The sequence below is a fragment of the Glycine soja genome, chromosome 2 (genome assembly GCF_004193775.1).
Source record: "Glycine soja cultivar W05 chromosome 2, ASM419377v2, whole genome shotgun sequence".
Lineage (NCBI taxonomy): Eukaryota > Viridiplantae > Streptophyta > Magnoliopsida > Fabales > Fabaceae > Glycine > Glycine soja.
The window spans coordinates 40858961-40931049 of record NC_041003.1 but is presented as its reverse complement, the minus strand read 5'-3'; the positions used below and the strand labels follow the sequence as shown (position 1 = coordinate 40931049).

Sequence of the window (72089 nt, the reverse complement as noted above, 5' to 3'; positions counted from 1 at the left end):
GTCAGGCCGAAGAATTCTTTGCGGCCAGAGAGAGAAATTCAAAACGCTTCTCAGACAAGATAATACTAATACATTTTCCTTTCAAATGTGAAATTAAAACCGAAACATTGATCAAGATATATTGGTAACATGTGTGTGCGTATTATATTTATTGTTAATCTGCAGGATAATTATGAAATTAAAACCGCGTTTATTAAATTCAATCTTGCAAGAATAAATACTAAATTCAAATATTTTATAAAAATGTGTCAACAATCACTTCATTTTATTTATTTTTTTAGATTTAGAATCATTCTTATTTTATTTTTTATTCATTTTTAAATTTGGGTAATTAGGCCGGTGCCCAAAATTGGGCCTAAAAAAATACGGCTTGTAAGAATATGGACAGGGCCTTACCTGATCAGTTTTTGACTCTTTGGGCTGACGGGCCAGATTGGGCGGAAGTGCCAGTTTTGCCAGCTCTTCTACTGGGGGGATTTTTTTTCCTGCACCCAGCATTTTTCCTATACATCCAGCAGTGAGAAGAAAAAATTAAAAATACCCTTACATATAGTCCCATATGATTGACAATCTGTTAGCATGGTATTCTAACCAACTTAGCTAATAGATCAATTATGTTAAAAAAATGATATTCTAACCAACTTAGCTAATAGATCAATTATATTAAAAAAATAATTAATATCATTGTATATAACACTAAAATTTCTAATGTATATTTAATACACATATAAGTTTACATAATTAATTTTGATCTAATAATACATTTTTTTACATATATAAATTTTTATTAAACTTATGATTTTTATTTAAATTTATACATGTAAAAAATACATTAGAAAGTCACCATTTATATATGTATTAATTATTACAAAATTTATTATGTAAACTCATATGTGTATTAAATATATATTAAAAAATTTAGTATTATATATAATGATATTATTTTTTTAATATAATTAATCTATTAGTTCAATGAGTTGGAGCGTTATGATAATAATGTAAAACTCACATGTTCAAGACTACATGATCCCTCTACCTGGCATTGTTACCACAACCACAAGTGTCACAAAACAGAGTCTCTTTTCCGAGAATTACTTGAATCAAATTTCACTTTGGTGGCTTTGATTGAATTTTATCCTACCTTTTCTGCAATAAGGATTAAAATTCGAAAGTAGGATGTATATGTTAGAGAGAAAAATAGAGAAAACTTTAACAAGCTCATAGTTTGTCATCTATGTACATATGATTTATCATGGCTTAAGCCATTGATCTCTTCTATTTTTTCAATTTCAACTGTTATAACTCTATCTTTTAATATAAAGTGATCTTCTTATTTCACCTCAGCCAAATGTAACCCCGACAATAAAAGGGAAAAGAAAATGTTCGGATATATTGAATGGGATTGTGCTCGTAAACTTGACACAGTCTCTTTTTTTTTTTTGTAGAAATATCAAGGCGATGGTCAAGTAAACATGGTTGGATTCTGTGCTTTCCCATAATGTTCCATATTTGCAAAAGAAGCATGCATCTATTTGAGGCCAAAAGCTGAATGAACAATATCCAACCTCCTCTGCCTTACTATATATGCCTATGCCTCACACTCTTACAAGTTCCAGACTCAGTTATAATTTTAAAAAACCGGATTAGACCAATTGGTTTAACTGGTTGAACTCGAAACAGATTAAGGGTCTGTTTGGTCAGGTGTTGCGAATTGATTTTCCGTCAATCAAGAAGCTATCCATTTTAGCTTACATGTTATTGATGAATTTGGCATGATTTCTTTCATTCATAAGGTGTATTCAAACACACTCTAAGTCATTGGTTCAAACAAGCAATAATTGGTTAATCGGGTAAAAACTAGTACCAAACCAGCGTGAACCATATTTTTTTTAAAAAAAATTCTCTTTTTAAATAAATAAAGGCTCGTATGAGATGTACACATGAATTGTTATTATTCAAATATATGCATTTTGAAAATTTTATCTTTTTAAACATTTAACACGATTTTTTATGTTAATTTAAATTTTTTGAACTTCATTTTCTTAAAATTTATATTAATTTATTATATAATATTAAAAATATGTATTTAATTATTAAATGTTCAAGTTTCAACTATAGTTGAACCATTCATTTGGTCTTAAAAACATTGATTTCTGTCCTTTTTTTATAATATTGGATGAACCGGTGCTCTCCATATGCGAAATTCCATGGTACTTTTCATTTAAAAATAAAATCTTGAGACAATATGCATAATTAAACCGGTTGGGGGCATTATCTTTTTCCAGACACTACTTGGCAGACAAAGAATTTTCCCTTTGAAACTAAGATTTATGCATTGAAGAGATAAGCAAAAGCAGGATAAACTTTCCCCTCGATACATGTGCAGTGTGCCTGAACAAATCTACACATGCACATGGGAGATTCTCAGGCTACAGTCCTAACCATTCTTTATATAGAAAAATGAACCTAAACTTTGCATTACAACTCAAATGTACCAATTTTATAAAGGAAGGGTATCCACGGAAAAGGATAGATACCAATGATAGTAAGCATATGGCCAACAGAGTTTAACTACAGAGTTTATGTACACTTATTTGAAGTTTTTATTGTGCTAGAACTTGATGACTCACTCGCTCAACATGCCCACCTGAATATGACAATTAAACCTGGAATCTTACGTCGACATCAATCAATTGATGTCATCTGTCACGTGGAAAGTGCTAATGGTACTTATTATGCGATGTGTTGGGCCAATGTTATGTGGGGGTTAAGAACTCTAATAATTGTAGCTTTAGATGATGAACTTGTGTTTGAGGATTTTGTAATTGTCTTTTTAATGTTGTGTGTAAATTTTGTCAATTTAATAGTAGCGTTGATCGTTTATGCAGTTGAGAAATTGATATTTGAGCTGAGTCTTAAAGTACATTAATAACTATAAACCATGAATGCTGATGATAACTTAAAGCTCTTTAGATGTTAGAATATGAGAAAGTGCCGAAAATGGATCAAGTGTGGGTTGGTTAGGGTAGAACCTAGCTTAGGGTTGAGAGTATAAAATATCTATATTAAATATATTGAAGTATGAATTATGCATATTACCTTGAATAAAATCTAGTTCTAGTCCTTAAGTTTGTGAAGTATCGAATCTACCGATCCCTTTAGTCTCTAATTTTACAAATTAAAATCTTCCCTTTAGTCTCTGGCTTTGTAAGAAATTATCCATTAATTAGTCATTATTTTGTTTTGGTTTTCCACTGTCATTTTGCACAATACAAAATGATTAAAGTAATAAATGACAATTTATAAAGTCCAGGACTTGATGTTGATGAGATTGCAAGCTCAAGAGAACTAACAGTTTGTGAATTTATTAAGTTAAAAGAAAAAGTAGTTCATAAAAAATAGAATAGAGTTTAAATTCAACCATTTTTTATTGAATTGAGTCGACTAGTTTCTTCCTTGTTTGAATTGCAGATATAGAGTTGATCAAGCATAGACCTTTTTCTGAATAAATATTTTAATCATATATACTATTTTGAATCATTTTTCTGAATAATTTTTGTTGTTCACTAATTCATGTATAATACCATATGCCAAACGGTCGTATTCACATGTCCAGTAGTTAGTGTGTGTGTGTGTATGTGTAAACTAAATTTGTATGTATATGTGAGCATGATCTCTTCTCTCCTTTTCAGGTTGGGCCCACTATTTATCTTTGCAAATTATGGTAGGTATCTTTCAAACTTAAATTCGTGGTAGGTACATATGACCAAAATCAAGATGGTGACTGGACTAGGCAATGCATGTGTGGTATCAAATGCCGGGAAAGGACACTCTCAACCACTGATTAGTGATTACTTAAACAAAAGAAAACACCATACTATGAAGAACTATGAAGACAAGCAAGGATGTCACTCAATTTATCATTTCACATGATGGCATCTCGTAGAATATTGGTGCCCACCGCATTTTGGAACTTGAGATCCCATCTAGTGCAAAACAATTATTCGAGAAAATTTTTGTTACTTGCTATTAATTATTGGTATTTATCAGATCTCTGGTCATATAATTACAAGAGAAACGTACCTAGAGCTCTATTGTCTTAGAGATAATTAAAACAAATTAAGCTTCGTGATTTTCTTTGTAGAAACCGTTGGCATGGTTGTTGGGTGTTGGCTGTGGTGGTCCGCAATAGTGATACATATGGTTTGGACTCTTAAAACATCAAACCTATATATCCCAATAGAAATTTGTAAATTAGATGGGAAAAAAGAAAGAAAACAAATGCTACAAGTCATAAACTCGCAGCCAATAAATTAGTTCTAGATGAGAGGAAGTGAGAAAACATTGCAGGGAGGTTGAGAAAAAAATGAGAAAGTGTTTGACGAAAGAAATTTGAACATATGATTGATATGTGACATCCATATAGTTAATCAAACAGCAATGCCAAGCGAAATATATACATCAGTCTTCGTCATTATAATAATAAGTATAAGGACAGAAAATATAAATAAATAATTAAAAAGGCTAAAGTAAGACATTAGAATAAAACAGTAATTATCAGAATATAAAATAATATAAACATATTTAAAATGAAAATATATATCTGAAGAGAAATACAAATATATTTGTTCATCATCTGACATACTACGGCAAATTTACGAAGGAGGGTTGCTTTTGAAAACTATTTACCGAACATGGTTTGTTTTAAAACAATTCACGGGGGGGTCACTTTTGGACGTGGGTGCCGCCATTGACACTGGCAGGAAGCTTGAACCGTCAGTGACAATGGCGGGATAGGGGCTGACTAGGAGAGAGGGGGAGGGGTGCCGCCATTGCTGCTGGCGGGATGGGAGGAGAAGGCTAGTCCCGCCATTGGAGCTGGCGGGATAGGCTTGATGGGACTGAAGCCTGCACCTCCCTGCACCTAGGGTTCACGCTTTAACCCTCCTGCCTGCACCTCCTGCACCTAGGGTTCACGCGTTCCAGGCTTTGCAGTGTTTAGTTTTCAGTTCTGAAAAGCCTACTATATAGCATGTGAATGTTAAAAAATTGCATGTGAACGTTAAAAAATTTTGAACGTTGGGGTTTAAGTTTTCAGCTATAAAAAAAAATGTTGAACTCATTCTTTACGCTTACATTCCTCCTTAGCTTACTTACTGAGTTTGCTTTCTCTTTCTTTCTTCTTGAGTGTGAGAGATTATTGTGCTTTGTGTTGTGCTTGCTGTGCTGTACTCATGGTTCAAATTTCTTTGAAATTTAGTGCTTGTTGTTGTTGCTGTGCTTTCATCCTTCAAGTGCCCTTATCCTTGTCTTGGACATAAATTCCTGGTAAGTATTTTCAAAGTAAATATGTTAATATATATTATAAGTTTAAGTTAGTTAGTATTAGTATTAACAAATATTCTAAGTTAGTTAGTATGTAAATAGTAGGTTAGTTATTATTAACAAAAGTTCTAAGTTTAAATTAGTTCGTATGAGTAGCTATTGTGTTATTATTTTTTACGTATTAATAGATATTCCAATGTTAGGTTAGTTAGTATGAAAATATTATTTGGTTAGGTTAGAATTAAAATTTTATTTAGTTATTGTATATATTGTTAGATATTATTTGGTTTTTGTATATAATATTTTAGTATTAGTAGTAATTACAGCATAGAATATTATTATTAATTTTTTTTTATCAAAGAATGAGAATTTTATTATGAATTCTAGAAATATCTGTAAAATAAAATATATTCTAACTCAAGAAATATAAAGTTTTCTAAAATAATTATTCTTTCTTATCAACTTGTTTCAATTATTTTTCTAAATTTATTTTATTTGTATACTACATATGTTGTATAGAATCTAAATTAATTGTATTCTTAATTATTCGTAGAATTAAAATATATGATGTACTTTTGTAGGGGTTGACAAACTAATTATTTTTATGAGTTTTAAATAAGAAATTATTTTATAACTTAATCTCTCGTAAAAAAAAAATTGTATGAGTAAGTATAATTGATAAGAATATTATATATTTGTTTAGTTAGTATAAAAATATTACGTGTATATATATTTAGTTGTTGTATATATTCTTAAATTTTATATATGTGATATTAGCTTTTGTAGTATTAGGTATATATTTAGACGGATGATAGTTTAGCCTAATAAATATATATACATACATGATACTTTAGGATGACATACCTAATATTAGATTTTTTAGTATTAGGCACAAGTTAATATTAGTTTTAGGTATATATTTATAAATTTTAGACACACGTAAATTTTTAGTTTTTGTAATATTAAATATTTGACACTTAAATAAATAATTGTAATATTAGACACTTGACACACGTAAATTTATCTTTTTAGTATTATAATTTTGTATTTTAAATAAATGAGTTGATAATTTAATATTATTTTAGTTAATTATTTTTTAGTTAGAATGGTATATATATTATTTGTTAGTTTTAATTTGTACGTTAATATTATTTGTTTTATAAAATTTACGTGATTATACATTGTACATTATTATTATTTTTGTATATATATTGTTGAAATGATTTTTTGCATTTCAATATTTGTTTGTATTATAAATAATTTGTTAGTCGATATTTTATTCAATTATTTATTTGTTAATTGTAGAAAAAAAATTACTAATAAATTAAAGTTTTCTTCACATGTATTTTAATTTATGTATAGAATATATTAAAAATTGGCCAGTTTGATTTTTTACAACTTTATTGTTATATATTTAAAGTTTAATAATAAATTAAAGTTTTCTTCACATGTATTATATTTTATTTTGCAGTAGCAATGACATCTTCATCATCATCTTCATCACATATTAACATTAAATCTGGTCCCATCGATACTGATGTATTATGGATGCAACCTAAGCATGTTTCAGAACATGTTTGGAATGGGGAAGAAGAAAGGAAATTACATATCAGACGAGCTGTCCCCACGTATCAAGGGGAAGAACAAATTCCAGAGCAAATTTTTCCTTTTCTTCAATAATCTGGTTTCGGGTGGATTATCAAGATGGGATACTTAAAAATAAATGCCTCACTAATTAGTGCTCTGATAGAAAGATGGAGGCCGGAAACACATACGTTTCATATGAGATGCGGAGAGTGTACTATCACTCTACAAGACGTGTCTGTGTTGTTAGGTATAAGTGTGGATGGTTTACCATTTATCGGTCCAACAAATCTTGATTGGGCTGATTTATGTGAGGAATTATTGGGAGTCAGACCACAAGAAGGTGAAATTAAAGGTAGTGTGGTTAAATTAAGTTGGCTGACTCACCATTTTGATCAAATTAATAATGATGACTACGAAGAACAAGTACGAAGGTTTTCCCGTGCATGGATACTGAGATTTATTGGAGGTGTCTTGTTCGTTGACAAAACCAGTAACAGAGTTTCGCTAAGGTACCTTCAATTTTTACGTGACTTTGAAGAATGTAGCAGATATGCATGGGGAGCTGCCGTACTTGGTTTTCTATACAGAGAGATGTGCAGTGCCATCGATTATAAAACTAAATCAATCGGAGGTATGCGCATCTTACTACAATTGTGGGCATGGGAACGATGTCCAACCTTGGCTCCAAAGAGGACTCCTTCCCAAATAGAAAATATACCACTAGGGCACAGGTTAGTCATTTTTAACAGCGTCTTTCATTTGAATAGAATAAATGGTTTTAGGGTATATTAAATTTTATTCTTTGTAGGTGGCTGTGACGTGGAAACCAACATATCGGCAATGATGATGTGAAAGTTTTTCGTCGCAAGTTGGATATTATGAAACATCATGAGGTAAGAATCATGCTACTGTATTTGTAAAATAAAAAATTATATGTCTTATTTTACTACAATGTTCACAACTATGTTGTTATATGCAGTTTGTGTGGGAGCCTTACCCATCAACCGTTATATCATTGTTGTCTCCCGTTTGTTTAGTTGGAAGTCTCGCGTGGTACGCGGTGGTGCCACTAATTTGTTTCCAAGTTATTGAATGGCACCAACCGGACAGAGTCTTGAGACAATTTGGGATGCAGCAACCAGTTCCAGAGTCTCCTTCACAACCCCTAAACATTCATGGCATAACATTTAAGGGGAAACATGACGAAAATTGGGGGCAATTGTTTGCCCCAATGATTCAGCAGTGGAATAATCGTCATGCATTTAGGGTCGACGCTTATCCCCGACAAGAAGGCCTATTGAGTTTTAACTCAGATTACATGGTCTGGTATAGGCGAAAGACAAAGATGTTTGTTGACCCAGAAAATGCAAAGACGGCTACATTGGTATTTTTTTTAATTTTTTTCAAATTTTAACTTGAACTTTTATTTAATGATGGCCATTAATTTTCTTACCCTTATAATTGCAGGCTAAAGTTGCGGAGACTTTACAATGCATGGTGTCTCCTCAAGGGAGGAATACATGGACAGTTGATGATTTCGTGCCTTATGTGGAAAAAATTACAATTTTATCCGAAGAGCAAGAGAGAGTCACTGAGCCAGTGTCACATGGTCCCGCATCAGAGCGTCAATTTCCCGCACAACAGTTTCACATGCTTCAGTCAAGTATTGAAACTCAGGGGATAGATAGAAGAAGGAACACTATTGAAGCGGAAGAATATTCCCAACAAATGGCGGAGCGTTGCCATGGAATGTATTACACGCCACAAACATTTGCTGAGTATCCGACACAGATGTATCAGTATCCTTTTTAGGGTCATCACACTGATACTTCTGCAAGCCAGCAATCGTTCGGTGGTGTTGCGGAAACACAAGCTCATTTTTCATGGCCCACAATGACCCCTTCACAGCAATATCATGCCCTGTTAGGAACACAATGGAATGTACCGGGACAAATACCTAATACGGGTGACTTATTCGGTGTTGATTTGCGTCACGCATTTTCTGCCGAGGCTGACGAAGAAGAAGCGGGGAGGCATCGGGGCAGAAGAAATCCTGATCGCCAAGCACGAAGATGGGAATGACCATGTGGCACATCCTCACGGCACCACGGACACCAAAATGAATGATTTGCATGTCTCCGTTTATTAAGGCTTTGTTGTATATTTGTAATTTGACATTCATGGCATAATGTATGATATTCAGTTTATTAAGGCTTACTTATGGATAGAATTTAAGTCGTGTACCAAACTATAATAATCAATGAACCCTAAACCAAATAACAAAGGTAGCCAAAAGGAAAAAACTAATGTTTCTAAGTAACGATGAACTCCAACGTGAACTAAACCCTAACCCTAAACCCTAAAATAAAAAAACTAAGCCTAACCCTAAAAAATAAGAACTAAACCCTTACCCTTAAAAAAAAGTAATTTTATTTCAACTTCTAAATGTAATTTTATTTCATTAGAAGTACACATTCAGAAAAAAGTAATTTTATTTCAACTTCTAAATGTAATTTTATTTCCCTAAAAAATAAGAACTAAACCCTAACCCTTCAAATAAAAAACTTAACCCTAACCCCTAAAAAATAAGCACTAAACCCTAAAATAAAAAATAAGAACTAAACCCTAAACCCTAAACCCTAAAATATTAGAGCTAAACCCTAACCCCTAACAAATAAGAAATAACCCCTAACCCCTAAAAAAATAAGAAGTAACCCTAACCCTTCAAATAAAAAAAATTAATCCTAACCCTAAAATAAAAAAAACTTAGCCCTAACACCTAACAAATAAGAAGTGACCCTAACCCCTAAAAAAATAAGAAGTAACCCTAACCCTTCAAATAAAAAAAATTAACCCTACCCCTAAAATAAAAAAAACTTAGCCCTAACCCCTAACAAATAAGAAGTAACCCTTAACCCCTAAAAAAATAAGAAGTAACCATACCCCTTCAAATTAAAAAAATTAACCTTAACCCTAAAATAAAAAAAACTTAGCCCTAACACCTAACAAATAAGAAGTGACCCCTAACCCCTAAAAAAAATAAGAAGTAACCCTAACTCTTCAAATAAAAAAATTAACCCTACCCCTAAAATAAAAAAAACTTAGCCCTAACACCTAACAAATAAGAAGTGACCCCTAACCCCTAAAAAATAAGAAGTAACCCTAACCCTTCAAATAAAAAAAATTAACCATAACCCTAAAATAAAAAAACTTAGCCCTAACACCTAACAAATAAGAAGTAACCCCTAACCCCTAAAAAAATAAGAAGTAACCATACCCCTTCAAATTAAAAAAATTAACCCTAACCCTAAAATAAAAAAAACTTAGCCCTAACCCCTAACAAATAAGAACTAACCCCTAACCCCTAAAAAAATAAGAACTAACCCTAACCCTTCAAATAAAAAAACTTAGCCCTAATCCCATAGTTCTAAACACTAAAACCTAAGGCTTAGACCCTAAACACTAAACCAAAATACTTAGACACTAAACCATAATGACTAAGTCCATAGTTTGTCATTGTAGATAGTTAAAAAAACTAAGGTAAACAAAATACTTAGACACTAACGTTTCTAACTAACGATCAACACCAATGTCACTCAACCTCGATTGATCCACTCCATTTATTTCAACTTCTAAATGTAATTTTATTTCATTAGAAGCACACATTCAACAAAAAGTAACTGACGATTTCATTGAAGACCAACAAGTAAATACATTGAACAAAACCTAAAGCAATACAAGTCAGTCATGTAACATACATAAATCAATTAAATGAATTACTCCCACGGTCAGATTGCATTGGACATCGGCGCCTATTGTGCCCTTCAGCTTCACATCTACTACATTTTTGTCGGTGGTCAGATGGTTCGACCCAATCCATCTCATTCCTTATCCTTGTTGATTTTGGTCGACCTTTCGCACGAATTGTAGTTGGGTCAGGGATTAGTGTCCATGCCTCATCAGAAGGAGGAATTGCCGCTTCATTCCCAAGAGGCCACCACTGTGCGGAGTATGCTTTTAAGATGTGCTCATTGGTGTAAACAACATCTATATATTGGTAGTAGTTCATGCTCACGTAACCACAAGCTGCAATAATGTGTGAACATGGATAGTGAAGCGCAGAATACCTTCCGCATTGACAATAATGGCCATTCAAGTTAACTGCCCATTTTTGTCCGCCACATTGCGTTATAGGATTGAAGGTCTCCTCTACTTCAAACCTTGTCGAGTGGATATCGTACACGCGAACGATGTGCGAACAAGCTTATTCTTGATTTTTCCTAAGTTCTATAACAAGCTTAGAACAATAAACTTGGCCTTCTCTTAATTGTCTTTGGGCTTGGTGACCACGATCAACAAAGTACTTTCGACACCTACTATATGTTGACTTGACCAACGCTGTTATTGGAATGCTGCGACAATCTTTCAACACCTTATTCACACATTCTGATAGGTTGGTTGTCATGTGACCATATCGTCATCCAGATGTATCGTAAGCCATGCTCCATTTTTCCTTTGAAATGCGATCAATCCATCTTGCTATGGCTGGACTCAGTTGACGAAATATTTCTAATTTTTGATCAAACACATGCTTGCAAGAAGTGTACGCTGCATCAAATTTGTTATCATCAAAATTTGTACGTAGACATCAAACTCAAATTAAATTAATGTATAAAATAAACCTTACCCAATTTCTTGAACATCTCTTTTTGTTTCGCGTTGTTGAATTTGCGATTGAAATTGCTGGCTATGTGTCGGACGCAGTACACATGATAACCGTGGGGAGGTTGCCAACCAAGATGTTCGTTAGCGACAGCAGACTTTATACTCGCGTGACAATCAGATATTAGACAAATTCCATTCTTATTTGTGACGTGTTCACGCAAGTCGGCCAAAAACCATGATCATGTTGTTAGCGTCTTGCCTTCGACCACGGCGAATGCTAGAGGAAGAACACCACCATTTCCATCTTGCGATGTGGCCATTAACAGGGTCCCACGGTATTTGCCGTATAAATGTGTGCCGTCAACTTGTATGATTGGCTTACAGTACTTAAAAGCCTCTTTGCATTGACCAAATGTCCAAAATACTCGATGAAATTGACGATGTTCGCGACTTGCCCTATTACCAACAATAAAATCGTCATGTAGTATTTGAAAGTAAGAGCCAGGAGAATGATTTTGCATATGTGTTAACCATGACGAGAGTTTCGCATACGACTCTTCCTAATCGCCATATTCAATTGCAATCGCCTTTTGTTTGGCCATCCATGCTTTTCTGTATGAAACCTTATAGGAAAATTCACTATTTATCCTTTCTTGAATCAAAGAAATTTTTATTGATGGATCTTCTCTGATCATGCCTGTAATTCAAATAATAAAATAAAATTACAAATTAAAATAACAAATAACACAAAAGTAGGATAAGATGAACATAAAAAACGTACCTACTACGCAAGTCGCAATTAAATTTGAATCAAGCTTCTCATGGTCTTGTGTCATAGTCATATTTAGACATGTGTGCGGTCCACCCCATTGTGTCACTTTCCATGCATCAGTTTTTTTGGATAAAATTGCCCTCATATAAAAAGGGCAAGGAGACTCTTCGGTGTTGTTGGGGCAACAAACGATATATTTGTGTGATTTCGTTTCAACAACCTTAAAAGTTTGATGCACTTTCATCACATATTGTTTCAGTGCATTTTTGACCGCATCTTTACTGTCAAAATCCATGCCAACATATAATTCTTGTCCAACATTAAAATTCGTTGGCATGTCCAGACCACAAATGTCCTCCTCGTCCGGATGACTCCAATTGATATTATTATAATGCATAGCATCATTCCAAAATGGATTTTGAATTTGTGGTACACCTAATAATTTTAAAAAAAATCATGTCAACAAACTACTCCTATTTAGTTACCATTAAATACAATTCTCATAAAAAGATAGATGTATTCAACTAATTTTGTATTTCACAAACATTTACCTTCGGTTGGGTGAACAATTGAAACTGGTTCAACGATGTCAGTGACTTCATCGTCTGTATCAGATATTCCATCATCACTATCATCTTCATTGAAAGACTCTTCAACGTATGAGTTAGATGCAAGATAATCATCATCATCATCATCTTCATCATCATGTAAATTGCTTATATTTCTTGGCAGTTCCGACTCATGATGAGATACATTACGTCCACATGACGTAACAGAATTTGCAGCATGAAACATCGAACCACCAGCAACATCTTTTTCTACGTACAATTCTAGAATTGACATTTGCTGTTGTTGTTGAAAACTTTCGATCATAGTTTCAACATCTTCGTCATCACAAATTTGCAACGCAACATATTTTCCTGAAACTAAAAATCTACAACTTATAGTAGAAATAATTTCATTATTTTCTAATTTTACCTTATCTCCAATTTTTTTTTCAAACCATTGAAACTAATTCCGCGTTTAATCTGAATGGCCTTTTTACTGCCTTCAAATATTACACCATCATTATCTTCATATACTCTTCCGTTGAAATACAACATTGTAATAATTGAATTCATGATATACCTACATCATCAAAATTAAAAATAATTAATCATAACAATAGTAGTTTTAAAATAAATTATTACTCATACTAATTTTATAATAAAAATTCTAATTACAAAAATTAATTCACTTAAACTTTACCTTCAAATTTTAGTCTAACAAATAAAATCATTACTTCAAATAAAATTAATTCATATACGCTCCCTCAATTCAAAAAAATTCCAGACAGACACAAAATGGAAGGGTTATAAATGAAAGGATTACACTTAAAAAAATTTCAGACGGAACATGCCCAACACGTCTAAGCGCCCCAATATTTGTATCTTCCAAGCCGTTTTTCAGTACTAATTAACGAGAACAACTTACTTAACTCAAATGAGATATATTCGGTAATGAAGGATATATCATATATATACATATGAGAAAATTAGTAGGAAAGTATACTGTCTATATATAGGAGTGGAGGAGAGACAAATAAGGCGTAATTGTGAACCATTTCCACTGAATAGTCTCAATGGTTAATTAATTAAACTAGATGCACGTATATGTAAGGCAAAAAATACTCGGTCAACAACTAATTTGAAACTTAGTGAGACAAGGAGATAAAAGAAATATATACAATTCAAGTATAATAACTAATATGATATATGTGATAAAAACAAAGAGATACAAAATTAGTGAGTGTTAAAGAATTAATTCAACTATATTTTTTAATTTTCTGCACTAGTGATTGCTTGGAGAGATAAAATATTCACCTATTATTTTTCAAAAATTAGAGAAGTATTACACCTGATCTAGTATAAAATAATCTACAAATCCAAGTAAACTTCTTTTAACATTATTAAAAATCAATAAATTACTAATAAATATAGTAACGAAAAATTGTTATTCCCATGCTAGTTTTTATGTTAGTAAATTTAAATGACAGGACTTTTAAAATTGGTAATATTTTTCTTATTGTTTTTATAATTAAAATTACAATTTCTTTTTGTTAACTTATACTAAATTTTATTACAAGTAAAATGAAACTTCGTACTCAGAACAAACCACAAAATACTTAACAAATAGCATGTAATTATTTTTTGTCTTAAATTAAATTATATGTCAAATAATACTTCAAACGCAAAAACCATTAACAAAAAGGCTTACAAATAATTACTACTAATAATTTTTAAATTTAAAATGTAATTTACAAAATTAATACACTTAAATATGAGCTTCAAATTTCATTCTAACCATAATATTTGTTACTTCAAAATAAAAAATTTGTACATAATAAATAAACAAAATGAAAGAAAACTTTATTTAAATAAATATAAAACATCCTTACTGTATAATCAAAGTTGAAAGAAACTCTTTCTTCCTCTTTCACAATACTCTCTTCAGTCTCAAATTCTAAATGCTGAGTGTGGTGATTGCAAGTTTGCTCTATTTAAAGAAAGCAAAAAGTTATCTACAACGTAAATTTACACACCATTATTAAACTAAGTCTGTATGGAAGTCACCTCCTAGCTGTGTCATTTCTAAATTCCTATCCCAATATAGTGCCCTACTCTCCTCTAAAACTACAACTGGGTGCATGTGAAGTACTTCAACCCTAGCATCAAATTTTTTTTTCAGAGATAGCATGTGAACCTAGGTGCAGGCTTCACTCATCACGGTTCGTCCCATGCTTCAGTCCCATCAGGCTGCATCAACTGCATCAAAAAACAGTGCCATAGCCTTTCCCGCCAGCTCCAATGGTGGGACTGGCCACGTAGGCATGTCCCGCCAGGAGGAATGGCGGCATGCACTTCTCCCCTGTCCCGCAAATGGCAATAGCGACACCTTTCTCCCCTGTCCCGCAAATGGCAATAGCGGCACCCCCTATCCCGCCATTACCACTGGCGGTTCAAGCTTCCCGCCAGTGTCAATGGCGGCACCCACGTCCAAAAGTGACCCCCCCGTGAATTGTTTTAAAACAAACCCTGTTCGATAAATAGTTTTCAAAAGCAACCCTCCTTCGTAAATTTGCCGACATACTACTTTTTCACCTGGTCTAACTCATTTGATTAGTTATAATAAATTTTATAATATTTTCTACTTTTATGAATAAAAAAAATACTTCTCCACCTTTAACCACCGTCAATCTGAGTGTTTACAAGGTGCAACGAAACTAACAACCCAAATTACAAGAAACTAAGCTGACAAGTCTCATGGTAATGAATCCATTTCTTCAATTTAAAGTTGAACAAAATTAATTTCCAACTCTATTTATTAGTGCCTTTCTTTCTGAGTAATAAAGAAGAAACCGATGGTTGAGATTTGACTGTCTGAGCGGTGGCTGAGTATTTCCTGATGGGAGAACATTATAATAAAAACGTCACAACACTTTACGTACGATTAATCTGAATTTAAAGCAAAAGCAATTTACCAATAATAGATTGAAAAATTAGTGAGTAGAACATAGGTAAAAGTAGCAGCAAAAACAACTTATCAATAATAGGTTGGAAAATAGTGAAACAGAAATAGGTCAAGATAACATCATAAATACAATTTGAGCATTTTAAAAAAATGAAATTATCATTCTATTGTTTAGAGATATATTACAGTTGTTAACATCAAATGACGATCTATATATGTTTTTTTTAAAAAAAATAAATACATTTTTTAACACAAATAAATAAATATTAATTTTTTTATGAAAAATAATATAATAAATATTTAGATTACTTTTTCAAATTTCTTAAAAAATAATTTTTATAACATAATTTTTTCAAATAAAAACAAATAATTTGTTACTAAAACGTAATGGAAAGAAAAAATTTAATTAGTATATAAATGTTTTACATATAATTTATTAAATTCTTTCTTTCTCATTTTTTTCATGCATTAAAACAATTAATTTTTCTTATTTTATTTTTATCATTTATAGTTTTTTCAGGCATTGGTTATGTATTCTTTTCATTCTTTTTTTTATATATATTTATTTCTCTCTTAATCTAAACAAAACACAAGGACAGGATAACAAGACCCTCGAGTCTCGACCACGGGGGATCACACAATCAACCTTCGATATCCACCATAAACACAACCAATGCCAGAATACATAAGTGTGGGGAAAAGATCTTCGGAGTATAGTTATATATGCCTGATCTATATTGAATTTAAATTTAAATAGATGTCACAAAAGGACGAAACAAAGACCAGCAAAAACTCTAGTTGGGTCAATGTCGAAGTAACCATGTATAATGTACAGTACTATTTTATTAATTATTAGTATTATCATCCTTTATTCAACTTACAAAAGTTTGCAGCAAAAAAAGCTTAAAATTCGATCCACTTAAAGAATAAAATAAAACATTTGCATCTATAATTAAATGCAGAGTCTTGAACCAATTTTAAAACGTGATTGCAATCTCAGCTCATGCATGTAATAACATTATTTATTGCTTAATTACTAATCCGCGATGTATGGATCGGTACTAGCAGTCTTACGAATTGATTAGTGACTCAAACATTTTCTTATGTGCATCTACTCAATTAGAAGTAATTTGAATTTTCAAACCTGTTAGTTACAAGGTACTGAATCGAATAGAATTATAATACTGTAATAATACATATGAGAAAAAACGAAAAAGATAGTTGTAACTTGTATCTGAAAGGAACCTACACAAACGCCATAAAAAAGTCCTTCTCAATAACTTTAAAAAACAAGTTTTGTTTTTTGTTTTTGGACCACTGCTATTAGTGAGTGTTTAGATCTGCTTCAAGTTGTTCAAATCACGTTAAATTGTTACAAAAAAAAAAACATGGAAGCTACTTGTAATTGCTTCCATTTTGATGCAATTTTGAGTTCGAGAACACAGTACCAAACATTGCTGTTAAACTACGGATGACATGTTCCGAGACAATAAATATTATTAAGATAAATAACTAATTTTGATTCCTATCAAATAAGAGAATTTGAAATTCAGTCTTTAAACATTTTTGTTTTGATTTATTCCTTTAAGATTTATTTTAGTAAACAACAATATTAAATTATGACAAAAGAGCATTATGGACAACCATTAACTTGTCATGTTAAGACATTCATGTGTAATTATTTTTTAATAAACTACTAAGCTGTATTTTTAAATTTTCATATGCTTAGAATAGTTGATTAGAAATTTAAATACACAGTTCACAACAAAATTATATGTAATTATTCTTTTAGATGTATTGATAACGTGACAAGTTAATGGATTATCAATGTTGTTTGTGTGTTATATGTAAGCATTATTATTTAACCATAGAAAATATCTAAAACCAAAAAATTTAAATATTGAAAAATTTGTATTTTTTATCCTTTATTTTGTCTCCAATTTTAGATTTTGTCTTCCGGCAAAATTATTTACGAATTTTGTCCTGATATTTAATCAAACTACAATGTTGGTCCCCTAATCCACAATTGAACGTTGACTGTTACAAAAGAATATTAACTGACAAGTGTATCATGGTCTTGTTAGATGATGACTGTCACGTGTCATGTTCTCATTGGATGTCAACTCCATGGAAAATGCATTGTTGTTTTCATTGACCAATCAGAACATGACAAGTGATCGCCAATATTACTTTATCACAGTCAACGTCCAATTATAGGCTGGAGGACCAACATTACGTGATTTGATTAAATAAGAAGATAAGATTTATGAATAATTTTACCGGGAGAAAAAATCCGAAATTAAAGATAAAATGGAAGATCAAATTTACAATTTTGTCTTAAATATTTAAATGGACTAAACAATTATTTAAACCTCTTTGTAATTGTACTTTTACACGTGCAATTATATTATTTTACTTAAAAATAAAGTAAATTATACTACTTTTCTTCCCTAATAAATGTGAATATTATGCTAATCTCCAACACCAAAAAAAAAAACACTAATCTTCTCTCCAATATCCAAATATACAGTAGTTCATTTGGCTTCATCCACCCACCAGCCCCTGCACACACCCGGAGGGGTAATGTTGCATGCATGATGGTCATCTGGGCATATGTCTCATCCTCTTAACGAATAAATTCTTACTGTATAAATCGGTGCCTACGCTCCATAATTTTTTTTTAAAAAAAAACAGTAAAAAGTAACAAATTTGAGTAGACCAATGAGACCATGAAACTATGTTTGCTTAGAGATTTGTTTACTTCTTTATTAAAAACTGAAAAAGATGTTCATTTTCAACATAAATGAATTTAAACAGCATTCGATCTACAAAAATTGATCTTCCTTGTTGTTTTTACGCCATTTGTGTGCATCAAGTTAATGAAATATTAATATCCTATCATTCTAATAATAGTTATTTGCCTGCCGGTGTCTTATTAAAAAAACAATATAAAAATAATGATCATGCAAAGAAAATAATGCATCTTGTCCTGAAATTTGAATCATAAAGCCACTTGCAAACTTACGCCAAACTTGCATGTTCTTTGTTTTCTATTTCTTAGCTTTAAGTGTATGTTTGGATGAATGTTAAATTAATTTTAAAGTGATTTGATTTATGTTTGATACGAATAAAAAACAAATAGATATGTTAAAGAAGTTGTAAATTTTTAAAAGAAAGTCATATAAATTGAACCAATGATATATAAATATATTGTCGTGTTATCTAAATTAATTAATTATAGTTAATAGGCACATGTATACAATAATTTAGTGCAATTATTTAATTAACACATATTAATTTATTGCAAAATGATAGTTTTTTTTCCCAGTGTCATGCAAAATGATAGTTTGATACTACTGACAAAAGGTCTCTATTATCACTCCTCGTTATTTATTTATTTATTTATTTATTTATTTATTATTATTATTATTTCCAATTAATTTATCAAAATAAGTAAAGTACCAATTATATATCTGTGTGTGTGTCTAGTCTGTACGGGTGGGTGGGTGTTATACATGAAGCAATATAAAACTTACTGTTACTTATATTTATAAATTAATTGAGGAATAATAATATTGTTTTCTTTCTATATCTTTTGTTGACCAAATTGTACAGGTACAGATACAGTGAAAAAAAAAACGGGACATTAAAATGTTAATAAATAAAAAGGAATCTTACTTAAACTATATATATATATATGTATGTATATGTAAATATATACCAAAAAAATTAATTTATATATCCTGTGGTTATTTTCGGCCAATGTTAAAGTATAAGCACGAAAACATAAAACTAAAATTGAGTTATAACATGTTTAACATTTTTTAGTATACAAAATATATTATATCATTAAATAAAAATAAAATTATTTATATTTGTTTATATTTGAATCCAACATATAAAATAATTTTTTATTTATATGAGTTTAGAGGAAATACTACTCTTAATATAAATAATATTTTTTAAAAATAAATATAAAATAGTATTGTGTGACCTCTTAATACACTCTTTATATCTTTAATTATTATACTTTTTTCTCATTTATTATACAATAACAATTACTCCCATTAAAGATTCTTCATAAAAAAAATTAATGCTGGGTTGATTTTCTAAAATATCAATTAATTTAGAATATTTTTTCAATCATATAAAAAGTGAAACAGATAAAAGAATACTAGTATGTACTTTAAGACTTAAAAATATGATTGTATTAAAATTTAATAAAGTAGTTTATTATTTAATGATTTTATTTGACTCAAATCTATATTAAGGTCGGTCAGTCATTTTGACTGCTAAAACATAAATATGCTAAATCAGTTTTCTTAATTGTGCATAAAAATATGTCAAATAATAACTGAATATGAATTCTTTTAAGATTTCTATAAAAAGAATAACAATTATTTTTAAGATATAGAGATGGTAGATATGAATATTGTCTCTTTTAACACTTACTTTGATTAATTGTTTTTCTATGGTGTTGGTGTAATGACCAAATGTTAATTTAACTCATTTGTTTTGTACGTAGAAATAATAATTTCCTGAGACGCGGGGACCAAAATCATATATATATATATATATATATATTGATTGTTATGGATGAAGATGATGATATTCGTAATCGTGAGGTCAATAAAATAAAAAACTGACCATCGAAGTCCTAACTGGTTCATTACAGCCACACAGCCAGAGGCAGGGCCCACCCTACATGCCCCACTCATCCTCCACGCGCCATACCATAATTGGAGGACCCTACCCCACAAGCATTGGTGTCGCATGCATGATGCAATTAAGGAGTATGCTTTAATATCAGGAAAATTAATAATTAAATTGACATTTGAAAAATATACATCAAACAAATTTTTTTTTAAAATCAAATGAAAACAATCTCTCAACTTTGCCTCTATTTATGTCTGTATACACACTATTTGTGTTGCATGTAATTAAGGTATTAATTTAATTTAGATACATTGATTCATAATCATTAAAGAAATAATTTATTTTCATTTCTTGTTTAGAGAATAAAAACAGAAGACAAACTGAACCGATAAGTGTAGATAGGATGGATCCAATCCAACGGGCATGGTTGGATGTGCAGAACCGAGTCGGCGATTAGAAAAAGACGAGTCCGTGATGGAGGCTGAAGATGGTCCATACACGTGTCGATCTGATCCACCGTTGATTAACGAAATCCGCTCTATAAAAGAAGGAAACCTTGGGCCATTAAGCTTGCTGGAAAAGAAAGGCAAGTGGCGAGTGAGGAATGCAGAGAAATGAGAATTCGTCATTGGCTGAGTCCTTCTGAGGCAGGTGGCCCTGCCAAACGCAGAAGCTCCGGCAGAAATTGCCACCGCAAACACGTCGAAGACGGGTAGTAATAGCACTCGGTTTCATTCTCCCACATTCCCAATTCTGAGCGTTAAGATGAGTGAGAAAGAGAAAGGCAATAATAGTGAGGGACAGTCGACGTTGCTGCACGGCAAGTACGAGCTTGGTCGTGTGCTGGGGCACGGAACGTTCGCCAAGGTGTACCACGCGCGGAACCTGAATACAGGGCAGCACGTGGCCATGAAGGTGGTGGGAAAAGAAAAGGTGATAAAGGTCGGAATGATGGAGCAGGTGAAGAGGGAGATCTCGGTGATGAAGATGGTGAAGCACCAAAACATCGTCGAACTCCACGAAGTCATGGCCAGCAAGTCCAAGATCTATATTGCCATGGAACTCGTCCGCGGCGGAGAGCTCTTCAACAAGGTCTCTAAAGGCCGCTTAAAGGAGGACGTGGCAAGACTCTACTTCCAGCAGTTAATCTCCGCCGTCGACTTCTGCCACAGCCGCGGCGTCTACCACCGCGACCTCAAGCCGGAAAACCTCCTCCTGGACGAACACGGCAACCTCAAAGTCTCCGACTTCGGACTCACCGCTTTCTCCGAACACCTCAAGGAGGACGGGCTGTTACACACCACGTGCGGCACGCCTGCGTACGTGTCGCCTGAAGTGATAGCGAAAAAAGGCTATGACGGTGCCAAGGCTGATATATGGTCATGTGGTGTAATCCTCTACGTTCTCCTCGCAGGCTTTTTACCCTTTCAGGATGATAATTTGGTTGCCATGTATAAAAAAATTTACAGAGGGGACTTCAAGTGTCCACCCTGGTTCTCTCTTGATGCCAGGAAGCTTGTCACCAAGCTTCTCGACCCGAATCCCAATACAAGGATTAGTATTTCCAAAGTGATGGAGTCTTCTTGGTTTAAGAAACCGGTGCCGAGGAAGCTTGCTGCCGAAAAGGTGGATTTGGAGGAGGAGAAGATTGAGAGCCAGCTGGAGACCATCAATGCTTTCCACATAATTTCCTTGTCGGAGGGGTTCAATTTGTCGCCCTTGTTCGAGGACAAGAGGAGGGAGGAGATGAGGTTCGCCACCGCGGGGACGCCCAGCACCGTCATTTCGCGGCTGGAGGAGGTGGCCAAGGCCGGGAAGTTCGACGTCAGGAGTAGCGAGACCAAGGTGAGGCTTCAGGGTCAGGAGCGTGGGAGGAAGGGGAAGCTGGCGATTGCCGCGGATATCTACGCCGTGACGCCGTCGTTTATGGTGGTGGAGGTCAAGAAGGACAATGGGGATACCTTGGAGTATAACCAGTTCTGCAGCAAACAGCTTCGCCCTGCGCTTAAGGATATCTTCTGGAATTCCTCCCAGAATTCCGCACCTGCTAGTGCTTGAATGATGTCTGATTCTCGTTTTTGTTCAGGAACTTTGAGTTGTTGATAAGATCTTTCTCTCTGTCGCCCAGAATTGTGATTGAGGATATAAAAAGAGAATCAACAACGGATGATTCGATATGCATGAAGGTTAATTGATTCTCTCATGTTTGTGTTTCAATTTGTTGAAAGTTACTTTCACCTTTTTCTTTTCTTTCATTGCTGCCTTTGCTCTTTATTTTGTTCCTTCTGTAGATTATTATGTCCTTGAGCCTTCACGAGTCACGCCTGTGCCTAATACAAAGAATAGGAATTCGACTTTTTTGTGGCGTTTCGTTCTTGTTGAGAAACTCGTGTATGTGATTGAGGAATTGCTTCTTTGGTTGCATCACTATCCCACCCCTTGAAGAATTGCTCGCGCGAAAAAACCTTCAAAATAAACTTTAAAGGATAAATCATCTTTTAATCCTTCATAATATAAACAGCTATCAAAATAAGAAAATACAAAATAAGTCCTCTTGCTATCTGCTTCAGAAAAAAAAAAAAAGTCCTCATGCTATCAAATAAATCTTTAATCTTAATTATGTATTATCATTTTAGTCCTTAATAATATGTTAATGTTATTATTTAAGTTACAGCTTTTTTTTTATTTTTAATTTTAGACTAAAGTGAGCGTTAGATTGCACTTTCAAGAATATTTGTTGAATTTTATTAGTTTTAGGGACTAAAATAATAGTGTCTCAATATTTTGAAGATGAAATTGATTATTTATTCAAATTAACTATTTACTAAAACGATAGTGTTTCAAATGGGAAGTTTCTTGTAAATGTTGAAAAAACAAGCGATTGTGTTTAATTTGAAAAAACTTTAGAAGGTATCAGTATAATTTATTCTTATTTGTTAATTACATGGAACTTATCTAACTACTATTATGAAAAATTATCCGTGTGAGTCACTTGTGTGAATCTGTAGTAAGACTGTTGTAAGGGTGAAACTTAGAGAGATTTATGAAAGAATGTTCGGATTGAGTGAACATATAAAGGTGAGAATATTGGTCAAATTATTAACCAGGTTAAAAATATTGTGTTCAAAACTAGTAGAAGTAAAAATACTCAATCCAAACCTGCAAAGGTAACAATGTTAGATTTAGGAACTAATTAAGTTTTGTAGTTATTTTTTTATAACTATAATTAAATGAAAAAACCTAATTAAAAAAAATACAAGTTAATTCAAAGACTCAATTGAAAAAAATATTAAGTACTTAGTTAAATTTTATCAAATAATTGAGCAACACATGCAAATTAATTTAACTTTCATATTAAATTCATATTTCTTTAAACCTGCGTTCCAATAATTGGACAAAGTCAATTCATTTTTAAATTATCGTAATTTTTATAATTGTTGAAAATAAAATATTAAATAAAACACAATATTTATTATTTAAATTAAAAAAAAACTGCTCAAATTCAAATAGCAATACTCTTCTTAAAATGATTCAAAAAATTTATTTCAATAAAAATACTTCGTTCTAGTAACCTTTCCATACACAATGAAATGACTGATCCTTCACACCAAAATGAATTGCTTTCAATTGTTTTGTAAACGAAAATAAAGTAGTCTTTTTCACAGCTCTCCCCTCTTTCTTCCTTATTTGAAATGGACATTTCACCAAGAACTACATAGCTCTTTCAATTCAGGCATCATTTCAAAAGATTGAAAACTTCAAACTGTAACTTACTCTGTTTCAACCGAACAGGTTTGATTCCTTGTGTCTTTGAGTGCTTTCTTTTTTCCCTTTACTATTACGCATCTTTTTTTCTCAGGTGACGGTTTCTTAAGGCCACCAATATCAAGAAAGTTTTGCATCTCTAGAATATGGTAAATTGATATTAATATCACATTTCATAATTAAAATATAGTTAATTCAACCAAAAAAATATATAGCTATAGTAATCCTCTAAAGTATGGTTGCACAGTTGTACCCCTTATATAAATCAACATGGAAGATCGTACAAAGCAACACAATAGAGAGGAAAAAATCCATTTAATTAATAATATGCCCAGAAGTGTTTTTCCAGTTTCTACAGGAGCACTGGATTATATCACTACTACTAGGTGTCGAACGCACCCTTGTTATGCCTTGGTGATTGCAATTCAGAATATTCATAAGGGTCAAGGGAATTTGATGTGGATGCATGTCTAACCAAGTTGCAGACCTGCTTGCTAAACATGGCTTGACTATGGATTCCTGAATGAGCGTTAAGAATGAAGGTTCCTCATGTCGCCAACCTTTGTTGGTAATCATCTGTTAGTGTTACTTTCATTTTGTTGGTTATCATTTGTTACTTTCATCTTGCTGTAATATAGGACAAAACTCTTAATAACCATTCATTGTACGGTTATTAAAACTCCAATTTTGGTAGGAAATAAGACATGAATTAGGAAAGCGATAGGTGGCTTAGTACGTGAAGGATAAAGCTATTAACATATTTGTTACATTCAATTCAAGTCTGAAATTTCGTCGACTAATTTGGCTCAATTTTCAATGGTTTTGACAACGGGGAACGATAATCGTAATGAACCCAATTGATGGTATAAATTTGATATCTCCATTATCTGAGCAAATCAGAAATTACTGTAGTGATCAAGAGGGAAGATAAACACAACCATCACAATTTATTCAGTAATTTGACTCCCAGTTTCCACCACTTGTGTCCAAAGCATGCGTGTGTTCTTGTCTGAGTACCTGTGCTAAATTCCCTTTCTATTGAACGTCACATAAAGCTGGTTTAGATTAAGGTCATAATAAGGGCGGCAACAATATGAAGGTTAAATAAAACATTTGGTCCTTTATTTATTTTTTTCAGTTTGATTTTTTTTAAATATCAATTTTATTCTCTATTTTTTTTGTTAATTTAATTTTTTATCTTTTGAAAAAATTTATTTAGTCTTTTTTTTAGTTTAATCTTTTATCTTTTTTTTTAATTTGATCTTTCATTTTATTTAAGATTGACTTGGTTAATCATTTAAAAATAAATTTTTTTTGTTAATTTTTCTCTTCTTTCCCTCCCACTTCATTTTTAACAAAAAGTTTATTTTTAAATAATTAACGAAATTAACTTCAAAAATTAAATCAAACAAAAAATAAAATAAATGACTAAAATAATTTTTTAAAAGATAAATAACTAAACTGAATTAATAAAAACAAGATAAATAAAAAATTAAACTTTTATAAAAAAAACTAAACAAAAAAATAAGATAAAAAAACAAATACAACATATTTAGTCTGATGTTAATAACTAGATTTGGTTTTGTATATAGGAAGAGCTTTTGAACTATTTCTGAAGAATTAAGACAGATTTTTGAAATCTTTTCAATAAAAAAGATGATAATTAAGTTGTAGCTGTTAGAGCACTTTCTTGTTCACATTCAATAAAAGCTCCATATAATAATGTAAATCAGTTAGGGATAAAGTGTGTTTGGATTAACATTAGAAAGTTTCAAAATAATCATTGTACATTCCGAGACACCAATTGCAGAAGGAATTTTTCTAACCAAACACACACTAACACGCGGGCGTCCCTAATCCGTGACCCGCGTATGTGATGAGTACCATTTTAATTTCTATATATTGGTGAAGAGGTAACAATCTATAGGAGAGGAATTTCTATATATTGGTGGCAATTGGCAAATCACATCCTAGATGCCAATTACTTAAAAATGATAGATTTAGAGTTAAAGCATGTTTAGATAAATTTTTCCATATGTATTTTAGGAGAATGGAGGAAAAGTAAAAATTAGCTTAAAGTAGCATAATTTTTTCATAAATTAAGATTAATTTATGCATACTTAAAAATTATTTATCTAAGAAATTAATATGAAAAAGATTTTATAAATTAATTTATTATAAATTAATTTTGACTTATGAAAAAAATTATTTTATTTTTATTTTTTTTCTTTTATTTTCGTAAAAGAATTCATCGAGAAGTTTATTCAAATAAGTTGGTTGCACTGCATTCTTTTTTGGGGGGTAGGCTATTTTAGCTTATCTTTCTAGTACTAGAAATTTTCAATCGGAGGAAGATATACACAAAGAGGAAGTGAGTGTGATTATTTTTTTTTACCACCTAACCTTTTCTACTATTGAAAATTCTTTGGTGAAACAAAATATCTCTCATCTCATCCTCAAATAATTGTTTTTTTTTGGTTTTCGAATTTCAGTACTATAGAATCCACACTTTGGCGGGACTAGATTATATATAAAATACAATAAAGGTGAGCAAGACCCACCACCCTTCTTGATAGTCCAATCTATTCTAAGGTTATTTTTTTTTAGGTGGATTTGAATTTTTAAATTAGACTATATATATTTTTAGAACGAGTTTGAGTTATTTTTTCAATCTGGTTCGCATCCGTCTAGGCATTTTAAATCGATTATATTAAATTTTATATGCGATCATTTGATTTTATTTCATAAAAATTTCTAAAATAAAATATATGCTGAATAGCCCATGCAAGACAATTTTGGTTCTGTAAAATGATTAGATCTCTTTCCTTACGATGTGGTATGTACTTCTGTTTCACTATTTTTACTTTATTCTCTTGACATTAAACACTTGTTTCTCTGGCGCCAAAAATTGGGGTTTTGGGATTTCTTTAGGTCTAGCCTGCTGCAAAGTTCTGAATCACCTTAGCATTTCGAGGACTTATTTGACTCACAATTTTAGAATAGTCTTGTGGTAGAAGGAAAAAAAACAAACAAACTCCATAACATGTTTCATACACCACATGAAACTCTGCTGCTGCATTATTGCGTTAAAATTAATTAGCATACTAGCTACTGTATCAAGAAAGTTACTTTGGTTCGATTTTAAATGAGTATGCGTACTTGCATACATATTGTGACAAAAATATACATCAATCATCATTAATCATTAAGTCATATAATAGTGAGGGATTGGAGTCGTGGAGTTACCAAGCACTTTGACACGGTTTTACACTAATTACCCCGATCTGAGAGTTAATCTCTAAAATAAGTCGTATTAGCCACCGTAAATCTAAAAAACTATTATATAGGACATTATAATAATACGAGGATTGTTGTTAATTAAGCATGTGCAACTAGACTAAGCATTTTATACTTTTGCATCTAGATGCTAAATAATATATGGAGAAGTTTTGGATTGAAGTTGAAGGTTATCTTGAGGAGAGTGATAATGCTTCACACCCAAAACGAATGATTTCAGTCAATCAGTCCCTATATGAAGTGCATGTTGAGTTTTGGCAATATATACATAAAAGGGTTATATATGCCACAATACAAGCAAGTTATAATGATTAATTTTTACTATTACCTAGAATCATATTAGATGCATGCATGATTAATTAAATTTCTGTTCCTTCATTTCTCATTGCTTAACTGGCTTGATTAGGGTATCTTACCTAACTGTCACGAACCATATTAATGATAAAATTTTAAGAAGCAACAATTATCACACAGATCTAAGGCTGTAAATTAAATTAATTAGTGGTTCCGAATGCATGCTTGATATATAGTTGCCACAGCAACTTGGTTCGTGACATAGTTTGAGATGATTTATGTGTGTTTAACCCGGGTGAATATTACCTCTGGTTTGTCAAAATGAAGTATAACGAAATAAGCTGTATAAAAAAATAGGTAACTACAATAAAAAAATAAAAAAAATAAAAACTATTATCACCTTAAGAACAATAAAGGATCTGATTAACCAATCTTAATGACAGAATATTTATATTTTGTTATAAGAAAATACTATTTAAGGGACCATTTTGAAAAATAAAAAATATCTAACAATATCTAGGTCTGGTTCAGATATCATCTGGAGATATGTACATTTCAACTAAGTAAATTACCACCTTCACTCCCAATAAGATAAAAAATGTAGAATGATTTTGACCCCTCTCGTTACTCCCTAGTCTCACAAGGCCAAATATAACACTAGTACATCACTAGCTCGACCAGTCTTTTTTTTTTTTTTTTTCCACAAACACTTTCAGTACATCCTGTTAGTCTGTTATCAAAACGATGTGTATGTCTCCAACCACTCCAGCTTGTGGCCTGTCTTCTAGCTAGGGACGAGGGATGACAAGTTCATTCATCAATCTTACTTCAACATGGATCTCCCTTATCCAACCATATATTCAAGTTAAGATCATTACTTCTAAAAACTAAGCAATCACTCATCAGACACTTCACAAACTTGAGTTGCTACAAAGTATGAACCATGATTTCATATTCTTTATTTTGAGCACAGCCTCTTACTATATTGACATTGAAATGCAAGCCACCAAACTTGATAGTGTGCTATTATAGGGCTTAATGGCATTGTGTAAGGAATTAAAGAATCCTGGCCAAAACTGCAAACTGTGTTATTGTGACATTTGTGCAACTCAGTCCTCATTTTTTAGATGTATGAGAGCTGGGAACTTCACAACGGATTCACTGTCATAATGTGATCAGTTGAAATAGAAGCGTTTGAGTATGCATCTTCTGTATATTCGCATTTTCCCCACCACCAGGTATTATGCTTAACATGTAATCCATCTTTCATTCAGTTTCTGCAGCCAAACACTTAATGTCAAATTTCTTCATTTTGATGGCGTACGTTTGTGTATGAATTGTTGTCATTTTTTTTTTACAAAAGTAAATGTTAATTAAGATATATGCTAAAATATGGCCACATGTCCAGTATGCAAACATGTTAGAATACCTGGATTCAGCTATGTTTAACACAATTCCCACCCACATAACATTCAAAATAGTTCAACCACAAACTAGAATACCAATAACAGTTTTAAATTGTTATTTGCAACTGTAATTGTGGCTGCAACATTTTTTTATCTGTGTGAAGACCACAACTGTGGTAGCATTTGTCTACAAAAAAATTCTACAATTTTGCTAATTGCAATGTAAACCAAAGCCTCAAATTTTAACTTATTGTGAAATAAAGATATGGGCACAAGTAGAGAAATCCAGAAGAAAGGTGCTATGAAAGATACTTTTATGAAAACCACAAGCCATACAACTGATAAATTGAAACAGCAAACATGTGCGTGCACACACAAAGTCTCACCTACAAATAAAGAATGTTATATATATTCAGAGTGTTTAAAAAATTCTCCAAAGCCAAAATCAATGATGAAGAAATAAAAATCATGTGGATGAAAATGTTTGTCAACAAATTTAAATTCTACTACTTATGCCTATAAGTTTTGACATAATGGCTTAAACTTCTAGATATGCCTAGATCATTCACATTTAATTCCTTCCTTTTCTTTTATTCCTCTTTTTCCCTTGTCAATTTCACTTTTCTTTTCTTTTTTTTCCTTCTCTTTTGTTTATAGAAATGCATGTATACTTATTTTATCTTCTACAAGCTACTTTATTATTTATTTCTTTTGGTTTGAACACACCTAAGAACAGAAAAAGAATGACATTAGTGTTTTTTAATTCTCAATTTTTTTTTGTTTTTCTTTAACCTTCAGAAAAGAAGGGAAATATCTAGTCAAAATTGAATATTCAATATTATTTATTATTTAATTAGACCCACTTATTAATTAGTGTTCTTATTTTCCTTTTTTGTCTGACTTAGTAAAGCACATAGAAATTATGACAGTCTTCTTTTACTTATATATTCTTATACCTGGCATTTCTGACCTTCTATAATGTTTGAACTTATAGTGAATAATTTTCAAAAGAAATCAAGACCAATGTGATGTTATAGTGCACACAGACATATCACAACTGCAAGAGTAAACTTCCAAGACTGATAAGATGCCTTATATGATGAATTAAAGGACCCAAATTCAACTAAGATAAAAAAAAATACAAATTTAATGCAACTGCTACAGGCCAAGCTTAAGATTCAAAAACATTAATAGAAAATAAGATGCAAAGCTATAATCCAAATTGGAATAGAAATGTATATTGAGAGTTGTTGGAAACAAATTGGTAGAATAAAATGTTGGACAAACTAATTATGGCACACAATTCAAGCAGTTTGCACAGTATGGCAAGCTAGTTAGTAAAACTAGTAACCACAGTTCACTACCATTAGTATAAGCTTTTAAGTTACACTGTTTTTTACTACCCAAATCTCCATATCAATCGCTGGCATATATTTATTCTTTCACACTCAAATTAAGGCAGTGCATACAGGCATCACAAGTTCACAATCTGCTCAGTGGTGTCATCACCATCATCAGAGGTACCTCAACACTACCATTATTACATTGGCAGGTACTTGCTTCACCTCTCAACACCACCATCCTATGTATGCTAGAGTTGGCATTCCATTTTTTCCCCTTGCAATTAACCTAAAGAAAAGAGATTAATTACAAGAGTTTCAAATTGAACTTTGATTAATAAATAATTTAATCGTTTTTTGTTTGTTTCATCTTTTCCCTAACCTTAAAAGATCATAAAGCATCAACATTGACACTTCCATCATAATTTTGATAGCTGATACAGTGAAAGAACAGAATTCCCTCATACTGTCATTGCCTAGTCCTTAGTGGGCTAATAAACAACACAACAAATATGAAGAATTCTAAAAAAGAAACTTGAGCCTTGAAACATAATTTACCCATCAAATTCAAAGCAAGCATGAATTCTATTCTGCCTAGCTAACTAGCTAGACTGCTTCATTTCTTGGTTACTGATTTTTCAAGTTCATGCATGACAACTAGTTAATAAATCAGCATAATCACTGTTAAACTAAAAGCCTTCTGTTGCAAGACTGTTCAAACTGACTACTTATCTTGTATTTCAGGCAAAAAATGAAACCAAAATATAATTAATTCTATTTCAAGTCAGCAATCAGCATGAATTGAAGATATCATCTTAATTAGTTTCCCTCTCAGGTTTACATTTTTCAATGTTACCACATGATATTGCAACAAAAACAAAACAAATTTCATATTTTTTCAAGTATATGAATGGTGATTTTTTCCACATATGTTATGCACGTGTGCCATAGATATATTTAGCACTAACATGCTACACTTTTCTAGGATAATGATTGTAGCACCCATGAGAGGGCTTCTCAACCATGCTCATGTCACTCAATCACATTTTTTTCTCCTTCCTTTCCTTCTATCCATCTAATTATAAAATAATAATGCCAATCAATTAAACTAAAACTTATACCATACAAAATGGTTAATTACCTGAGTGATTATAGTGCTTCAAGTTCTTCACTGTGCAGTCCTTGGTAACATCTACCAACTTCTGTGCTATGGAATCCAAGTTGCGAAGCACTGAAAAAGAAAATGTTCTCTCAACTAAAAATTATAGGAAATATAGTTAAAGAAAAAACTTTGAATCGAAAAACATGTAATAACCTGTATAAGGAAGATTGTTGCTTGAATTCCCTTCAATCACGGTAGCAAACAAACGCGTATATAACTGCCCAAAGGGAAAGACCAAATCTTGCCATATCTAGCTGCTTAATGAACTCTCCCAAGATTTTCCTTTACCTCAAATGAAGGCTACAAACAAAATGGCATTCAAGGAGACAGATCCAAGATATATGCAACATCTCTCATTCTGACCCTTCAAATTCAACACTTTAAAAATAAATTTAAAACCCATGACTTGTCCTTTTATGCTGGATTATCTGAACCTGATAAGTGCGTGGAGCACAAATTGTGGACCAAAACTGAGGGCGAGAAAAGATCTACACGGTCGACAAGGAGCAGAAGGAGAGAAAGGCAAAGAGAAAAAGAAAAAAGAACAAGGGTTTGGTGAAACTTCATCCAAAAGGAGTTTTTCCGTTAAAGTATGAATAGTGAGAATTGAGAAAGACCGTAAGATGTGGTACCTCGAAAACCTCCATTTGGATTTCGAGTTCAAAACACCATCAAGGAAAGTACCATAAAAAGTCACGCTTTCAGTATTAGATATAGAAATAAATGGAAAAGAAATAGAATAAAACACAAGTAGATAAGAATCAGATTATATGGCACTTGAAACAGCAGAAGATAATGATAAGCAAACACTACATGAATTATATATAATAAATAGATAACTTTGTGCACGCTAACCGCTACCAACTAGAAGAACCAGCAACCTATATATATATATATATATTGCTTAATTTAGTCCTCCATTATTTGTCAAACAGTTAAGCACGCTTAACACAAAAGAATGACCATGTAATACGAGTCGTATCAAGGACTATAATTACATAGATCCTATTAAAAGTGAGTGAATTATTAAAAACAAAGAATGGAATGGAATGAAGTTAAAAGAGAGTTACACTGAGGAGCCGCTGAAGTGGTGAAGCATGTCAGAAAAAAGAGTAAGTTTTGAAGAGATGAGAGGAACACACCAAAAGGAAAAAGGAATGGGAAGCTGACAGATAGAGAAGTGAGCACGCACCCGCAATTGTATGCCCTCATACAATCTCCACTAGTATGTGCTCACTCTCTTCTGTCAGCCTCTCTCTGGTGTGATCCCTCTCTTAGTTTTGTTGTGAGCCTTTGTTAATCATCAACTGCAAACAACCATGTTGACATGCTCTCTCTCTTTTTTCTGAATTCTGATATATGTCTGAACTCTGAAACCTCATAACTTCCCATTTTTGGCAATGTGCTGTCCTCCACCTAGTGATCTTCATCTATATATATGCAGCAAAACCACTCTCACTCAACAAGATTAGGGTTGTTTGATTCCTTGCTTCCTTGCTTTCTGTCTCTATCTCTCATTTCCTTTTCTCTAACCACCACCAACAATTTAGGAAAAAAGAAAGACTTTTTAAGGGTTTTTTTTCTTCTGTTTTATTTTTCACTCAATTATTTTTTTAAAAAGGAAAACTTTTTGACTTCCTGTGCAACTCTACAGTGTAATATACATCTGGGTTTGATTTGATGACTTCCAACCAACACTTAATGCTCTCATAAGGGAATAGATGAGGAAAATGGATTGAAGGAGATAAGTGTTTTCCTTTGGTGCAAATTGGGTGCTTTTTTTCCCACGAATTTGTTAGGTTCCTGTTGTGGAAGAGACAGGAGCGGCAAACAGGACAAAGTAGTACACGGACACAACACGATACCTAAATTAAACCAAATACTTCTACAGTGAAAATAAACGAGCCCACAGAGCACTAAGAAAGTGACGAATATCTATCTCATTGTCCAGATAGAAATTTGCCCACGTGGCAGGACATGATTGGCTTATGGTGTTGACATTGCGTAAGTATATACTACTATCATACTCCATATACTTTGCTAGCTAGTAGTACCTCTAAATTCTTATGTACCAGAAGAATCTTATATCCCCAGCTAAAATGTAAATCTCATTTTGGTGGATTGAAGTAGAAATAAAAAAGAAAGTATAAGAAGAAGAAAAAAAATAGATGGGGAAGGTGATAAATTAAATAGTGATGTAATATGAAAAAAAGGGAAAATATAAATAGAAAGAAAAAGAATAGGCTGAAGTTTATAATTGTTCAAATCATAATATTGATTTATATATCTACCACTTCACTATATCAATGAGAATATTACTATTGAAAGAACAATTCTTCTTGAAGAGGGAGATACATTATTGAGGTCAATTTTATCTGTTGCAAGAAAGTTTTTCTATAGATATATAAAATATAATTTAAATATTCAACACGCTTCAAGGTCTTAACATTTGAGATCTGTATCAAACTTTATTGTTAACAAAAATGATATTAGTATTTTTCTTTTTGTTTTCCACATATATTTTTCTTTGGAGGCTATCCCACTTAAGTCATCATTGGACATTAAATATAGACTGTTTTCCTTCAAAAATTCGAACGTTGTTTATTATGCTATGAAGAAGTATTTCCTTTTGTTAAACTCAGTTTAGTTGTATAATGCTGGTATATTGTTAAGAATATAAGCTTGACGATTTTTAGCCTTTGTTTTGTAGAGGGAAAATAAAACGAAGTGGAAAAAATAGGCGAGAGATAAAAGAAAGTAAGCTCGGTAGAATGAAAATGACAGAAAAGAAATAAAAAAGTGTGATATATTATATTTCTCACTCTATTCATTCATTTATTTTCCTTTTTTCAATTTCTTTCTTATTGTTTTAAAATTAAATATTTTTTTATATTTGATGATCAACAAAACAAATATTTTTTACTTTCATTGTATTTCTTGTCTATTTTCATCTATCATATTCCTTACTTAGAAGAGTGCTAGAAAAATACTCTAACAAATTTTCTTACTCTATTTGATTCTATTTATAAGATTTATTAAATTAGAAGTTAAATTTTATCTTTTTTTATAAGATTCAATTTAAAATGTATCATGCATTAATTATTATTTTAATAAAAATACCCTTAATAATGAATCATTTTTCTAACTTCAATAAATGATACATAGGGAAATGTATTAATGTTTCACGCTCTTTGGTAGTATAACTTTGTCTTGTATAAAGACTATTTTAAAAACTTATTTTGACAATTTAGGTATAAAGCCAATAAAAATTTAGAAAAAACATAATAATGATGAAATAGCTTAAAAGAATTATAACTAATAAAAATATTTTACTAAAATAGAACAAAAGTATGTTTCATTGTTACAGGTAATTTTGAAGAAATGTATAAATTTAAGATAAATTTATTGTTATTAATTACATTAATTAATTTTCTTAATTATGGTGAATGAGTTAATTAAGTCTTATAAAAAAAACGTAGGACCACACCAAGTATCCATAGTCTCCACCAATTTTTGTATGACATTTGTATTTAAGTTTTTAAATTTAAAAAAAAAATACTTGATGCATATCATGTGATGATTAGTAAGGAATCATATGATTTAGGATCACATGATAATTTCTTTTCACTAAAATTTATTAAAAATTATAAAAAAAAGCATCCATAAATATGATAGGAACAAACTAGTACAAAGTTTTGTCATTTCTAATTAATCTAATTAAAAAAGGATATGTAGAAAAATTATGTTAGAAAATGCATTCTTAACATTTCTCTTTCCACTTATTCTTTCTTTTCCACCACATGAACGCTTACATAATTGAGAATACTAATGAATTTGCATATAGAAAGTGGATGGCGGTAGAGTGGGTTCTTTCTTTTCCACCACACAAACGCTTACAAAATTGAGAATACTAATGAATTTGCATATAGAAGGTGAATGGCGATAGAGTGGGTTGTGTGAGTGGTTAAGTGATCCTTGCTTTCTTGGTGATGGTTCAAGATCTTCATACGGAAAAAATAGTATTGTTGATTATATATGATGGTCATAAATGGAGAAACGACTGAGTGTGTCATTTGGGTGCTCAGGATGGAACTGCGTCACAATCATAATACACATATGACCCCTTCTCTCTTTGAAATGTCTATTGACTTTCTCTGCTCCTTCGGAATATCTTTTCTTCTTATTTTTTTAAAGGAACTTATTATTTGATAGCCAAGGCTATGGTGGACAAGTCATTTAATGATTCACGGTGAACAAATTTTATTGATCGTTGGATTCATCTAATTTATATAGTTACAACTTACACTACCAACATTAGATTTATTTCTCATCATCTCAACAACCTTTAGACCTCCATTTGTTGTGTTTTTATTATTCTTTCCTTGACACCGTTTTCTCTTCATCTCCCAACAGCGCCATTGTCTCTATTGCAAAAAAATATTGATACCTCAGCTCTAAAATGCTAAATTAAGGCTATTCCAAGATCAAGAAGTGATACATATGGCTGAAAGTACATTCAACATACTAATCATCAACACAACAACAACCAAAGAAAAATGTAAAAAAAAAAAAACAAAAAACCAAAAGTTGGAGAATTCATTCATAGCTTATTGATTAAAAAAGAGTACTTTCATTGCTTACTCATCTTTCAACATAAATGAATGTTTCAAATTGAACCCTTAGCAACCAAAATCAAGGCTCAAAACCAAACCCAAAACGAATTTATGAAAAAAAATAAACTTTTACAATGGCATTTGAGCAAGAGTTTAATGAACCAACAAAGCAAACACCATTAATCATTTCATCATTGTCATCCATCGCGGATGGAAACCTTGTCTCAACGACACCGTTTTTGCCGTTGTCGTTTACCCTTCGCACGACCAAAAGCCACCAAAGACTCCTCCGTATTTGCTGTTAACATCAAAATATGAGTAATATTATCAATTACAATTAACTATAACAATATTAGCAAGTAATTCGTAACTCATTTATCATAAGATAATTTGTAATAAAAAAATAGTTGATAATTTATAACTAATTTGTAACTAATTATTTTTATATTTTTTTATTAAAGACTAAAAGGTAATTAAAATACAAATTATAGGAACTAAAAAGACAACTTTCAAATTATAGGGATTAGAATAGAATTAAAATATAAATGATAAGGACTAAAAAAACTATTTTTAAATTATAAAAACTAAAAAAAAATTAAAATATAAATTATAGGAACTAAAAAAATTATTTTCAAACTATAAAAACTAAAAAAGTATGAATGGTGAAATTATAGGACCAAATGAATAATTTTACCCAAAAAAATATCTTATTGAAAAACCTTGTTGTCGTAGTTGTAAAATAAAATGTTTAATTAATTCGTTATTTTGGTGACTTGAAGATTTTAGCCCATCTATACTCTATACATAAGCATAACTAGCTCTGTGTTATCCTTGGATTGTAGCAGGTCAAAAACATTAAAACAAGGCAGCATTTGTGATGATATTTTCCTTCTCATTCATTTTTTTTAGTCTTTCAAATTCTAATTTAAACCTGAATTTCATCATTTTACTAATTCTTACTCTCATTAATATCCTCGCCTCTCAGCCCATTCACTTTTATTTTAAGCACACCCCATTACTTAAAAAATATTTTTTTTTTATTATTATGTAAGTCGATCCATCAGTCCTTATAAAATAAAATAAAATGGATTTAAAAAAATAATAAAAGTCAACCTATTCCTCCCTTATTTTGCAGCTAGTGGGAAACGGAAGAGTCAACCCACTATACTACCATTACATCAGAGCATTCAAAATATGGAGTATGAATAGACATTGAACAATCTTTTATGTCAGCAATAAAATGCAACTTACATTACTTTTGGCTTTATTATTTGTTTTCCGTTTAAAATCATCGACTACCATTATCATATCCACTAATTCATCTCTGGAAGTCCCCGTTAAGTCAACTTATAGAATTATCCATGGCGTCAACTTGCTTACATAATTAATAACTCACTGCACTAAAAAAAAAATCCCTTACACCCCCATTGACAAATTGCTTCATTCGTCTATTGTGCACCACTTAATTCACTTTGGCCTTCAATTGGGATCCAAGCATCGAGTCTTTGACATGTTTGATTGCTGTACCAATATGGCAGACATGCCCTCTATGGAAGAAAACAAACCCTTTTTGAGAAATGCATGTTGAATTGGTGGAGGACTAGCTAGAGAGATCTGGGTACAATGTACTACAAAATAAAATATTATAAGCCAATTATTCACAACGTACGGCGACGCCTCATCTCTTACATACACCATAAATAATAATAAAGAAATTATATGAAAAAGCATATATTCAGTGCTTCGAGAATTAGTCATCAGCTTTGGTGAACTATGTCTTAGCGGGACGAAGCCTGAGAAAACTCTGGTGAAAACCCGCAATGATACTGACCTACAAATTAGGTTCAAAAAAAAATTATATTATAAATAGAGAAAAGATAGAAATATGAAATAAAATATTTATTGCCACAGACAAAGATAAAAAAATAATTATAAATAAAATTTATTTAGAATATATTGCCATGAAATTATTTGCCTTTGCAAAGATGTCTTCCACTAAACATAGGGTCTAATGTCTTCCAACACCTCCCAGCTAATTAACTTTGCTCTATTTATAAAAGTTGTGAATCAAACCACACCCTTCCCACTTTTGCTTAAGAGGGGAGAGCCCTTACTGTTTATGTCAACTAAACATGGTATTACTATTCAATTATAGACTATTATGTGTGATGAGATTATTATTTACCATATGTAGTAATGATTTAAAAGTCATATTTAGTGTTATTTTTAATTAATTAACAATATAAAAAATTTACAGTGAAAAAGTAAGAAAATTAAACTCATAAATAAGATTGAAAATTAGTCCATGCACTGGCTAACAATTTAAAGATTATTATATTTTCATTCAATCATAAATAAATATATATAAAAATTTGTTAACTTCTAAATAAATATCTAAAAAGTTAAAGTGTAATTTTTTTATACTAACGTGTGTGTATATATAAATATATGAAATTTTAAACTCATTATTACTCATAAGTAATTATGTTCGTATAGTATAAGGTTTTTTATACTAAGATTTTTTATGCCCATATAGTGATTATGTTCGTACACTGTCCTGATCACTCACACAATCATACTAGATTTGCTAAAATAATGTGATATTGCAGTTTCTTAATTCTTTGCGTGACATAGTGCATTGATATGTTGTTTATTATGGAGTGGTCGGGCCGGATGGGATGGTTCTTTAATGGGTTTATAGCCACATATTAATCACAGTGGATGGAGAGGGCTGAATGCAAATTCCACACAAGAATGAAGAGACAGAAAAGTTCTAAATGTGTGTTACGAAGTCAACTCCCACTTTCCAATTTGAATTTAAAAAAAAGTTCATATTTTAAGAGACAAATATGAGTTGTAATGATTGTAATATACTTCTTTGAATTAATAAATGTTGGACATTTTAGTGTAATTGATCTCTTTATTATGTTAAAATAAGAGTGCATGCTTGTTTTAATGTAATAACGATATGCTCGGTTTAGGCAAATTTTGGAAGTTACATGAAAGTTACTAAAACTTCCATCAACGGTTGGAAGTTACATGGAAGTTACTAAAATTTCCATCAACGGCAATTTTTAAAAAGAAATAACTTCCATCAACCACCAAAAATCACATTTTCTTTGATCATAAATAATCATTCTGGTTCAGAAAGCATAACGGGTGAAAAAACATACAAGACCAAAACAAAACTCTTGAATTATAATCTTCTGATTTTATCTGATTGAACAATTTTGGTTGAACCCTGAAATTTGATTCAATCTGAAAGTGTTATACACGACTTCAAATTTATCCAGTATCATCTCAATTTTCAAATTAACCAACAAAAGATTGAATCAAATCTTTCGAGATGACGAACGATAGTTCGAAGATGACAAGCAAGTTTGCGAAGTTGGACAAGTTTAAAGGGCAGGATTTCAGAAGATGGCAGAAGAAGATGCATTTTCTCTTGACAACATTGAATGTGGTGTATGTGCTGAGTACACCGATGCCGGTGTATATGAAAGACGAAACTCTGGATCAAACAAGGAAGCGTTCGAAATGGGAGAACGACGATTACATTCGTCGTGGACACATTCTGAACGATATGTCTGACTCTCTCTTTGATATTTATCAAAATGTTGAGTCTGCTAAGGAATTATGGAACTCTCTTGAATCCAAGTATATGGCAGAAGATGCCTCAAGTAACAAATTCTTAGTTAGTAATTTCTTTAATTACAAAATGATTGATTTGAGGCCTGTTATGGAACAATATAATGAACTGCTGTGGATTTTGGGTCAGTTTACTCAACATGATTTGAAAATGGATGAATCCAATGCAGTTTCATCTATAATTGATAAACTGCCTTCTTCTTGGAAAGACTTCAAGCATAACTTGAAACATAAGAAGGAAGAGTTGACTCTGGTTCAACTCGGTAGTCATTTCATGATTGAGGAGTCGCTGAGGGCTCAGGAAATTGACAAAGTCAATGATAAAAACGTAGCAGGTTCCTCTTCCGTTAATATGGTAGAGGAAAGTGGAACAATTAAGCAAAATTACAATGCTAAAGGTAACAAACGAAAATTTCAAGGAAATAAGAACAAAGGTCCAAACAAACAAACAAAATTGTCATGTTGGAAGTGTGGGAAACCTGGTCATTTAAAGAGGGATTGTTGGGTGTTCAAAGGAAAGAACAAGGCTGGTCCAAGTGGGTCTAATGATCCTGAAAAGCAACAAGGTCAGATTGTAGTGAATAATTTTAATTCGAATACGAATTCAAATTATGTATCACTAATATCTGATGCATTCTATGTGCAGGATGATGATGTCGCTTGGTGGTTTGATTCGGGAGCAACAAGCCATGTGTGCAAAGATCGTCGTTGGTTCAAGGAATTTAGACCAATCGATGATGACTCTATTGTGAAGATGGGCAATGTTGCAACTGAACCAATCCTAGGATTAGGTTGTGTGAATTTAGTTTTTACTTCCGGAAAAAGTTTGTATTTGGATAATGTCTTATTTGTACCTGGTATTCGTAAGAATTTATTGTCTGGTATGGTTTTAAATAATTGTGGTTTCAAGCAAGTACTTGAAAGTGACAAGTACATCTTGTCAAGACATGGTTCGTTTGTTGGATTTGGTTATCGTTGTAATGAAATGTTTAAATTAAACATTGATGTTCCTTTTGTTCATGAATCTGTTTGTATGGCCTCGTGTAGTTCTATAACTAATATGACAAAATCAGAAATTTGACATGCTAGATTAGGACATGTTCATTACAAAAGATTAAAAGATATGTCAAAAACAAGTATGATTCCTCCTTTTGAAAAATGCAAAACTTGCATGTTGACCAAGATCACTAGGAAACCTTTTAAGGATGTTAAAAGTGAGACTAAAGTCTTAGACCTTATTCATAGTGATTTGTGTGATTTGCATGCTACTCCATCATTAGGTCATAAAAAATATCTTGTTACTTTTATTGATGATGCATCAAGGTATTGTTATGTATATTTATTAAATACAAAAGATGAAGCTCTTGATAAATTTAAAATTTATAAGTAAGAGGTAGAACTTCATCAAAATGGGCTAATCAAAACTCTTCGTACGGATAGGGGTGGTGAGTATTATGATCCGGTTTATTTTCAATCTACTGGAATAATACATCAAACTACAGCTCCCTATACACCACAACAGAATGGTGTAGCCGAAAGGAAGAATAGAACCTTGAAAGAAATAATGAATTCCATGTTATCCTATTCGGGTTTATGTGAAGGATTTTGGGGTGAGGCTATGTTGACAGCCTGTTACTTGTTTAACCGAATTCCTAACAAAAGGAATAAGGTTACCCCATATGAACTTTGGCACAAAAAGACACCAAATTTGAGTTATCTCAAAATTTGGGGATGTAGGGCTGTAGTCAGGCTTACAGAACCTAAAAGGAAAACCATAGGTGAAAAAGGTATAGATTGCATATTTATTGGATATGCTGAACATTCTAAAGCATATAGATTCTATGTGCTAGAATCTAATGATTCTGTTGCTATGAACTCGGTTATAGAGTCACGGGATGCTATCTTTGATGAACAAAGGTTTACATCTATACCTAGGCCAAAGGACATGAATTCCATGTTGAAAGTCTCAGTTAATATTGAGGATATACCTTTAACTAGTACTGAAACTAGAAAGAGTACGAGAGTAAGAAAGGCTAAGTCATTTGGTGATGACTTTCAACTCTATTTGGTTGAAGGGTCAAGGAATGATATTGAATTTCAATATCAATATTGCCTTAATGTTGAGGAAGACCCAAAGACTTTTAGTGAAGCAATGGCTTCAAGGGATGTTGTATTCTGAAAAGAAGCAATCCAAAGTGAGATGGATTCCATCATGCAAAATAATACCTGGAAATTGGTTGACTTACCTCCTGGATGTAAGCCATTAGGATGTAAGATGATCTTTAGGAGAAAGATGAAAGTGGATGGTACTGTTGACAAGTACAAAGCCAGATTGGTTATCCAAGGCTTTAGGCAAAATGAGGGTATTGATTTTTTCGATACATATGCTCTTGTTGCTAGGATATCCACTATTAGACTGTTGTTAGCACTTGCTGTTATCCACAATCTGGTGATTCACCAAATGGATGTGAAAACTGCATTCTTAAATGGTGAATTGGATGAAGAGATATACATGAAACAACCTGAAGGGTTTGTTATGCCAGGAAATGAAAATAAGGTGTGTAAACTGATGAAATCTCTTTATGGCTTGAAACAAGCGCCTAAACAATGACATCAAAAATTTGATGAGGTTGTGTTGTCTAGTGGTTTTGTTCTAAACCAAGCAGATAAATGTCTATACAGCAAGTTTGATACTCATGGCAAAGGAGTTATCATTTGTCTGTATGTAGACGACATGTTGATCTTTGGTACCGACCAAGATCAAGTTGATGAAACTAAGGCATTTTTGTCTTCTAAGTTTGATATGAAAGATATGGGGGAGGCGGATGTGATCTTAGGAATAAAGATCAAACGTGGAAACAATGGCATTTCCATCTCTCAATCACATTATATTGAGTAGATATTGGAGAAATTTAATTTTAAAGATTGTTCTCCGGTAAGTACTCCCATTGATCCTAACCTGAAGCTATTACCTAATAAAGGTGTAGCAGTGTCTCAACTTGAATACTCAAGGGCGATAGGATCACTCATGTATGCAATGATTAGTACTAGGCCTGATATAGCTTATGCTGTTGCTAAACTTAGTAGGTTTACAAGTAATCCCAGTTCTCATCATTGGCAAGCTATGAATAGAGTATTCAAGTACTTAAAGGGAACCATTGACTATGGTTTGACATATACTGGATTTCCTTCGGTTATTGAAGGTTACTCTGATGCAAGTTGGATAACCAATATGGAAGATTATTCATCCACAAGTGGTTGGGTATTCCTCCTTGGAGGAGGTGCTATCTCTTGGGCATCCAAGAAACAGACCTGCATTACAAATTCAACAATGGAATCTGAATTTGTAGCTTCAACAGCATATGGTAAAGAAGCTGAGTGGCTAAGAAATCTGATCTATGAGATTCCATTGTGGCCCAAACCTATACCTCCCATGTCTATCAGGTGCGATAGTCAGGCTACTTTGGCTAAGGCATATAGTCAAGTGTATAATGGGAAGTATAGACACTTGGGTGTTAGACACAACATGGTTCGGGAGTTAATCATGCATGGTGTGATATCAGTGGAGTTTGTGAGAACTCAGCATAATTTGGCCGATCATTTAACCAAAGGGTTAAGTAGAGATCTCGTGAAAAGGTCGGCTGTGAGATTAGGATTAAAGTCAATCTGAAATCTCTTATGTTAAGATACCCAATTCCCATCTAATATGACATTAGGTGCTGAATTCAATGTGAAAAGCTTAACATGTAGAGATTGGAACACATCATCAAAAGTATCCCAAAAGGTATGTGTTCGGTTCTGTAAGTTAAGGAGGTTGGAGTATAACTCCTCAATGGTTCTTTTGAAAAATTGCATTTGCAAGTGCAAGAAAGAAAAGAACTACCTATATAAGCATGAAGTTTAGCCGCTTCAAGAAGCTGGGACTTGGCTTTGATATGCTTATGAAGGATAGGGACACAGGCTAGTAAACTAGTGTCGAGCAAGAGTAATGTTATAAACTATTGTGCAGATTATCTTCATGTATTCATTATGAATAAAAATGGTTCAATCCTTAGTGACACCCTGATATTCAAATATTTGAAACGTGTAATTTGCTAAGATGAAATTCAATCGTCACGATATTTCATCTATGCAATAGTTTGTGGTATGTTATGACTTTGGTGATTTGATCGGTAATTACACTAAAATGGGGAGGTTTGTTGGACATTTTAGTGTAATTGATCTCTTTATTATGTTAAAATAAGAGTGCACGCTTGTTTTAATGTAATAACGAGATGCTCGGTTTAGACAAATTTTGGAAGTTACATGGAAGTTACTAAAACTTCCATCAACGGTTGGAAGTTACATGGAAGTTACTAAAACTTCCATCAACGACAATTTTTAAAAAGAAATAACTTCCATCAACTGCCAAAAACCACCTTTTCTTTGATCATAAATAATCATCCTGGTTCAGAAAGCATAACGGGTGACAAAACATATAAGACCAAAACAAAACTCTTGAATTATAATCTTCTGATTTTATCCGATTGAACAATTTTGGTTGAACCCTGAAATTTGATTTAATCTGAAAGTGTTATACACGACTTCAGATTTATCCAGTATCATCTCAATTTTCAAATTAACCAACAATAAATACTATGCCAATCTCAAATATAACAAAAAAAAATCACATTAATTAAAAAAATTTATTAACTACATTTAATTGTAATAATTTTAAATAAAAAGTAATTCTTTTTTTCAACTTACCCTTTATTAGAATTTAGGAGTAAATAAGAATGGACAAATAATCAATTTTATTAACAATTTAGTCCCTATATTATGAAAATGATCAATTTAATTTATAATTGTGTAAATTTACTGACAATTTAATTCTATCGTCAAGTTTCATTTGTTAACGTTAAGTACCTATGTAACATGTGAAAGACATGTCAAATTCACATGATAGAAGTGACCTCCATGTGTTGGGCCAAGCATGTGTAGATCAAATTGTCAATTCATATGTGAACGTTTTTATCCTTTAAGTTGCCACAAAATTGATCATTCATTTATCCTCTTTCATTTTTACCTTTTTGTAGGAGATAGAGGTTGAATTGTGGTTGTTAAGCATGATTTGCTTCTTCGTGCCCTTGCATTGTTAGTGGCCAATGGTGATGACATGGTGGAAGACAGTGACACTTGATTTCTGGGTGTTGTTAGAACATGATTTCTCCTTATGCGGTGAAGACGAAAGAAAACTTCATAAGGTAAAGTTTTTTTTTTTTTTTTGGGTGTTTTCCCTTCCATGTGTGAATGATGATGAACAAGTGTGATAGTGAGGATGTTGTTGATGGTGTGTTTGATATAGTGACAATTTACCCAATAAACAATATTAAAAAATTAGTTCAAGTTACAACCTACTAACAAAAATACATAATAAATAAAAAATAAAAAATTAACAATAAAAAGCTATCCCATGTTATGTACGAATGTGTCGAGAGGTGTTTTCATTGAAGTCTACCTCAGAATCGGCAAATGGTCGAATATTTAAATCAAATGAAAATTGATCTAGCGGGATAATTAAGAATAATGTTGAGATCAATAACGAAATTTTCTTTTGCATTGATATTTAAATCTAGCAATATAGGATGCATTTCATTAGTATTTTGAAGTTGAAGGTTGGGCAAATTGTGCATTCAAATCTATATCAAGTAATGAAATACTATGTTTTGAAGCCATCTTGGTAAAGATGTGACTTTCAATTAAAGAAGCTAAATATACAGTGGAACTATTGGGCAGATTGAAAGCTTCAGGGAAGCACAAATATCTTCAAATAAAATTTTGACAGAAATGTTTTAGAGTCAATTCCAATTTTGTTCTATGAGAGTAAATTTCAATCCCAATTTAGATGCAACAATTAGGTTCCGATTAAAATTTTGGCGGTCATTTTTTTTTCCAATTAATTAGATAAAGTGAAAAGGGTTCATAAGTTTGTATAAAAATTTGTTATTATCAATGAAAATTATATGTAATGAGAATAAATGAATAGAAGTACTATTTAATTAGAGAAGAAAGAGTATATTAAAAAAATACTAATTTTTTTATAAAATTTAATAAATTAATTATTTTTCTTAATATTTATGTAACAATTTTAAACGACTTATATTTTATAGATGGGATGGAGTATTATCTTGATTTTTGTGTCCAAAGTTTATGAAAATTAAACATTATTAAGAAGATGATCAAAATATTAATATTTTAGTTATTTTAAATATATATATTAGGTTATTTTTTATTTATATGAATGAAGTATAAAATAATTTTTTATTAATATAAAATTTGATAGATAGATTTCCATAGAACGATGACGGCTACTTGCGACAGTTGCAGCATCCTTCCAGGAACAATGGAGGCACGAACACATTTCTGGGAATGGGTGAGTGAGACTGAGAGTGATGGGAAGTGAGGATGGGTGGGGTGGGGAGGGGAAAGGTTTAAGGGCAGTTTAGAGAATTTGAATCTTTTTAGAAAAGGTTTTGGTGAACTTAGTATATAGGGAAGTGAGAATAGGAAGACCCCATAAAGTTTTGGGCTAAAAATGTTTTCTCTGAACGGTAAAGCCCAGACCAGCCCAGTTTTGGTTTGTCCATACATGCTGTGATTGCAACTTGCAACGCAGGTTTTAGTCTATTCTCTAATCTCTCGCTTCACAATTCACATGGCTCTGGAAGCTTACGCAGCAGCAAACCCTGACAAAATCCACACAGATGTCCTCACCAAAGCTAGGGATTCTTGTTACAAGGTCTCTCTCTGTTCTCCTTTTAATGCAAATATTTTTTCTGTGTGATTTATGCCTTTCTCTCTCTCTCTCTCTCTCTCTCTCTTTTTTCTTCATATGTTGAATTGTTTTATGTTTGTTGAACTAGGCTCGTGATGCGTTCTATGCCTGCCTGGAGAAGGAATCGGACAAGAAGCCCACAGAGATTGCATCTGTGGGTTTGTTATACCCATTAGAATGCAAAGAGTGCAGGAATGAATATGTCAAACAGTGCCGATCTTCTTGGGTAACATAACCCCTTCTTCAATTTCGATTTTGTGTTGGTAAAAATTTATGCTTTTCTTAATTGGGTGTGTTAATATTGTTCCAGGTGAAACATTTCGATAGGCAATACTGCCAGAACAAGAGGGTTCAGAGACTTTTGGATGACAAAGGGTCCCGGAGAGGTCCGTTGACGCTCCCACAGCCTTACACTTTCAAACCCATTGCTTGAATTTTATCAATAATTCCATGTAGAAATAGTAGTAATAATGGGTCACAATGCTGATTCCCCTTATAGCTTAAGCATGACTCTTTGCTGTACATTCTCTATGTGTTGTCTACTTTGAGTTCTTACTAGTTACTATTTCATGTTGTGTTGAATGATTTTTCATTTATTTTTAATATCACACTGCAATTAGAATAAATATCTGTCTCTAGGAAGTTACAAGTTGTGGTGCCATGTGCACTTGAGTGGAGAATACCCTCATTAGGTTGAGTTTATTCATGTTGGCAGGGGTGTAAACTATAAGGATCTTCTTGGCCCCTGTTGAAGATGGGAGATCACATCATGGTATTTCTTTGGGTGGATGTGAATGTGAAGTACTTATCTATAAGTCAGTTGCTAAAAGAAGTTCTATAATGCTTTTTTCTTGTTTTCCATTATTTTCAGTTCTTGTGGGATGTTCTAGCTCTTGGTTTTGACTATTCGCAATGTAATTGTACACGCTTTGACAATTTTATAGTTCCCTCCAATTGGCATTGTGTTGTAAAAGATTGTAGCAACTGAGTACTGAACATGTTTGGTATCTACGCATTAGTCAGAACTCAAAGGAATATATGAAATGGCCCACATGGTTTAGTTTTTTTAGCAGCATAGTTCAAAGTCACTTCTTGCTTTAACTAACATACACTTTAAATGGTAAATGGTGGCCCTAAGGCTGTGTTTGTTTTGAAGGATGAAAATAATATACAAGAAAAATTTTGTACTTTACTTAAAAAATTTATCTTCTACTTCCATCTTCTTTATTTCCATCCTCTAAACCAAACACACCCTAAGGAACCTTTTGTACAGGTGGTTCATATGCATTAGCTTTGTGTGTTATTTTGGTTTTGATCAAAATGCTAGTTAGTATTTAATAAAAAGGAGGCAATCTTGAAGTTAAAAATAATAATATATGGATTAATTAGTTTCAGGATTTCCAGTCTTGCATTTTCATCTCTCCTTTCTTCATAATTTCTGTTTATAAAAATATCATGTATGACAAAAATGATCAGCCCACATCGTTAAGATGAATATATGGTCTTACAAGAAAGATGGAATTTGTAACTACTATATATGAGAAAAGATTGATATAACACCTATTGAGAAAAAGATGACAAAAAATGATTAAAGTATAAAGAAGGCTACAAGAGATGTCAATTAGAAGAGTAGGCTGTATGATTTTTAGTCCTTTGAAAAGGATAAGAGGATAACTAAAAATGACATTGAAAGACATTGTTGAGAGATCTCAGGCTAAATAATATTCTTGAAACTTTAACCTTCTCAAATAATGTCATATGATCCATGTGTGTGACCTTATATGGTGTTATAAGATGTATGTGATCTTATATAGTGTGATTAGGCTCTGATGTTCTTAGGTTGAAAAAATATTTGTGATTGAGAATGACATTTTAAAATTAGGTTCACAAGAATTGATACTTTTTTAATGGTGAAAATATATTATTTTGGTGTAAAAAGTAGTACACTAACATAAAATCATATATAATCAAGGTGGGTAAATTTTTAAATTAAAATTAAATGATCATATACTATAAGGAAGAAAATCAAGAATGGAAGACTAAATAATAATGCATAAGTAATCCTTTGCAAATTAACATCAAGCTTATTTGAATAAATACTTTCGTTGGAAAAAATTTATAAAATAAAAAATTGAAACAAAAGGTTAAAACTAGTTCTTTGTCACCCATTTGCACAGTTTTAGATCGGCTATCCACCGTATCATTCTCATTAGTTTGCATTAGTCTGCCTAATAGGTTAAATGGATGACACATCTGGCTGGTTCACTGGTTTTCATTAATTCAACATGATTAGAACTAAGGTCACTTGACCAGTACTACTAATACTTTTTAACTTTTAAAATGAATATCAATGTTAAATTTAGAGAGCTTGTTGGTTTACAGAATTTTGTAAGAGGACTGAAATTTTCCAAACAATACTCAATTTGCGAACTTGCGATGTAACTAACAGTTGGGAATGAGCAAAGTGTATCATTAAATATGTTCGTAAGGCTAAGCCTGGGCTTGGGCTTGGGCTTGATTTAGTCATTTTGAAATGGCAACGAGAGGTCCGATAAAATTTCATATAAATGCAACTCAAGTTTCACACAAGACACAATGTATACTTGTATTGGCTATTTTGGTGGATATCTCCAACTAGAATTTTTATATTTTTTTTATAATGTTTGTTGTTAATTCATTAGTTTTTTTGTTAATACGAGGTATTTGAACCCATAATTTTTTCTCTTCAATTATCAAGTCAACCTTATAATTTGATGTAGATTCGAATAATATTTTTATTTTTATATAAAAGTTAAACAAATAAATAATAATTGAACACTTATATAAGTATAAAAAAAACAATTATATATGAACTGTTAATATTATAACTTATTTAAAATTATATTACTATTTAAAAAAAAGTTAGGTTTCATCATAAAAAAGTCTCAGCATTCTTCTGTATAAAACTTTGACATAGTAAACATGGAGGGAGAAGGGATGATCTCTGGTTGGTATATCTGTATCTTCTCCTGTTGCTGAAAAATAGTATGATACTGTGAAAAAAGAATAATTTTTATTAAAGAAAAATTTAGCTAGTTCTCTAGAGTGTTGGTCAAGAAATTAAAAAGTGGAAAAAGAAAATTATGGAAAAGAGTACTAAACACGTCATCATTACCAATGCAATTCCACCGTCATTGTTGATAAAAAAAATATTTATTAATTCCTTAATAACTAGTACTATCTTTAGGATATTCTTTAATAAGACCATTTATCAAAAATCACCATAATTAACTGTAAAATTTATTAATTGTATTTGATAAAAAAAATCATTAACTTTGACAATATAATGTAACTCAAACATATAATGACATAAAAGGATCTGTGTAACGTGCAACCCACTCTCAAATATCAAATTACCAAATTATTATTTATTATAAGTCCGTGTTTCCCACGCTAATCAAACTTTGGGGATATCATTTCTCCGATTCCATTACTCTTCAGAACCCGATTGGTTAGTTGTTGCCCATTAATTCCAGTTTGTTTTCGTGTTTTACTTATGTATCTACCAACTGCTTATTTGTGTTTTCTTCATCAAACCCTTCGTCACTAAAAAAACTAAACAATTATTCCGGTCATGAACTTTATTGCTAAGAAAATTTTATCAAATCATTTTATAACTTAATTTTAATATATTGTATTGTTGGTGTTTTTATTATTCATTCAATCTCACGTTGACATATTATTTTAAAAAATTGTTAAATTCATTTTAAAAAATGATTACATTATTCGGTGCTTGAATTTTTTTATATTGAAAATGCATTAAAAGTGAACTCATTTATTATTGCATAAGCTAATAAGAAATCTTATTTGAGATGTCAAAGGCCTTCAACACATTGATATATTTTGGTTGTATGGGAAATTTTCCATTAAGTCTTAATAGCATTCTTTAGGGCAAAACTGCACACGATAATAATCAAAGATGGTAACACATAAAAATACAAAATAAAGAAAATAATAAAACACAAAAATAATTTAGTGGTTCGAAACCATTTTCTTACACTCACAAAAACAAGTAATATTCACCATCTTAAATAAAAATTATTAAGTTTAATAACCCATTCCAAGTTACATATCACCCTACAAATTTGAGTATTTCACTCCTAACTTCTAAGTTAGAATGAGTGAAAATCAACCCCAATCAAAGAAAATTATCTCACCACAACTTATCACAAACACACATTATTGTTGTTGTTGAATTTTAAAAGTGACTTTTGTGTTGAATAAATTTTTTTGTCATAAATTTGTTTCATAACTTAATTTTATAATAAAAATATTTAAATATAAATTTTATCACTTTAAAATTAATTTTAACCATAATTAATTTTGGCAACACCCATTAAAACACAATGAGCTGATTTAGATCAGCATTTCTAGCATTACCAACCTACACTTGTCTGATTAATCCTCCAATATAATCAAGTGCAGCTTATGTAGAATTAGGAAGTTATAAGATGAGGCACTAAGTTATAAACACCATTACCTAACTAAGCATGCTCTTAAAATATCAAAATATCCAATTGATAAACAACACAATTTGAGAACGGTATTATTGGCTTGAGTTTTCTATATTTTTTTAATTGAAGATAAGATGAGAGACTTTTTACTTGATACTTCCGTCTGTCATAGCGGTGATACAAACTTTGCTTTATTGAAAAAAATAAAATAAAGGCCATCACTTTTACATTATCTCAAAAGTTATTAAATTAAATGACGATAATAAAGTTTAACTTTATAATGTTATATAAATACAAATTATTCAAATCTTTCGTCTCTAATTTAATTAATTTTTTTTACAGAAAAAAATGTAAGGATCATTGATTTAATTAATAAAAAGTATGATAATCTATTAATAATTGATACATAACCTAATTCGTGACGTGGCCACGTTTTGATTCCCTTTCTTTCGAAAAAACCAAACATAAAAATATATAAAATGTACATAAAACAATCCATCCTCCATGACATAACGATGAAACATAACGAAGCATTGTATCAATTAAAGCTGCCAATTCTTAATTCAAAAAAAAAAAAGAAGCTGCCAATCCTTTTGCAAAAAAGAAGTTCGTTTGATCCGCGATTACTCTCTAATTATTAAATATAAGACGTTGACTCAAATAAAATTATAGTATATTAATGCCTTCAAAAGTAGTTCAAGGTAAACGAAAAAAAAAGGTTAAAATTTTTATTACTAGACAATACTATATTTTTAGACGAGAGAAAATAAAAGAAAAGAAAAATAATAATTTTAAAAAGAAAATATTTTTATTTTTATTTTCTTTTGAATTAAATAAGATAAAACATTAGATTGTTTTGCTTCCTCTTAACCAAAAGAAATGAGATAGAGGGATGGGAAACTCCGAAATTTGTGATTGGATTGGTTGAAGCACTTTAGCAAAATCCACGTGATTTGCTAAGTTTGATGAAGGGGTTCCCTGTGTGACACGTGGCAAGAGAAATAGGCATGAGGCACAGACCCTTTTATTTGAAAAACACAAGGCATACCTAAATTGATAACTTTGAATAATGAATTCATGAGATTAAATGAATTACTTATTACTTGCTAGAAACATGATATCAGATCACGAAATCATTCATCGGTTAAAAACAATTATTGTTTTAAGATTTTACACATATGTAGAGTAACACTCACTGATCAGTGTATAGAATCTAGTTATGTATAGATATTGTTTTAAAATTTTGACCATCTATATTCTGTTCGATGAACAGTGTATGCACAGTAACTCACTGAACATCCAGCTAACTTCAATTTTGTAAAGTTGTATAGATATTATTCATGAAAAACATTAATTATATCATCGTTTTATTTAATTTTCAACTTTTTTGTTTCCTTCAATTGAAATAATATATCAAGAGACAATGAAAAAGTGAAATATACTAATTCATTGAAATAAAAATTAAATAAATGAGGAAATATCAGTATGAAAAACATAATAATAATTTGAAAATTACTTTTCACAAAATACATATTATCACATGAAATTATTATGATACTTGTACTTCTTTTTATTCATATTTCTATCCCTAATCTTTTATTTATTAAAAAAATAGTAGATAAAAAGGGGAATCTGACCTTGACTTGGAGCTGTAGGAACCTCACATAATCAATGATCTCATCCAGCATGGAGGCCTTGTCAGTCTGTCAATCCAGGAGCCAACACAATGAACACATATTTTAATTAACAAGGGAAATTGTATTTGTTTGTGCATTTTTAATTTTATATTTTATATTTTTTTATAGTAAAGTGAGATAGATATTGAATACGATGGTTTATATGATAAAAAAGACTGAGAAAAGATTGTACTATAAAGAGATAGTGCATGACTGATATACTCTTTTTTACTAAGGATTGATCCAATACAATTCTGTAGGGTGCAATGGTGCATAGTAATACTATATTATGTGTTGTGCCTAAACTGTCCCCTCAGTCTTATAAGAACAATTCTACAAATCCCACTTGTTTGAAGGACCAAATTAACCTTAGCGGTTTCCAGTTTTACATTACGGAAAGATATAATGGGAATGATGTACGAGGGTATTGCTGTACTACACTACATACCAAAACTACAGCGTTGGAAAGTGCTTATTTATTTATTAATTCATGACCGATGATCGAGTTATGAATAAGAGTCATAAGTTTAATCTTTAAATTACAATTAAGATTAGTCTAATTAATGAACAGAAGACACAACATGATTGAGGAATGATTGTTAACCTTGTTGGCATTCGTAACAAGTTCTTGCAGGGCCTTCATTCGCTCTGCGATTCTCTCCCTCCGTAACTGCCACACACAACAATATTCCAGAGAAACGTTAGACAATGACCAAATTGCTTCTTGACATCCATCAAATCAAACGTAAAAAGATATGTAGTAGAAAAAACAAAGCGATTATGTCCTATTAATTACGACGGTTCCACATATATATTTTTCTTCTTCTAATTAATTTAACAAAAATGAAAAGAGAATTGTGTCAGCCACGGACGGACGATCACATTTTCTCTGAAAAATGTACGTATAGAAAAGTATGTCGTTACAAGGAATAAGACGTACACTTGAAATTACTGATCCAATTCCAAACACGTATTTACGAACTGAGAAAGAGAAACGTACCCTTTCGGCGATGCTGTGTGGGTCCGTAGCTTGTCCCCTCCCGGCTCTAACCCTCTGCTTCGGCTGACCCGAACCGCCACCGTTAGCCTGAGCCGAAGCTCCAAAACTCCGTTCCTTGAATTTCAAAAAATCAAAATCACAATTATTATTGTTGTTGTAATTAACAGAAAAGAACTACATGAGGCTGAGGCTGTTGTTGAAAATGGTGAGTTTGGTTAGAGGGTTGGAGAGATCCAGAGAAGCCGTGGTAGAGAGCTTGAACGGAAGCTGCGGCTGATTACTACTAGTATTGTTGTTGTTGTTGAATAGAGAGTTGCATTTCTCTGCTACAAGCTGCTTGCATGAGATATGATATGATCGATGATGAGAGCAGAGAAAGAATATTGTATTTGTGTGGAGCGTTTAAACTTTAAAGAACAGCAGTTCAAGAAAAAGAACTTTGCGTTTTAATATCACCTCGCTCTATATGCTTTTCTGTTCTTTCTTAGAATACCTCGAGATTAAGATTAAGGTATACTTCTTCTTCTTCTTCTTCTTTATGTTTTAACCTTTCTTCTATGTTTTAATATCACCTCGCTCTATAAATATCTGTATTTTTTTAATTTTAAAATTTTATAATTCTCTTCAAAGATAAGATTTTAATAAATAATCAATATAATATTATAAGAGAATTGGTTATATTTTAATGGTAACATAAATAATAGTAATTTTTAAACTAAAAAAAGACCAAAATTGGTTCATATGTTACATCTTTATTAATTTGTTTCCGTGTTTAAATAAGTAAATATGTTTTAGTTCATTAAAGAATAATTAGTTTTTAGTTTTTCAAATTTAAAAGTGATATTTTTATTCTTATAATCTGAAGAAAAAAATTAATCTTTTTGTTTCAAACGAAATTTTCAAATGTAATCAGAATTAACATTTTTAAAGAAAAACAAACATGTGATGAGGTATTTAAAAATAAAAATACAAAATCAAAGTGAATTGTTTCGTAAGAAATTTGTAGTATTCCGTTGGTTAGTCACATAATTAAGTGAAATCTTTAACAGCGTTTGAGTAAAGGGATTAAAACAAGTCTTTCAAACTACAAAGATTAAAAAATAATTTTAAATTTGAACACTAAATAAATATTTTATTTTAAATTAAGAAACTAAAAACATATTTAAATTTTTTTATTTTTAAATTTATCATCTTTGTTTGGACATAGCTCTATATACATAGCTCTATAACTAGAATATACGTATATTCTAGTTATTTTTTTAGTTGAGATGCTTTAAATTATATCGTGCAATTTATAAAATTGATCATTTACGAGTTCATATTAACACTCTATAAAGTTCAAATACTTACGTATAGCAAATGGATATATAATTTGTAAAAAAAAAAAAAAGATATATAAGAATCTAATCTCTTGTTTCAAATCATACATTTTCCCCCCTCACGGAATTATTTTATTCACTCCCACAAGGCATATACTTTATGGCTGTGAACGTAATATCAATTGAAAGTACCTACCGATGGTCATAAGGTGATGTCAATAAAATTCAAATCCCTTCATAGTCTCTCTCTAATATTACTTAAATTTTCAAATTAATCAAATCCTACCATTCTATTATTGTACCATGATCAGTACCGAAACCCACACATTGAGAAAGTTAAATAACTACTCAAGAGTATATCATCTTCCTGATAGATCTCATCATACAGATGAGAAGAATAATAACGCCTCATTGATTATATTCTTAGTTCTTTGGGAATTGAAGAGTGTAAAAGATGCTAGCTATACTTAAACTTATGTCGCTAAACCCTGGGACAATGATTGAACGAAACTAAATGGGTGCACACCTTATTATTCTTAAGTGAGACAATAGAAACTCGAAAACATACAGAATGATGATATGTTGTGTATAGAAGAAATCGTGGGATGAAATTTCGCTCAGACTAGACATTTGAATAAAACTTTATTAAAGCTAGCTTGGTAACGGCAAAAGATGTAGGTATATGTTCTTGTCCTGGAGCAATCAAATCCCCAAATCCCTTCAGGTGATAGGACTCTCTTTACACCTCAATCTCCACTTATTATTTTATGGAAATCTCTTAAACCATTTGGAAAACTTTTGATATTTATTGCGTTATGTTTTTAATTAATAGTCATAGCTAGGGAGTTAGGGACCTTTTTAATATTTTCCTTAAGCTAGCTATACCTGTAGTATGATGTTATTATCCTAATAAACTAGGCCAACCCTTGGAATTTTGCTTCATTTGAAAATTACAATGTTAATAAAGATTAGGACTTTAATAGTTGACCTAATATCAGTATATTAGTAGAAAATTAAGAGTAGAAAATAGAAAACAATCAATTAGTGAGGACACACATATCGTAAATTTTCTTTTCCACACATGTCTTAAATAGTCTGTAAAGTATATACATACTGATCTAAACATGCAAATGAATTCAAGCCATATTCAGATCAACAACAAAAGCTATAAAAAGTACAAGCGTACCTCCAGTCATTGCAAATCAAACACGAAGCGGTGCAAGCACGAACCCGAAGGCAACTTTATTTGTTTAGACCCTTACTCACTCTGAATAGATGATGTATTTTTTTGAATAGAGAAGTAGGTTTGGTGATATAAAACCAAGAGCACCTCATCCTATTTATAGAGTCTGTCCATCACAGATCTCAATCAATTTGTATCAGAGCGTGGGTTTAAGGATAGGGATGTGAGTTTGTTAGTGGTAGAGATAAGGGTTAAACGTGAGAGGAAAATGAACCAAATTTTGAAAACAAATTCCTAAAAAAATTGCAACAAAAAAAAAACAGTCCAAAGAGAACGTGGACCCATCCGAAAATTTCATCATTCTCTCACTTGGTCCATTTAACTCAACATCAACCATAACAAGAAACATAATATATGAGTCATGGCGATAGCTCCTCTTTGCACCCTTTTTAGACTTGTTAGTTTGTTTACCCTTAATGCAATTCACACAAGTCTTGAAATCAGCAAAATCCAAAGTACTAAGTACTCCTTCATTTACCAATTTCTTAATTCTCTCGATAGAGATGTGTCCTAATCCACTGTGCCACAACATAGAGGATTCCTCATTCACAAGGGCAGAGTACACAAAATATAGTGTACTAGGAAAGAATCAGACATGGTAACCTCCAAGACTTTTAGTTGAACCACTATATCCCTCATGCGCATGATGTGATCACGTACACCCCTTATCCCTTGGAGCTTTAAGGATGAGAACTGCATTATAAGGGTGCTGGCAAGGGCCTTATCAGATGTAATAAACTGATCATCAATGGCCTTCAAAAGATCCTTGACTTTTTCATGCTGATCAACGGAACTACGAATACTAGCAGATATATTAGTCTTTATGAACATTACGGAAAAATGATTAGATCTCTCCCACTTTTCATAAAGATCAACAGCGTCTAGAGTGCTAGTTTCAATAATGCCTGGCGACTCGTCTTTCCTAATAGCATAGTCAATATCCATCCAACCTAAATGAAGGAGAATTCTCTCCCTCCAAACCTTATAATTGTCCCTTTTCAATTTGGAAATATCACACTTAATATCAGAAATGTTTATAGATTGATTAACTGCAAAGTTCAAGAATACATTCTCATTATTCATAATTTGAGACTCAATAAATTGTCATGTTTTACTAATGTAAAATATGTATTAGTTCATGAACCTAGTGACATACAACTTACCGGTGGGCCAAAATCCTACTCAATTAGATTCATACTTATGATAAAATTATCAAATTATGTTCCTTTTTCTCAATTCTTGTGGGTAAATTAAGAAATATAACATGATATTTTATTCTAATTAATCATACAAACATAACAAAATTTTTGTGGATATATTTTATCACATTAAATATGATTAATCACAACCAATGTTTTTAAATGTGATTTTTTTATACTTAATATATAAACCTAATCAATTAAAGATGATGTGGCTATTCTTTAATTAATTAAATCATATTAATCACTTAACATTAATTCTTAATAAGAGCTAAATATTTACATAATATTCTAAATAATGTAAATAAATTGAATAACATTGCATATAAATATTCAAGATAACTTCGCATGTATAAAATCATAAAATCGTATACACAAAACTTCAAAAGTAAATAAATAATATATGCATATGATTATCCAATATTTAAAACATATAAGCTCTTAACCATTAAATTTAATGTGCATAAATTATTTAGCTTAATATTGCATGCTTAAATACCAAAATAAACATACAATTAATCTTAATAAATAATTCAAACACACTAATATGTAAGTTTACACTTTCAAAAGTTTACGCTTTTCATATTTAGAATATTAAACTCGTTTTCAAAAAGGAGAGGATCCAGAATCTTCTTTCCTTTTTTATTTTATTTTAATATATAAAAGGTTACGCTTTCAACGATGTCGTATTGTACCTTAGTCTAAATGATCATTACACTGTTCATCTTTGTTCTCTACTTTTCTTTCCATATTAAACAGAACAGAACAACGTTACTCCATATAATACCAAAATAGAAGCAAGGTAGAGGCATTTTAACGCTCTGATACCAAATATAAAATTTATACATATTGATCTAAACATGCAAATGAATTCAAGCCATATTTAGATCAATAGCAGAAGCTAAAAAAAAAAAGCACAAGCGTACCTCCAGCCATTACAAATCAAACACAAAACGACGCAAGAACAAACCCGAAGGCAGTTTTGTTTTTCCAGACCTTTACTCACTCTGAATAAATGATGTATTTTTTTGAATAGAGAAGTAGGCTTGGTGATACAAAACTGAGAGCACCTCATCCTATTTATAGAGTCTGTCCATCACAGATCTCAACCAATTTATATCAGAACGTGAGTTTGAGGATAAGGACGTAAGTTTGTTACTAAACGTAACAAAGATAAGGGTTGAACGTGAGAGAAAAATGAACCAGATTAACAAATTCCCGAAAAAACTACAACGGGAAAAAACAATCCAAAGAGAACGTGGACCCATCTGAAAATTCCATCATAATCAAGTTTATACTATCCGTCTTTTCTTCAACACTACAAAAAAGTGTTATACTTTCAATAAATTTAAAAACTGATATTGAATTAGTGTTTTTAATCACACTTTTTATTTTTTATTTTATGAATGCCCTGGGAACTCAGTTAAGAGTCAATTGACCAAAGATACAACTAACATCACCCTGAAAAGGGTCCAAAGCAAAAGTTGGAACGTTACAAAAGAATTGACAATCAATACTTATAGATAAACCATGTTTCGCGAACGTATTAGCAAGTATATTAGCTTCCCTGAGAATATGTCTGCAGCTGCAATGCTCAAATTCATTATATAGGTTCTTGATCTCTTCCACTATTCCAAAGCACGGATGCAAAGTCGGACAACCTTCATGAATTAGATTAATTGCTGCCAAAGAATCAGACTCCACAATAACCTTTTTCATGTGTCTATCAGCCACCAACCTCATACCATATAAAATCGACCAAAGCTCAACCTCAACAATCGAACATCGGCCTATTCTTTGAGAAAAATCATGAATGAAATTGTCATGATCATCTCGAATCAACCCACCGCAAGCAACAAACAGATCACCTTGGATGGACGTTGCGTCATAGTTCAGTTTAATAATTCCAAATCCCATGACTATCAGTTTGCAAGGAGTTATCGAACTTTTGAAGAATAACCCCTTCGTTTTGTGCTTTGACAATCTCATTTGCAAAATCACGAGTACTTCCTACCAAACCCTGCATAGATTGCTAGGTGTGTTTAAAAACGAAACTGTTCCTTCTCCACCAAATTCGATCCAAAGCCACTCCGAATAGCACACTCCAGTTATCTGCTCTTCCAAGGTAGCCTCCTCTTAGATTAAGTTCCAACCACTGACAAAGGTTATCTTGAAAAAAAAAAAAACAGCAGGCATATTTCCATACCAGAGATTACTCCTGACTTGACATACCCAACTACAATCTCTAAGACAATGTAGAGTTGTTTCCTGTTTATCATGACAAAGTGGGAACAAAATGTCTAGTGCCATGTGTCTGTGACCTATAAGCCCATTCCTTGGAAGGATTCCTTTCGCAATCTTCCAAAGAATAATCCTTATATGTTGTGGCCCATTCCACCTCCACACAAAATCGAACAATCTGATATCTGAGTCTCTAAGCTCCTTAGCAAGCTGAGTACAAGCTTCACAAATCGTGAACACTCCATCAGAATTAGTATTCCAAACAATATAATCTGGAGGATTAGAGCCTAAAGGAGGTGCCAAATTTCGAATTATATCAATAATATGAGGCTATAATTCAGACATGAGACGCTCCACATCCCACTATCCTTTATTGTTAATAAAGAAACATTCACGCTCATCATGACCTTGCTGATTTCCTGAATTACAAATCTCAGACAACTTCCCTACTCCTGACACCCAATTATCAGACCAGAACCGAGTTGATCTACCATTACCAATAACCCATCTCACATTAGGTATCAACTTATCCCAACAAATTAACCATACCACGTCAGAAATTAGAACTCGGTATGTTGGAGCTAATCACTGGAAGTGTATCATACCCACACTTATATTTTGATCTAATCACACGAACCTATAAATCATTTGGTTTTGTGCACAAATTCCATCCAGCTTTCAGCATACAAGCTTGATTCATAGTACTCGCCATTCTTGTACCAAGACTGCCATATTTTTTCGGTTTGCACGTATCCTTCTTATTCAACCAATGAACCTTCCTCGAATTTTGACTATCTCCCCATATGAAGTTTCGATACTTAACAATATCCTTGCACACTGATTCTGGAATAGAATTAGTTTGCATTATGTATGTTGGCATGGCCTGTATAACAACTTTATTAAGAGTTAAACGTCCAGCGAATGACAAACTCTTATCTTTCCAACAGCTCAAACGTTGTTCCAATTTATCAATGATGAAACGGAAACTCTGAGCATTTGCCTTTTGATGATGAAGAGGCACTCCCAAATACTTGCCCAGATCCGGAGTTCCCTGATAACCCAGTTGCTGCACAATCAAATTTCTGTTCAGCCAGTGAACATTACCCAAAAAATAAATCCTGGTTTTTTCATAATTAACTTTTTGGCCTGAGCTAGCACAAAAGGTATCCAACACTTTTTTAATCGTGTTAGCTTGAGAAATAGATGCTTCTGAAAATAACAACAGGTCATCCGTGAATGCCAGATGAGATAGCTTTGGCCCACCTCTAGCCAACTGAATTGGAGTCGTCCAAGCTTTTTGATCCACTACAAAGTTAATCAAATGGAACAAACACTCTATACATAAAACAAAAAGGTAAGGTGATATCGGATCACCTTGTCTAACACCTTTGTATGGCTTGAACCTCTCAAGAGCTTCCCCGTTCCATAAAATTTGTTCCCGTGATGATGAGATACTATAATGAATTAGATGGATAAATTTCTCATGGAAAACGATGTCCTTCAAAGTATCTGTCACAAATCTCCACTTCAATCTGTTATAAACTTTTTCCAAGTCTACTTTTATAGCCATCCATCCACTATTGCCTTTCTTATGCTTCATTGAATGAATCACTTCTTGCGCAATGATTACATTATCCCCCATTCTTCTGTTTGGAATAAAGCTACTCAGGCAGGGGTTAACCAATTCCTCCATTTCCCTTCTAAGTCTCAATGTAATTATCTTTGACAAAATGTTATAAGATACATTACATAGACTTATTGGGCAAAAATGCTTCATGAATGTTACCGGCTCCACCTTGGGGATGAGGGCAATAAACATATTGTTAATAGTTTCAATCTTAATGAGATTCTCGAAAACAGATTTAATAAGGTTGCAGAGATCCTCCCCCACAATATTCCATTGGCTTTAATAAAAAAAAAACCGCTTGAAATCCATCCTCACCTGGAGCTTTGAAATTTTCCATAGAAAATAAATCTTTCCTAGTCTAGCTCCCTCCGACATTACTCTATCTTTAAACATATCAAAATTGTTTTCGGATAGATGGGGAAAAGCTCCATGTATGCAGTAAGGAACAAAATGCATGATGTCATAAAACAGATTGGAGAAATACTCGGTTACCAACCTTTCAAGATCACCATCATTTGCCACCCAAATACCATCTACATCTTGAATTGCTTCATATGTGTTATGCCTTCGCCTAATAGTTGTAACACCAGGAAAATACCTCGTGTTTTTTTCTCCCAAAGATATCCATTTTGCACGAGATCTCTAGTACCAAAGGAGTTCTTCTTGCCTCAAAGCATCCCGGTACTGCTCCCAAATATGTAGCTGTGTCTCTTCCAACTCTATCAGCCCACTTCTAGATAGCTTTTGGGAGATGGACTGAAGGTTACAGATGAGTTTTTGCTTTTTCCTGAAAATATCACCAAAAACAGTTTTGTTCCAATTACGTAATTCTTGATGAAGCCCACCAATTCTCTCTACCCAATTTATACCTTTCTTCCAAGCTCTCTTAATAAAAGTTTGGAAATCTGAGAGAGTTATCCATGTAGCAACAAAACAAAATGGCCTCTTTCTCTTACTCACTCTCTTGTGCGGAGTCATTTTAATCAATAGTGCCCTATGGTCTGATTTACAAAAAACGGTGAGTGAAGTACCAAAGCATGTTGAATAATACGCCAAGTTGAACAGGACACGATCAAGCCTCTCCAACAAATTTCCTCTCCCCCAGGTAAAAGCCGGACCCTGGAATCCAACATCTATCAAGTTACAGTCACTGATAAACTGCTGGAAATCATTTGCTCCTCTCCATGAGGGATTGGTCGAGCAACCAACCCAGTCCATATCATTTAGGATTGTATTAAAATCCCCCATAATAGGCCATGCTTCAATGACCGTTTCTGCAATATTACTCAAAACTTCCCAAAGAGCTTTCCTCTTTTGAAAATTTGGACTCTCGTGCAGCACTGTCAAGGACCACTTTGCTTGCAATTTCCATCCAACTTCATATGAACATACTGGACTCCACTACTAATAATCTCCACATTCCAGCAACTAGCTTTCCACAAACACCATAAACCGCCTGAGTGGCCTCTAGCATTCACAACAAAGCTCTTATCAAAACCTAAACGGTCAATCACACGATCTGCAGCAGAAGCATCTGCATGAGTTTCAATCAGGAAAATCAAAGATGATTCATATTCCCTACTAATATCCTTAATGAGAACACTAAAACCTCGCGAATTTGCCCCTCGACAAATCCACGAAATTACATTCATTAATACAGCATTTGATTGTTTGCCTCTGAAAGGCCAGACGAACTTGAGGCATTAACCTCCCCCAAAGCTTCATTATTCACATCAATTATTGCGCTGGTTTTCTGATCCTCAACTTGGATTTCAGTTTCCATGTTTGTTATATTCTCCACAAAACGAACCTCTGGTTCTTCCAACTTCGTCGAATCTGGAGAAGTAGATGAAGACCCTCCTTTCAAAGGACCTTTCTTTTGATTTTGCACAAATTCGAGAGTTTCTGCATCAGGCATAGCCACGACTTTCTCCCCTGGGTTATAGCCATTCTTGTCACCAAGAAAACCAGCTCCTATTTCCTGAAGCATGTGAATCATATTTAAACCCTCTGTGTTATCATGATTGGACACTCCAACGATGCTCCTCGTCTTATCTGCGTTAGCCCTTTTTGTGTTTACACTTTTTCCATTCTTCTTAGACTTTCTCGATGAAGTCTTCTAGTTATTGTTAGTTTTCGAGACTTTTTTGGTCTCATTAGATCAAGCTCCCTCCTTCAGACTTGGCCCGTTATAGAAATTATTCTTATTATAGGCCTGTTTCTCCTTCACCTCCTTCTGTGACTCCACCCTCCATCAAATGCAGAGAAAGGCATTGCACCCTCTTTAGTCAATAGCTTCTTCATATACAAATCCTTTTTCTGTATTTCTTCTCCCTTTTCTGCCTCCATCACTCCATCATCATCTCCCTCCTCAGCTTTCCTTTTAACTTTTCTATTACTCCGTGAAAGGAGATCATCCTCCTCTTTCGAATAAACTCCAAAAACCCTAGCAGAGCTTTCTTCCTCTACCTCCATTCAATAGATTTTTTAGGTTTTCCAACACTATAGAGAAAGAGTTCAATTATTTATGTGTGCATGTCATGTGTGTGTCTTACATAATTGTTACTATTTTCTAATTAAATTAATCTATTTCAAATAATGATTGATTGTTTCATCAAATAATTTAAACGAAAAACCTAGATTTTCAAATACTAAATACAGTTTGTCTTAATATTTTTCTTAATTAAAAGTAATATGTGCTGAAGTTAATTTGTGCTTGTTTATTATTGTTCTATATAGATATTGGGCCAATACCGGCCCATAATACCTAGAAAGTCCGTTTTTATTATTCATTTGTTTTTTTTTAGATATTCCTCCAAACTTATTTGATGCATGATTATCTTGACTTAATGACTTCAGCAGATAATTATCACATTTCTTTATAAAAAAAAACAGATAAAGAATATATCTACCAGGATCAGATATTAGTTAAGAGATAAAACTAAATTCATTGGTCATAGGAGTCACTACCTCTCCTTTTGGTGGGAGAAAAATAGAGAAGATAAGGAGAAAATAGAGGGAAAAAATAGTATGAATATCATGTGTATCTCACATCTCCTATAATCTACTCTAATTTAAAATATCTTGATGCTTACTCCTCAAGCATGCGTCCCTCTCATCCGTATTAAAAAATAAGAAGAAATAATTATTTATCCTTAAAAACCGTAAGAAGTTATTTTTTATTGGTTTAATCAAGTTTTTATCCTTAAAAAAGTTATAAAATATTTTAGGTTTAATTAATCATTTCATCTTACAGTTTCATCATTTGTATCTTTTAATTCATATAATTTTAAAGTAATTTTTTTAATTTCTATAATTTATATTTTAATTCTCTTTTAGTTCTTTTAATTTGAAAGTGTTTTTTTACTCCTTATAATTTATATTTTAATTTTTTTTAATCTCTATAGTTTAAAACTAATTTTTTTAGTCCTTATATTTTATATTTTAATTTCCTGTTAGTCTTTACCATCAAAATATGAATAATATTATCAATTATAATTAATTACAAAAATATTAATAAATAATTTATAACTAATTTATCATAAGATAATTTGTAATAAAAAAATAGTTAATAATTTATAACTAATTTGTAACTAATTATTTTTATATATTTTTTAGTAAGAAATAAATGATAATTAAAATACAAATTATAAAGACTAAAAAAATCACTTTTAAATTATAGGAATTAAAAATTAATTAAAATACAGATTACGACTAAAAAAATCACTTTTAAACTATAGAGACTAAAAAAGAATTAAAATATAAACTATAAAAACTAAAAAATTCACTTTCAAATCATAAAAACTAAAAAATACTAATCATAGAACTATAGAAATCAATGAAATAATAACCAATATTTTTTTAGACCATTTCCAGATGTGGTTCTTAAATCTTAACGTAAGAACCGGTTCTTCCAAAATGTTACTATTGGAGTGCTCTTTGCTGTCCTCTGCATGTAAGAATAATTTATTAAGAAAACGGAGAGAAAACAACTTTGTGCCACATACTAAATATAAGTTAAGAATGAGATATACGTTAGAAGAAAAAAATATGAATTTTTAGATCTTATTTGATAGCATCAGACTCATAAAAAGTGGGTTAAGAATTTAAAATGAGTTCTACTTTTGGAAATACTTAGTCTCTTATTTTTAATTTTTTTAAAAGAGTTTTTTTTCATAAAATATTGGATAAATAATTATTTTCGTCCCTGAGTGTGTAGAACTGACAAATTTATCTCCGAAAAATGAAAATTCAAATTTTAATCCCCGAAAATGAAAAAAGTACGATAAATTTATTCATCCATTAACGTTAATGAAAGAGCTTGTGTGCTACATTTCGAGAAAAATTTGTAAGCGCTCTACACATTTATGAACGAAAATGGTTATTTATCCAAAATATAATTTAATTTTCATTTTCTCTCCTTTTTTAACCGTTGTAAGCATAATATTACAATAAGCATTAAAAAAAATAAGAAAGCAAACATAAAGTTAGAACAAACATAATAATAAGCATAATATTAATTAATAAGCAAAATTTGTCTATTGCTATAAAAATTTTAATGTGACTGCACTATCAAAACATGATACTCAAGCAAAAATTCGCTACATTAAGTTAATCCTTACAAAAAAAATAGACCCAACTTAATTTTGTCATTACCTAATGTTGTTACAATAAAAATTTCAAAGTAATAGACATATATTATACTTGTTAATCAATATTATGTTTGTTATTATGTTTGTTTTAATTTATGTTTGTTTTTCTATTTTTTAAGTGTTTATTGTAATGTTATATTTGCATCAGTTAGAAAATGGAGGAAGATGAAGATCAAATTGTATTTTGGGTAAATAGTCATTTTTATCCCTAAATATGTAAAACTCTCACAAATTCGACCATGAATGTTCCATATAGGTTGTTAACGAAGTTAACAACGAATGAATAGATTTATTATACTTTTTCATGTTCAGGGACTAAAATTTGAATTTTCATCTCTCGAAAACGAATTTGTTAGCGCTTTACATATTCAAGGACTAAAATGACTATTTATCCTAAAATATTTTTGGTCAAATGATTTGTTTACTCGTCTTTTATTTAACTTTTTATTTTATTTTCTATTTACATTCTAAATGTCATGATTTAATTTTCATTTAGTTAGAGGATCAAAAAGTGATATTTAGAGAGATGCGGTTCCCAGATCCCAATGTCTATAACATAGAAGATGGAACTATTTTCAATCCAACAAGTTACTCCATTTTCGTATTCAGAGGATTTCAGGACAGTTGTGCCTTATATTTTTGTGCTTTAATTAACAGAAAGGGATACAAGGGAATAGGGATTGCAAAAAAATGTTAGGACAAAATGGAAACAGAAGACAATGTTTTTCCCCTCCTTTCATTGATTTGACATTCAATTTAACTGGAACACAATTATATTCCTTACTTAATGATAAGGCACAAGATAAAAATTCAGATTCATATCATGCTAAATATGAGTACGACAAGTGGTCACGTGAAGTAGCTACGTGACAGATCAATCAAACTCGTTATTCATCTCTATGATACCCTGCTGCAAAAGAGAAGGCAATGTTGAACTCATACGTTTTGAACGTTCACTATGATTTATGGAACATGATATAAATTGATTTTCCTCCATGCATGTATGTGTATAACTATTACACTACTAGCCCATAGTATAGGAAGGGCTGGGTAAGTTGATCACAGTCGTTTTGACCTTGGTCATCATGTTTATGCTGTTGGTAATCCCTTGAGATCCAATGCCACTGTCCTTTATACCCTGTCAGCACAGTATTTGTTAATAATAGATTGGTGATATAGAAAAAAAATGTTTTTTTTTAGTTCGAACCTCAGTGCGACCATTGTACAAGAAAAAAAATGCTTTTGGTTCGTTTCCAAGTTTTGGAAATAGCAGAATTTAGTTGGTTGAAGGGTAGGTTCACCTGAAAGGGAAAATGATCTGGCCCACGAGCCGGGGCGGAATTTATCTGAACTGTTCCCGTTTCCATTGCATCACTGATCATTATTGCTTTGTTGACATCCTTTGTGAAGACACATCCCTACACAAGTTCAATGTGTTGATACAAATTACTTGTATTATAAGAAAATATTGTGTACTTTTTAAAAAGTAAGTAAATGTTCAAGTTTGAGGGCTATAATTTTATTTACCTGAAGTCCAAAGTTGCTAGCATTGCAATGATGGATTCCTTCTTCAACTGAATTGATCCTAATTACTGGTAAAACTGGTCCAAATGGCTCTTCCCATGCGATTCTCATGTCTGGCCTAACATTGTCCAGTAGCAAAGGCCAAATAAGATTGCCTTCTCTTTTGTACTCCTGGCAGAATGTTGCTCCTTTCTCCTTAGCATCTAAGACCAGGCCTTCAATGAAATTGGCAGATGATTCTGACACAACCGGGGTGATATCACAGTCATCCTCTGGTGGTCCAACAGTTAGTTTTGCCACCTTAGCCTTCACTTTCTCAACCAAAGCATCGGCAACGGACTCCATTACCAGGACAACCTTAACAGCAGTGCACCTCTGACCACTTTTGTTGCAAAAGAAAAAAGAATTATAATTCAAGTATCCATTATACAAAGAAAAATCCTTGAGAATTTTGTTCTCCGCAAAATTATATCTGGATTACTGTTTTACATAGAGCCATAACATAAAAAAAGAAGCACATGAAGCTGAAATGGAAGTATATTTGCTTAGTTTCTAGATCTATATAAATTCTAACCATGCAATATTCATCTTATATGGTAAAATAATCTGATGTTAGCAGCAATATCTCACAAACTGTTTATTTCACAGAAGGATGCAAAACAAGGATGCATGCAAAGTGTGTAGGATGTCTAATTGTCTTCCTTAATATTGGTTGGCAGTTCTGTCAAATCAATGCAGAAAAGGAAACCTTGCCCCAGAAGTACTAATTCAGATGTGCCATTACCTGTATGAAAAGCCTCCCTTTATAATGTTTGCAGCAACCAAATCCAGGTCAGCATCCTCAAGTACAATGCAGGCATCTTTTCCTCCTAACTCCATTTGCAGAGGAATCATGCCTGCCTTCTTTGAAATTGAAATGCCAGTATCACCACCAGTAAAGCTGACCAACAGCATAGTCATAAGTCAGTAGAGGAAAAATTACTTACACATGGGAAATTGGGGATATACAGTACCATGCTATCACAGCATCATTTAAAAAGGAACCTTATACAGTTCACTCCTGGATGCATTGTAAGGAAATCACCAATTTCTGAGCCTTTTCCAGTGACACAGTTGATTAGGCCTTTGGGAAAACCAGCCAAGTGAAAGCAGTGAACCATGTGCAAAGCAGAAACAGCTCCCTGAAATGCATCATTAAACAAACATTTACAAGAAAGAAACTAAGGGAGGAAATTGTAGGACATAAAAATCCTGAAATGAAATTATAAATTATTGTTGTTGTGGTTTCTTTAACTGCAACACACGTGTTCTAGCACTTCTATGATTTGAGCTAGTTGCTACTGTGAGAGTGTGGATCTAACGTGTAGTGCCTTTGATTTTGAAGAGTTTCGCATCAAAGATATAAATACCTGAGTTGGAGGCTTGAGCACAATTGAGTTTCCAGCAATCAGGGCAGGAGCAATTTTGGAAACAGCAAGATTGACGGGATAGTTAAAAGGTGGAATGGCTAAAATCACTCCTAGTGGAATCTGAAAATCAAATGAAACTTTCTTAGATCACATCAAAAACCAAATCTGAAAAACATGTTAACACTTGGCATTTCACCTCATCATATGATCATTTAATATGCTAATTAGAAGTTACTAAGATAATACAATGTGATGGAGAGATTACACTACTTTATGAACTCAGGGTTTTGATATTGTGTCTGTTTGTAATTGTAACTTAATAAAATATAGATTTTCCAGATGTAGCTGACTATCTATTCTGGAATTACTATAATCTATGGTGTCCACTCTCCAGAAAGCAGGGACTGCTTTATTTGTCATAAGAGCCAATTACATTGACCTCCCTTGATGTTTGGACTAGTTATACTTATAACTTTCTTAATTGAAAAATTACACTTATCTCCCTTGTTTATTTTATAAATTATTCTTATACGTTGACACCAGACACCAGTTAATCAAAATGTGCGTCAAAGGCAAAACCCTTCATTAAGGAAAATCTTGAACTAGAAGCAGAGAACTTCTCTGGTGAACAAGAATATGATTCCCTAGTGCATTTTAATGGATAAAGTGTATTTAACCTTGACTTCCTGATTATTTTTTGGTACTTTCTCTACCAATACATGCTATACAAGAGTATAGGAAAGCATTCCTTCTCTCTTTGATATTACTATTTATTGCTTCCATACCATTTCTTAAAAGCAACTGTTCTTCATGGGTCTTTTTTCTTATAAAGTCCCTACCCCATCACCCCACCCCCCCTAAATGTGAGAATTCTTTTACCCACTTATTGTCCTGAAATTCACACCTAAGAAAACCTTTTACATGTTAAAATGTATATTTTATAACAAAAAGTTGTGACAAGTCAGTTATTAATGAATTTTAACTTGTGAAGTCAAGCAACACTCAGAGATGGAATAAACCTTGGATGTTAGGCAATATTTTGTCCTTTCATTTCCAGGAAAGCTATCCGACACCAAGAACTTTCCCTCTCCCAGAATCCTTACACCTTCTTCAGCAGTGTAAGAAACCAGATCCCCAGATCTTACAACCTTCAAGGAAAAAAAAAAAAAAACAGTTAGTTATCTTCATCATTCAAAATAATAATAGTCCTGAACAATAATTTAGCTCGTTTAACAGAACCGGTGACACAATATGCACCTCCATAACAGCATCTTTGGCTGGCTTTGCTATTTCTTTCACCAGGCACTCTGCAATTGGAGTTTTGTGCTCTTTAAGGATAGCAGCTGCCTTGTGAAGAAGCTCAGCACGTTTCCATAGTGGGGTCTTTGCCCATAACTTTTGTGCAGATTTTGCTAAGTCCATGACCTTATTAACCTCCTCTTGTGAACAAGCTGCATGCACATCATTTTTTGAGCTTATCAGACACACTTATCTGCTGTTATTGTAAAAGGAGAATCTTGCTTCATGTTCTAGTTTGGTTACACAAAACAAGAACTTGAGCTTTAAAAATCAACGAATTATTAACCAAATGTAACGACAAAAATTGCTTTTTACTCACTAATTCTGTGGCTACAAAAAATTTTGTAACGAAATTTTTAAAAAAATTACACATAAATTGTTTTGCCAATAATTTTAATTAATATCTACATGCATAGAAAATCCAGCAAATACTAACTAGAATTCTCAAGCTTCCAGTAACATGCACTCTAAAAACTACAGAAAGGAACTGAAATAAAGGGATTCAAACGAAAGGGTTAATGATGTGCCAAGTGCTAACATGTGACATATTAACGGTTAATTTACCTTGAACTTTGTATTGAGTCTTTCTGGTAGTGGGGTTGATGATGGAAACACTTTTCCCAGAAGCAGATTTCTTCCACACTCCATCAGCATAGTACTTGTACGCATCTCCATCCAAAATCTCTGCAAAGAGTCCAGTCCCAGCAGCCATGTTAGAAAAGATAGATGGATAGATAGATAGGTGGAAATGCAAAAGTGGGAGTTAAAATGAGTGTTTTTATAAGGGTGAGAGGAGAATTATTTAAGGTTAGGAGGAGTGTCTGTCTAGTATGGTTGGTTTAATTTTTATGGGTGATGGTTTGGTGTTGTGTGACAACTTGCGTCGTTTATGTAAGGAGAAGGTAAGCCACGTATCGTTTTGTACGTCCTGTGACATGGGACAATAAAGCCAGAATTCGTTTGGTGGTTCTGAGATTGCCAAGTGTTCTTTGATTTTTCTGAATTACCTTGTCCTTTCTATCTTCAAACTTTGTCATAATGTAATCGTAATTAGGATATATCATCATGCCGTGGCATGTAGTCATGGAAAAAATGTTACGAGTAAATCAAATTTTAGTTTTCCTCCTTTTTTCTTGGAGGAAGAGAGAGATTGATCACTAACAGAGTTGTGTTGGGTGGGTTTGATTATGATTTATCAGGGTAAAAAAGAGTTACTGCGGCAAAAAGAATCGGACAACAATATTCGTAGAAAGGAAGGAATATTCTGCATATATTTGCTTCCTCTAAAAAGTATAAGTGTAAAGTAAGAATGTATTCACAGTTAGTTAAATTTACGAATTAGTACTTTAATTCAAATTAATGGTGGAGACACTTTTCTTTTTCATATGTTCTATGCATTTACAACTTTGAAAAGGCTAAATGCCTTCGTTCTAATTTAATCTATACAGAAAAATGTTTATATGATGTTTCATATATTCATGCCATATAACCTCTTACATCAGAATTTGTATCCTCTTTAGTAATTTTCTCAACATTATTTATCTAACAAAAAT

General features: G+C 32.0%; 3 protein-coding genes and 2 long non-coding RNA genes across 13 annotated transcripts; 2 read left to right on the top strand and 3 right to left on the bottom strand.

Moving 5' to 3' along the window:
* Nucleotides 1-21070: 21070 nt before the first annotated feature.
* LOC114394244 (CBL-interacting serine/threonine-protein kinase 6-like) lies at nucleotides 21071-22873 on the top strand. The gene has a single exon (XM_028355922.1). The coding sequence runs from the start codon at nucleotides 21281-21283 to the stop codon at nucleotides 22571-22573; it is 1293 nt and encodes a 430-aa protein (XP_028211723.1). The 5' UTR covers nucleotides 21071-21280; the 3' UTR covers nucleotides 22574-22873.
* Nucleotides 22874-28294: 5421 nt separating this feature from the next.
* Nucleotides 28295-33633, bottom strand: LOC114394230. Of its 5 annotated transcripts, none has more exons than XR_003662675.1 (4): nucleotides 31933-33633; nucleotides 31759-31848; nucleotides 30747-30906; nucleotides 28295-29148 (listed from the first exon to the last, which is right to left on the bottom strand). It is a non-coding gene; the product is annotated as an uncharacterized LOC114394230 (long non-coding RNA). The 5 variants fall into 5 exon arrangements; XR_003662676.1 differs by having other exon boundaries at nucleotides 30802-30906; nucleotides 31933-33631; XR_003662678.1 differs by lacking the exon at nucleotides 28295-29148 and having other exon boundaries at nucleotides 30491-30906; nucleotides 31933-32267; nucleotides 32412-33627.
* A 3954-nt stretch (nucleotides 33634-37587) lies between these two features.
* LOC114394215 lies at nucleotides 37588-54568 on the bottom strand. 4 transcript variants are annotated; one of them, XR_003662672.1, is made up of 5 exons: nucleotides 54480-54568; nucleotides 54024-54356; nucleotides 53628-53693; nucleotides 52985-53050; nucleotides 52162-52325 (listed from the first exon to the last, which is right to left on the bottom strand). It is a non-coding gene; the product is annotated as an uncharacterized LOC114394215 (long non-coding RNA). The 4 variants fall into 4 exon arrangements; XR_003662670.1 differs by lacking the exon at nucleotides 52162-52325 and adding an exon at nucleotides 37588-38020 and having other exon boundaries at nucleotides 54024-54562; XR_003662671.1 differs by lacking the exon at nucleotides 52162-52325 and adding an exon at nucleotides 49759-49886 and having other exon boundaries at nucleotides 54024-54562.
* On the top strand, nucleotides 46684-47923 carry LOC114394203. 2 transcript variants are annotated; one of them, XM_028355867.1, is made up of 4 exons: nucleotides 46684-46818; nucleotides 46943-47080; nucleotides 47165-47240; nucleotides 47570-47923. In XM_028355867.1, exons 1-4 carry the CDS (start codon nucleotides 46735-46737, stop codon nucleotides 47575-47577), a joined length of 306 nt encoding a protein of 101 aa, XP_028211668.1. In that variant the 5' UTR covers nucleotides 46684-46734; the 3' UTR covers nucleotides 47578-47923. The 2 variants fall into 2 exon arrangements, with proteins under 2 accessions (XP_028211668.1, XP_028211660.1); XM_028355859.1 differs by having other exon boundaries at nucleotides 47165-47923.
* Nucleotides 54569-67008: 12440 nt separating the features above from the next.
* On the bottom strand, nucleotides 67009-71396 carry LOC114394200 (NADP-dependent glyceraldehyde-3-phosphate dehydrogenase-like). The gene is made up of 9 exons (XM_028355846.1): nucleotides 71101-71396; nucleotides 70495-70688; nucleotides 70257-70385; nucleotides 69238-69357; nucleotides 68873-69009; nucleotides 68613-68768; nucleotides 67832-68210; nucleotides 67606-67722; nucleotides 67009-67442 (listed from the first exon to the last, which is right to left on the bottom strand). Exons 1-9 carry the CDS (start codon nucleotides 71246-71248, stop codon nucleotides 67329-67331), a joined length of 1494 nt encoding a protein of 497 aa, XP_028211647.1. The 5' UTR covers nucleotides 71249-71396; the 3' UTR covers nucleotides 67009-67328.
* Nucleotides 71397-72089: the final 693 nt, after the last annotated feature.

What these genes read in the sequence shown, in the direction of transcription:
- LOC114394200 (XM_028355846.1), bottom strand. Translation starts at nt 71,248, where the DNA reads ATGGCTGCTGGGACTGGACTCTTTGCAGAGATTTTGGATGGAGATGCG. An exon ending in AAGGGAGGCTTTTCATACAG is followed by an intron (nt 68,211 to 68,612) that starts GTAATGGCACAT and finishes TTGCAACAAAAG; the next exon opens with TGGTCAGAGGTGCACTGCTG. An exon ending in CTAGCAACTTTGGACTTCAG is followed by an intron (nt 67,723 to 67,831) that starts GTAAATAAAATT and finishes GAACTTGTGTAG; the next exon opens with GGATGTGTCTTCACAAAGGA.
- LOC114394244 (XM_028355922.1), top strand. Translation starts at nt 21,281, where the DNA reads ATGAGTGAGAAAGAGAAAGGCAATAATAGTGAGGGACAGTCGACGTTG.
- LOC114394203 (XM_028355859.1), top strand. Translation starts at nt 46,735, where the DNA reads ATGGCTCTGGAAGCTTACGCAGCAGCAAACCCTGACAAAATCCACACA. An exon ending in CTAGGGATTCTTGTTACAAG is followed by an intron (nt 46,819 to 46,942) that starts GTCTCTCTCTGT and finishes TTGTTGAACTAG; the next exon opens with GCTCGTGATGCGTTCTATGC. An exon ending in AACAGTGCCGATCTTCTTGG is followed by an intron (nt 47,081 to 47,164) that starts GTAACATAACCC and finishes ATATTGTTCCAG; the next exon opens with GTGAAACATTTCGATAGGCA.